Source organism: Solanum tuberosum, unplaced genomic scaffold, assembly GCF_000226075.1.
Source record: "Solanum tuberosum cultivar DM 1-3 516 R44 unplaced genomic scaffold, SolTub_3.0 scf00338, whole genome shotgun sequence".
In the NCBI taxonomy this organism is placed as follows: Eukaryota; Viridiplantae; Streptophyta; class Magnoliopsida; order Solanales; family Solanaceae; genus Solanum; species Solanum tuberosum.
In genome coordinates this window covers 476,065-548,153 of record NW_006239263.1, presented here as the reverse complement: position 1 = coordinate 548,153, position 72,089 = coordinate 476,065, and the positions used below count along the sequence as shown (strand labels likewise).

The window sequence follows — 72,089 nt, the reverse complement described above, 5'->3', positions numbered from 1 at the left end:
GTGCAATATCATCGTGACGCCATGCCTTAAGAATGTCGTCACCCAATCTATCATCGGGAAGAGACACAGAACCAACAATTAACAAAAATTGATTACAGAAAAAAAAATTAAAATTGTACAACTAAAGTAGACTGGATGAGAACTTGTACGGGCCGTGGTATGCACCACGGACCGTGAAAGCAATCGTGGGTTTGGGACAGAATCAGTGTGCAAGATGGACTGTGGGCCTTTTTACCAAGGAATGTTCACAGACTGGTTCACGGTTCATGGAGTGCACCAAAGTTCGTGATACTGCCTGTGCACTTTAACTGACGGCTGGCTTGAGTTCAAGCGTGGTCTACGACAACTTGCACGACCCGTGATGTCTTACACTTGGGGAAATATGTCAGTCACCTTCTTCCCAACCTCAAATTTTAGCACTTAACCACCATTTTTACACAAATTCAAACTCTTCCTGTAACTGAAACTTTACTCTACTTCTTACTCAACTAAATTACTTAACCTAGCGTCCACCACCTACTAACATACTCAAACCTCTTTCATAGACTAACACACAAGAACAACGAAAACTTCCCAAATTGACTGACCAACTTGTAATTCATCACAAATCACAAGTAACTTGTCACATACTTATACTAAACTCGACTAAATCAAAGTAACTCAACTCATTGTCATACAAGATCAACCTTAAAACAAGTGACGAAAGAACTTACTTGGAGTTCAGAAATAAATTTCGCGCAGAAGGATGAATCAGTGATTGCTATTCGAGGTACTTGACAACTTAGGATTAGGGCTTAGAATCGTTGATGATTTTAGGAATTATGGATGATGGGGACGGTTTTAAACCTCTTAAGAACCGTTATGGAAGAGAAGAAGCAAAAAAAAACCCGACCTTTTGTGCTTTAGGAATTTTATAAACCATTCTTTTAATTATGATGCCATCGCGGGTTGGGTCGAGTATTTGTAGGACTGGGTTGTGGACGACGGACCGTGAAAGTGCCCGTGAAGGTCACCACGGTCCGTGTAGTGGTCTGTTGAACTGACTTCGGGAGCAACATACTTACCTGTGATTCACGAGAGGCTAGACGGTCCGTACAAAACATGACAGACCGTGAAACCCTTCGTGAACCTTTTTCTTGCAACTTCCAGTAGCTCCTTTAGGTTGATGCTAAAATTGACGGATCATGAGCGTGCCCGTGAAGGGCACCAGGTTCCATGAGACTGCCTGTGAAGGACAGTCTGCACACAGTTCCTGCACTTGATAACCCATTCTCTCATGCACACATCAACACACAGTGACTCTAAAAAAAACACAAAGAGAAATAGGAAAACGGAAAGTACCTACTACAATTACATCTTGGGTTGCCTCCCAAGCAGTGCATAATTTAACGTCGCGGTGCGACGCAGGTTACTTGATTACTCAGACTTCATCAAGTTTGCATTTCTCGACAATCTTTACATCATCAGGGACACCCAAATCCCCAAATATGCCTTGATTCTCTGACCATTAGCTTTGAACCTCTAGCATTTTTCATTCTCTAGCTTAATAGCACCAGATTGAAATACCTGTGTGACCTTAAAAGGTCCAGACCATTTAGACCTCAGTTTTCCTGGAAACAGACGCAGTCTGGAGTTGAAGGGTAACACCAAATCACCAGGAGTGAAGCTTTTTTTCTGAATATGATTGTCATGATATAGCTTCATCCTCTCCTTATACAGTGCAGACCTCTCATAGGCCCTCAGACGGAATTCATCCATCTCATTGATCTGATCCAACCTCAAATTTGCAGTTTTGTTCCAATTTAGGTTCGACTTCTTCAACGCCCAGAGTGCTATATGCTCAAGCTCAACTGGAAAATGACATGCCTTTCCAAACACCAGTTGGTATGGAGACATACCAATATGTGTCTTGAAAGCTGTCTGATATTTCCATAGAGCATCATCCAGCTTCCTTGCCCAATCTGTCCTGTTGGCATTAACTGTTTTGGCTAAGAATGCTTTAATCTCCCTGTTAGAAACCTCCACATGTCCACTGGTTTGTGGGTGATTAAATGTTGCCATCTTGTGTTGTTTTACCCCATACTTGGTCAGAAGCGTGTTGAACACCTTGTTGCAGAAGTGAGAACCACCATCACTGATAATGGCTCTGGGTGTTCCACACCTCGAGAAGATATTCTTTTTCAAAAAACCAGCAATACTCCTTCCATCGTTTTCAGGTAACGCAACAGCTTCAACCCATTTAGACACATAGTCAACCGCAACCAGTATGTATTTTTGACCATATGAGCTCACAAAGGGGTCTATGAAATCAATACCTCACACATCAAATAATTCCACCTACATAATATGTGTCATGGGTAACTCATGGTGCCGAGAGATGGCTCCTTGCCGCTGGCACACATCACAGCTCCTGACTATGTCAATTGCATCTTGATAAATTGTGGGCCAGTAGTATCCGCATTGAAGTATCTTGTGGGCTGTTCGAGCACCACCATGATGACCACTAACTAGAGATGAGTAACAGGCTTCCAAAATGTGCAACATTTCGGCTTTCGGAACACATCGCCTAATTATATTGTCAGCACACACCCTGCACAGATATGGTTCATCCCAAAAGTACTTGCCTACATCATGCAAGAACCTTTTCCTTTGCTGATACGTTAGCCCCTCAAGCTTTAAATCACTAACCAGAAAATTAGCATAGTCAGTAAACCAAGGAATAAGGTCAAGAGTAGCAGCTAATACCTGCTCATCCGGGAATATGTCATCTATCTCGAGCTCAAGTTCTTCCTTTTTTTCAGGTTCCAACCTAGACAGGTGATCAGCTACCTAGTTCTCACAACCTCTCTTGTCTTTCACTTCAAAGTCAAACTCTTGGAAAATCAATACCCATCGGATCAGCCTAGGCTTGGCATCTTTCTTTTCCATGAGATATCTCAAGGCAACATGATTTGTGTGAACTATCACCTTAGTACCCAGCAGATAAGCTCTGAAATTTTCAAAAGCATACACTACAGCCAAATAGTTCCTGCTCAGTGACTGTGTATTTCGCTGTGCCCCATTTAGCGACTTACTAGCATAGTAAATTGGATGGAACATCTTGTTGAGCTTCTGTCCCAACACAACTCCTAAAGCAGTTCCACTAGCATCACACATCACCTCAAACGACTCTGCCCAGCCTGGACCAAGAATCACTGGTGCTGAAATTAGCTTCTCTTTCAGGCACTCAAAAGCTTTAAGGCATGCTCCATCAAAGACAAATTTCACATCCTTCTCTAAAAGCTTGCACATGGGGTGTGCAATTTTGGAGAAGTCTTTGATGAAACGCCTATAGAATCCGGCGTGTCCTAGAAAGCTTCGAACACCCTTCATACAGATTGACGGAGGTAATTTTTCAATCACCTCAATCTTAGCCTTGTCGACCTCAATTTCTTTATGTGACACCTTGTGTCCAAGGAGTATACCATTTTTTTACCATGAAGTGACACTTCTCCCAATTTAGCACTAAGTTGGCTTTCTCACATCTCGGTAAAACCCTGCTAAGATTTAACAAACAGTCATCAAACGTATCGCCTACTACAGAGAAGTCGTCCATAAATACCTCTAGAGTGTCCTTAACCATGTCTGAAAAGATGGACATCATACACCTTTGGAATGTGGCTGGTGCATTACATAGTCCAAATAGCAAGCGTTTAAACACAAAGGTGCCATAAGGACATGTGAATGTGGTCTTTTCCTGATCTTCAGGTGCAATTGATATCCGGTTGTAGCCAGAGTATCCATCTAAGAAACAGTACCATCATTTACCTGCCAACTTGTCAAGCATCTGGTCCATGAAAGGCATGGGGAAATGATCTCTCAAAGTCCACTTGTTTAGCTTCTTGTTGTCCATGCACACTCGCCATCCAGTGACTGGTCTCTGCGGGACTAATTCATTATTGGCATTTGCCACCATAGTCATACCTCTCTTTTTAGGCACACATTGCACTGGACTGACCCAGTGGCTATCAGAGATAGGGTAAACCACCCCAACATCTAACCATTTGATTATTTCTTTCTTAACCACATCTTGCATAGGTGGGTTCAACCTCCGTTGGTGTTCAATACTTGGGTTGCAGTCTTCCTCAAGCTGAATCTTATGCGTGCAAATACCTGGAGGTATCCCAATTATATCAGCAATGGTCCAGCCAATGGCTCTTTTGTATCCTTTTAGCACCTTGATCACCTCTTGTACCTGCTCTTCATTCAAATCTGCAGCCAATATCACCGGTAAAGTGTTATTAGTACCCAAGAATACATACCTGAGGTGAGTGGGTAACTGTTTCAGCTCCAACACCGGTGGCTCCTCAATGGATGGTTTCGCTGGAGGGATTGGCCTATTTTTCAAGTCCAACTCCAATTTCTTTGGAGAATACGAATGTGCTCCCATACCCTGCAAGGCATTCACGGTCTCTACATAGTCAGATCGGAAGTGAGCATCAATGTTCATCAGTACTGCTGCTAATGTTTCAACGACCATTCTCTCTTCTATGGGTACTCTCATGTCTTCATCAGTGACCATTTCTATTGTAGATATCACATTCATATCTCGTGGTTTTTTCATTGACCTGCAAATATTGAACCTTACCTCATCTGTGTTGAGTCTGAACTTTAACTTTCCTTTCTCAACATCCACTAAAGCTCTTCCCATGGCCAAAAAGGGTCTTCCCAAGATGATGGGAACCTCAGAATTCACTTCGCAATCCAGAATCACGAAATCAACTGGAAAGATTTGATACGTCCAAACTTACACTCCAAATAAGAAGTGTAAACGGTCGTTGTCAATTTACAGAACTCAACTAGAGTTGAGGTCGATCCCACAGAAAATTTCTTTACAGATAAAGTTTCACTGTTGCGTTTACTCAATTGTCGTTACTATTTCCTAAACAAATAACACGGAAAGTAAATTGGGTTGATTGAAATGTATTTTACCACCAACACTTGCAGTCAAAACTTAGATACACAATTCACATGCAATCTTGTTGTAAATTGATTTAGTTAATTTAAAGAAACTAGGTTTTGTGTTCACTATGACATCAATTATAATGCTCTCCCAAAATGTGAGTGTCAGATAAGTCAATGTTTACAGAATCTTTGCGAGTTGAATTAATCTAACGCTTCTCAGCCTAATCAGATAATATTCACTCTAATTCTCTCGAACTTAAAGTGTTATCAATATTGGACTTCGCTTAATTTAATATGGTGTTAAAGATCAACTAGAATATCGTCATAGATTCCACACGCCCAGCCGTAGTATTTAGCCACTCATGTTTTCAAGTAAAGAATCAGTACTGGATACCGAAACATGTTAAGAAATACTTACGAAAATAATTAGTAAATCAACAACAACTTGATAATCTGATAATCGAAATCCAAACTTCAAACTGATCAGAATAATTTGAATCCAAAATCTAAAGCTAAGAATAATACTGTGTTCTTAGTCGTAAAACGTAAGACAATGAATAATCCTCCAAAAATGACCTAAAGCAGTTCAAAAATAGAATGTTAAAAGTGAGTCCTAATTGAACTAGGACTGAATTATTGAGAACTTTCACGGTTACTACCACGACCCGTCAAAGGCTTCACGGTCCGTGAAGCCTTCCGTGGTCTTCCCTTGGACTTCCCAAAGTTTGGGTCTTCAATGATACTCACTGGAACAAGGACTACGAACTACACCACGGTCCGTAGCGAGGGCCACGGCCCATGATGGTGTTCGTGGTCTTCACTTGGATTCCAACATTCTGTCAACTTTCTTTCTTTCACACTGGTTCAACTCCACGGTAGGTACCACAGTCCGTGGTAAGAGCTATGGCCCGAGGGAACTTCCGTGGTTGTCACTTGTTATTACTCCTCTTCATCTTCTCAAGGCCAACACTGCTTCACTTTCACGAGCTCAACCACAGACCGTGATGAAAGTCACGGTCCATGAAGTTGACCGTGAACTTTACTTCAGTCATCATCATTTTGTAGCTTCTTTTCCATTTTCTATACCAACCAGACTTTTGCCTACACATTCAACAAACCTATCAAATAGTACAAAATTTCACTTAATTCCAGTGTTAGTTCATAGTTCTTAAGCGTCAAATGTGCCACGATTTCATGGCACATCAAGAGTACATTTGAATCTTATTTCTTTGGTCAAATAATTATTTGATTAATTATAAATTAGTTGAAATTGAAAATTACGATTACACTCTTCCATTTGCATGAACTGAAAATTTCTATTGGAAAATTCAAAAATTGACACTTTTTTAAATGCTATTTTTTTTTTTGTAAATATACTCATATTTTTTAAAGAAAAATAATAATCTTTTATTTAATAGGTGAATTTTCGCATATAGCCACTGAAAAATAGCCTAATTAAACTCCATAGCTATAATTTGCTAATTACAATTCATAGCTATAAGTTATAGGGAGGAGAGTGGTGAGCGAGAATGGGAGAGGGAGGAGAGAGGCAAGCGAGAGAGGTGAATTGTATATGTATATCGGTTAGATAATTGTATCTATGTAACTGGTATACATATGTATTTGTATTCTGGCGAGCGAGATTGGGGAGGGAGGAAAGAGGCGAGCGAGATTGGAAGAGGAAGGAGAGAGGCGAGCAAGAGAGGGAAATAATTTGTATAATTCACATCTAGTTTGTATAATTCGCGGGTACGTTTGTATAATTCGCGTGTTTTTGTATAATTGAGTAAATCAAAGTGTGGTTATACCATTTAATTTGAATTAATAGTTTGTCATTATGTACAATTTTCCTATTTAATATTGTGTTTAAATGGTCTGGTATTCTAGGCCCAGTGGGCTTCATGGGGTACTGGATACATTCTGATTTATACCAAAATAAAGTCCTTTAAGTCATTATTTAAATTTTATTTTTTTAAAAATTGTGTAAAAATAATCTAACTTTTACTTATAGAAGTTTTGTTGGTTCAATTAAATTCATTGCTTCAGGTTAAAATTATAACAAGTGTGAAAAAAAAAGTGATAAATATACAAATAAGAAAATCAAACTTATCATAAACATTTCTCAGTAATTCTGAATCCTGAATACATCAAGTCATAATGATGAGAGAAATATAAAATTCTAAATTCCCTTAACATAAGAGAAATACACAATCAATCACAAGTGTAACATTTTTGAATTTCTTAAATCCCCTTATCAGAATTTCTCACTATACTGTTGTTGTTAATGATGTTGAGGATCAGGTCCTCCAGGAGCCAGTCTATCTTCATCCACCAATGCCCTCTTATTATTAAATTGCATATTCTTCATCTTCCTTCCCAAATCAAAAATTATTTCATGTAAAATATGTTGGCTATCTACCTTTCTCCTTGTGCTTTCTACCCCTCCATAGCTAGTTGCTATTGAATTATTTGCCTTTGCAAATAATAATAATAGAAGGAATACTAAGCTCAATATGGAGTTTGAGTTGTCCATAAATGGATGAAAGGAAAATATAAAATTCAAGAATTATGAGAGGAAAAAGAGATTATTGTAAGCTAAATAATCATCATGCAAGTATATATATGTAAGGGGGGGAAGTGTCAATAGTGAAAACCTTTTTAATCATGTGCATATAGAAAGAGCTTTTTGATATCTAGTTTTTAATTCCTAGTACTCATATTGGAGCCCGACTAAATTTGGATTTGCACCAGAAAGTCTAACATCGGAGGTAAGTACTCCCTAACAAAGGTGATTAGGTACCAAATGAAATTTGAACCCAAGACTTCTTGATTAAAGATGAAAAAGTCTTGCTAATACTCTATCACAATCGTTGTTGGTTTTGTTTTTGATATTTAATTTAATTGATTACATGTTAAGTCCATTAACCATGAACTTACATCATCCACATGTTACTTGTCCCTCCTAATTTTAACCTTTTGCCTCCTTAATCCATTATGACTAGTCATCTTGTAAGATAAGTTACTATATATGTATCTTGGATAGTTTTGAACGTAAGTTTTATGGTAGTCACTAGTTTTTTTTTTTTTAAGGATAAGATTAATGATAATTTGGTGCATGGTACATATTTTATCTTTCATACTAATAGTAATAGTAATAATAAAATTTGAAGAATATAATAACGATAGAATACTTAACAATAATAATATTGGTAAAGAAGAAAAAAGGCATTCAAATACATGCTTAAAATAATTATTAAGTATTTTTTTTGTTTCAGCTGAGGTTAAAAAATCTGATTCAACTTATTTTATTTACCACTAATTAAGTTATAATTTTGGATGTATAACTACCATTTATCCTTAATCATTGATTTTATATTCGAGCACCAAAAATAAATTCGCCTTTGGTCGAAAGCACTGGCCTCCACATAAGTACTTCTTGAGATATGAAGCTAGATTAAGGAAAAAGACATTGATTCCCTTACACTTGTCTCAAAAAGTTAAATAGATGCTTAAACTATCATGACGGTCTATTACACACATTTACTAATTAAAAGTGAATTTAGTTATCCTTAAACTAACGTAATAATTATGTACATAAAATAAAATAAAAACAAGCACATCTAATAAGAATCCTACCTCTGTCTCTGCTGAGATAGTATTAATATGACGCCAGTATAATATACCTTTCATCCTGAAAGTAATGCTATTCGTTTCAATGTGATATTAAAATCACTTTCAAATAATAAATATATGTAATAGGTCGATATGATACTTTAAATTTTAAAACCTAACACAAAAGTATATGCATAGGCCTAAAGTTGCTTTTGTCATTGTTTTTTGTACATTAACTCCTCCTTTATTCATATCCGAATCGCCGCACAGATAATGTCATTCCCCACTAGCTAGATTAATAAAGTTTTGATCATGGACACTTTTTAAAAACACTAGTGTTCTTTCATGTTTCTAAATTGGCAAGTTTTTGGTAATTGTTTTTCTTGACTATGTGATAATCAAATTTTTTAAATTATGTGTATATAGAAATTTATATATCCAAAGTTTTTTTTAGTTTTTTTTTCTTCAAATTTAGTTGTTTTGGGAATAACTTTAGACGTGCCCAATTGAATATTGAAAATTTGTATCTGAATCGGACATTTACAAAGTATCACACAATAATGTATTTGAATTTGAAGGTGAATTTTGAATCACTTAACTATTGAGCCTAGACCTCTAGTGCTTGAGATCTAAACTTTGAATCCCTAGGCGAATTTTGAACAACTTAAATCACTGAATCAAACCTTAATTTTATGATCACAAGATTCAAAATCTATATATATAAATGTAAAACTAAAATAAAATACACATATATACAATGTAATTTCTTATCGAAGGAATTCCCTAAATCCACCCCGGGTGCAATATTGTTCAAGTTCAACCTGCTTTAACTTTTTGTAAAGTTTGGATGTTTTTTGCCATGTAAATCTATATTAAATTGGAGGAAAATAAGTTTATTCGAAAAATATCAATCAAACATGAGAAATATGAAGCGCTCCTGCACCAAAGATAAACGAAGTTAAGCTATCTGTTATAATTGTGGGATATCAAAATGCATCGACAAGATATATAAAAAAAGTCCTTCGTACCAAACACAACCTAAAATACTTTATCTGTTTTTTAATTTATATGTCTTTTTTTTAAATCTACTTTAATTGAATATCAATTCTATATTAAGTACTTCACTTCAATTCTTTAATTTCAACATCTGATTTAATATGTTTAAGATTATAAAACAAATTAAAAGACATTTAGATATATTATACATATATTTAATTTTAGATCATAAAATTTTAAAATCTATCTTATTTTAATTTATAATTGAATTTTGTTACTTATCAAATTAAGACTTAAAATAAAAAAAGAAAAAATAAATGTGAGACAGAGAAAAGAGATTATCTTTGGACAAAATTTAGCACTTCCACTTGCATCAAATGCAACACAACATATATATAAGATGAAAATGACATACGCAACTATATGAAATTGGCTCTTTTTAAAGACAAATATATTTTTATCCAACATGCATCCATGTTGCTGTTTAATGGATGGAACTAAATAAAAATATCCTCAATCATACAAATTGAATATTTCAAAAGCTTCTAAAGATCGGTACCTACTAAACTCTAGTACATAAGAAATGAAATAGTTGTGACGCAATCTTGAAAATTTGTTGCTAATGATGTTTTGGATCAGGTCCTCCAGGTGCCACTCTATCTATAATATCCACCAATACCCTCCTATTACTAATTTTCTTTTTTCCCAAATAAGAACATATTTCTTGTAAAATCTTCTTGCTATCTAGCTTTGATCTTATGATGCTTTCAACCCCACGATAGCTAGTTGCTATTGAAATATTTACATTTGCAAAGACTAATAATAATAATAGAATGAATGCTAAGCTCAATTTGGAATTTGAGTTAGCCATTGAGATGATATAGCTAGGAAAATTAAAACTCAAGAATATTGTGATAGGTGAAAGAGCTTATTGTAAGCTATATATATAAGAATAATCAAGTAAGGCATCAATAGACATCATGCAAATATATAAAGGGAATTCAAAGGGGGAGTATCAATAGTGGAAACCATTTTAATCATGTGCATATAGAAAGTGTTTTTGGATCTTGTTTACTTGAATTCTTCTTTGGATTATACGGGGTTTTGCTTAATGCTATTATTTAAAAGAAAAAATATTTTTTTTTGCTTTTCATCATGTTAAGCCCATTACCTAAAATCTCCACATAATGCATGTGATCACTTGTCCCCACTAATACACTCAAACTTTTGTTTTGTCTCCTTAATCCATTATGAGATTGGTTTGTATGAGTTGGATGACTAGTCATCTTGTACTACGAGACATAACAACAATGTCATATTCAATCTAATTTCATAAATAGGGTCTAAACAGGATGATTAGTCAATAAATATATAATAGGTGTAATCGTATATAAAAAATATATGCATCGTTTATAAAATTATGAATAAGATTGACTATTTGGATAAAAATCCCAAGTAAGTTTGAAGGACACTAAATTAGGTGATTTTTTAGGTTTGACCATTTGATATTTTAACCGCTTAATTCAGGTTCGCACTAGTTAACTTTGGTTCATAATTCACATAAATTTTGGGATTTAATATTTTGTTCAAATTTGATAGTCTTTAATTTTTGCCTTTAGTATTTTAAGTCAAAAAAATAAATGGTCAAAACTATTTTTGACATTGAAATAACCATTAATTTTCACTCGACATAAGCTTATATTTTTTGTATCATAATATAATACAAGTTATGTCTTAAATGCATAACAAATTATGCACAAGTTATGTCGTAAAATGAATAACTTAGTTCTTACAGAACTTATGTCGTAAGAGGAATAACTTAGTTCTTACAGAACTTATGTTGAGCAAGACAAAAGTTCTCTAAACTTATGTCTGGTGAAATTAGGTCATAGAAATACTACACTAGCTACTTATGTTGCATAATTTAATTCCTATAGAACTATTATGTTGAGCGGGAAAAAAATTCTCTAAACTTATGTTTAGCAAAATTAAGTTATAGATAAAGATTTTTTGGTCCACAAATTTTCATTAAACAAGCAACATTAACAAAAATTAAAGATCACCATATTTGAAGATAAAAATTAAAAATCACCCCCAAAATATTAACGGTCTGTGCACAAACTTCTTAAGTATATTAAAGAAAATAAAGTGCTCCCCGCCAAAATGGTATAATTATATAATTTGAGTTAGCTAGATATTAAGTAATGCATCTACTACTAATATATAAGTATCAATAAGCACACAACTGAGGGTCAACATGTCTGTTTCAGCTGTGTGCTTATTTTCATATTTAACTGTTTGGCTTACTGGTTTAGGCTTGACATTTAAAGTGCAAGGTCTGGGATTCAAATGTTGCAAACATCATTTTTTTATTTCTGTTTTAATTTTAGTGACAAGGGTATTTTTGGTATTTACTAGCTTTTGTTCCTTAAAACTTTTGTATGCCAGTGCTTTATAATTGTACATTTTCTTCTTTAGACAAAAAAACCAGCCAACATCTCCATAATGACACATATATCCATACAAAAGTTGTACTCTTTAATTAATTTAAGTGGGGCCCACCAACTTTATCATGTCGGCTGACCAATACTATTGTGTATTTCTTTATTTTAATTATCATGTCTCATTATTTTTCGTTGATGACATATTTAAAAATAAAAATAAAGTAGTACTATATATTAAAATAATTAACAATTTAGTATACTTAAAAATAGTAAAAATTACATAAAAAGTACTACATATTACAATAATTAACAATTATTTGACACTTTAAATTCTATCAATATCATATAAATTAGGATAAAAAGAGTGACATATAATATTTAAATATATTTAAAAATAATATAAGTAATAGTACTATACATTACAATAATTAACAGCTTAAATATTTAAAAGTTATATAAAAAGTTTAATTAACTCTCTAAATTCTATAGGTACCACATAAAATGGATTAGATGATAAACATATCTTGTTTGAAATTGATGAAAAAGAAACTATAAATTACAATAATTAACAAAAATAATCGCAATTACATTAAAAGTATTCTATCAATTAACAACATATATTGTTTGAAATTGACGAAAAAGAAACAATAAATTACAATAATTAATAAAAAAAAATAGTTGACGAAATTGACGAAAAACAAATTATAAATTACAATAATTAACAAAATAAATCTCTCGACTCCAACAAATCTATCAATTAATGCCACATAAATTGGGACATGGCAAATAACATATATTATTAAAAAATTAGGTTCAAAATGTACTATAAAATACAATAATTAACAACTTAATATATTAAAGAGACATATAAAAAATGGTTAATTTTTGAAATTCTGCATGTGCCACATAAATCGAAACAAAGAGAGTAATAAATATTATTTTCAAAATTATGTAAAAACAAAAGTACTATAAATCACAATAGCTAACAGTTTAAAATATTTTTAAAATCATATAAAAATTTCAATAACTTTTCAAATTCCATAATATGACATAAATTAAAATAAAAAAATAATATATTGGACACCGTGCTGACATGGGTCATGTATCTAGTATTCAATAAACATCATACAAATATATAAGGGAATCAAAACTCAAAAGAGAAAAATGTCAATAGTGAAAACCTTTTTAATCATGTGCATTAAAAATAGTTGTTGGATATTTTGTTTAAGGCAAAAGGCATAAATTGCCCCCTAAAATTGTATCCAAAAGTCATTTACACACTTTAACTAATGGGGAGACCTATTACACACCTTAAGTACATAAAAGTGTATTTATTTCCCCTTTCTGTCACCCAACTCAGGGCGCGTTTTGCTCCACATAGTTGAGCGCGTCAACACGCTAATAAAGTCATTTTTATTTTTATTTTTTAATTAAAAAAACCCAACTCAACGGTTATATTCCCATTCTCTTCTTATAACCCACCCACCCGACCCTAATGAACAAGAACCCTAAATTTTCACCCAAAAATCTGAATCAAGAACCCTAAATTCAAACATAGTTCAAAATTTCTTCTTTTGAATCAAAGGTAACTCTTTTTCAATATTATTCATTCATCTCTTTTCCATTTTGATTCATTCCTAAACTTTGGTGTCTTTCTCTCTCCACAGCCCCTCCTGTTCTGGTGTCCTTCTCCCGCAAAAAAAACTTCAGAAAATAATATCTGACATGGGAGAATCTACTAAGTCACCATCATCTGCTTCAAAAACACTGCAAAATCGAAGAAATCTTTAGCTAAAATTAGGATTTACGGACGAAATTTACGATTAGGTTTTGGTGTTCTTAGAGAAAGGAAACGGGTGGGTGAAATAAATGGACTAGGGTAAATAAAAATGGATTTGGGTGAAAAGAATCGGGTTTGGGTGAAAAGAAATGGGTCAAATGAATCAAATTGGGGTCTTTTACTACGTGGCTTCACTAGGAGGCGAGTGGCTCTCACTCTATGCATAATGTCCTAGGTTGGGTGACGGAAGGGGCAAATAAATACACTTTTATGTACTTAAGATGTGTAATAGGTCGCCCCATTAGTTAAAGTGTGTAAATGACTTTTGGGTATTAGGGGGCAATTTATGCCTTTTCCCTTTGTTTAATGATTATTCAATTGATTTCATGTTAAACCCATTAACCAAAACTAACATAATCCACCTACTTCACACTTGTCAATTCTTGCATTTCAAATGTGACACTCTTCATTTAAAAAATCTTCTGCTCAACCAATTCGATCATCCTAACAGATATTTCGCGTATGTCACACTTATTGTAATACCTTTGCACTCAAAACTTTTGTTGTATCTTTTGTCTCCTTAATCCATTTATGACAAGAATTGGTCTCTGTAAGTTATTGGATAAGTAGTCATCTTATCCTATAAACTAGTTACTATTTCTTCTATAGTTTCGAAAGTAAAGTTTGTCCCAACAAAATCAGCACTAAGGGAGTACCTTTGTATTTGTATAAGTGGATTTTTGAGTTTAACTATTTAATATTTAGAATTTACCGACTCAATTGTCCCAAAATTCAAGCTAGGTAAATTTTACGAAAGACTTAGAAGTGACATGAGATTAAGGTTTATTATCCCATTACAAGCTGTTGTACTGCCCATGTGGCATACGTAAGATTGAATAGTCTATCAAAAAGTGGTAAATATATATTTCTATATATCTAATATGAATAGGTCCAAGGACTTTCATGGATTCATTTTTGTCAATAAATAAATAAAAGAAAATAGAAATAACATATTAAAAAGGTATTAACAATAGATATATTTTACATGTGGTGATGAAGTGATAAGTATAACAATGGAGTATCTGTTATTATCTCACCAGCACAAATAATAACAAGTAATTATGTCAATCAAGATTGAATGAATAAAAAGGAATTATCTATGTTGTTTTTATTTTTTACTGTACCAAATTAAATGATTTTAAGTGACAATTAATTAGCAACAATAGTTTAATTGCTGCTAAATATGTTATGTAGAGGTAATTAACACTCTTTGTTAATTTTTCTAAATCTTATAATAACAATATTGGATCAAATTGTAATTAACTAATGTCGCTAAAGACTTTAACACTCTTTGTTAATTTTTCTAAATCTTATAATAACAATATTGGATCAAATTGTAATTAACTAATGTCGCTAAAGACTTTAACACTCTTTGTTAATGTGCATATTTATTTCTGCTAAAAATTATTTTTGTTGTAGTATCTACTTAAATTAGAATCTGAATCCTCATACTTCTCAATCCACTAATTTATCAACCATTCGTCACTACTATCAACAACAATATTAATAACACACTCAGTATAATTCCACAAATAAATTCTAAGAAAGTAAAATATATACTAACTTTACCCCTACTTTTATGAAAATAGAGAGTCTGTTTCCGATAAATCCTCGACTCGATGTCTTTTGACATTGTTATAATTGCACCTTTGTATTCTAATCGCCGCACCAAAAATGGCATTTGGCCACTAATTAATGAAGAATCTTTTGATCAATGGACACTTTTTCATTATGAATTTTTTTAATACATTAATTGTTCTTTCATGATCCTAAATAGGCAAGTTGTCGATAATTGTTTTTTCTTAACAATGTACTTGTCAAAATATAGAAAAGAGTTTTTTTTTTGGATCATATAACCTAAAATATTTTGGAATATGGAATTTTGTTTAATAATTAATTTTTTGCTTTCATGTTAAGCCCATTAAACCTAAAATTTTGCATAATCCATGTCACTTGACCCTACTAATAACTGTTTTTTCTTGAGAATCTACTTTATCTAACTGACAGTTTTAAGATATAGTAATCTTTTGGACATTTAACAATATAGTACTAAGAAATTACAAAGTTTTAAGATTATTTAATTAACTAATCTTCAAGCTTATGTGGAAAGAACAAAAACAAGCTACGAAATGACATAATCTTGTTGTGTTCTTCTAAAGTAATCAAGTATATATTACTGATATAACACCCCAGAAAAACATTTGAACTAAAACTCGAACCGTTCTTCGTAGTGAGTGAGATGTTACCAAGGAATTAAAAATTTCTTAAGTGTTAAGGTCACTAGATGTAACACCTTGAGTTCCAAAAAGAACTAAATTGGAAATAGCAAAATCTGAAATTTGGCAAGTTAAGCTAAGCATGAGTTTTGGGTCAATTTTCAAACGACCATAACTCCTAGCACAGGATGAGTTAGGTGTGCTACAAGATACTGTAGGAAAGATCTTTGAATTATATTTCCAACGCCACCGAGTTTTCTCAGTTTCGAGTACGTATGAGGGAGATATGTCCATTCGAAGTTGGGCTGTCTAGAAAGGAAAGTCAAAACCGGATTTTAGAGGGGTATTTTGGTCTTTTTCTTACCCAATAAGATTTAATTCATTTTTAGTAATATTTTAGGGGTCTAATCTGATTAGGTTCAGTTTTATAATCCTAATATACGCCTAGGGTTTTAGTTGAGAGTTCAAGAAGAGAAAAGAAGAGAGAAGAGGAGAAAAGAGGAAAGGATGAAGGCGTTCGTCGACGTTCTTGAGTTTAGTTATGGATTTTCGCCATGGGTTTGATCCCTAAGAGGTATGTAAGCTTCCATAGTGTTGGGTTCTTTCACTCAGGCGCCAATCATGTTTTATTTCAGCGTAAATTCGTTCTAGAAAGTTGAAGGTTTAAGTTCTTGATAGGTGTTCTTGAAGTTCATTCTAAATCTTGTTTTGTTGGGGTTTTGATGATTTCTTGAGATAAAAGTGATTGTTTTGAGAGTTGTTTTGAGTGGATTGGTGTGTACTTAGGTTGGGTAATTGAATCTAAGGAAAACTTGAGAAAAGAAATCGATTAAAAGCGATTTAAGGTCAAAAAAGAGAAGAAAATTCATCAGAAATTCACCTGGGAAAGCTGGCGAGATGCACCCCCGTAGCGCCAGGAAGGCTGGCGCGACGCGCCCCAGTAGCACCAGGAAGGCTGGGGCAGCGCGCCAGTAGTGCGCCAGAATTGGGTTCCAGTAACTTAGGGGCTGGCGTGGAGCGCCAGGAATGCGCCCAGGTCGTCTGGCCCCAACCTTTTTCTGGCGTTTAGCCTATCTAAGTTCTTCTAAAGTGTACTAACACTTCCTATTGATTTTAACTACTCTAAATGACTTCTAAACATCTAGAAATCATCCATGAACATGAATCATAACCTTGAATTCATAATTCAAATTCAAGGTAGAGTTAAGAGTTAAGCCTTGAAGAGTTCTTCCGAACATTTGAAATAGTCCCTTTGAATCTTTTGAGGAGTCTTCTACAAATTTAAATAACTTGTTTCAAGACTCGAGCAAGTGAGTATAAGAATGAGGAGAATGTATTCACGAGTCTACTTTGTCATCACGAGATCTTTTGTACCACAAACCATAACTCTTGAATTCATAATCCAAATTCAAGAACGAGTTAAGAGTAGAGTTTAAGAAAGTCTTTGAGTTCAATTGTGGATCTGAGATCAACTATCAATTCGAACTAAGTTTGAGTAAGTAAGTATGAGATTGAAAAGAGTCGTTTACATGAGTTCCATGTTGTGATGTAGACCTTCGAGTTGAGTTGTTCATGCCCATAAATTCCGCATGAACTCCATAAGTTGAGTATCTTCAACTTCTAAGTCTTGAGTATTGAGTTCCTACTCTTTTTTCGAGAATATATTCCTAATCATGGGACTATTACATGTTACCCATGAAGTCCTTGAGTTGGGTTATACATATCCATAATTCTGCATGAACCCTATAAGTTGTGCAGTCTTGAGATGAGAATTACCTTTGAGTCCTTGAGTCGAGTAGTTCATGCTCATACTTCCGCATGAACCCTATGAGTTGAGCATTCTTGAAATGAGTAGTATCATTGAAGTTCTTGAGTTCCAAATATTGAGTTCTATCTATGGTTATTGAAAACCTTGCATTGAGTCGTTCACATCCATAATTCGGCATGAACCATATTTTAAGAAGTCTTTTACAAACGTTTTAACTTTGTTTTAAAACTTAAGATTTGAGTTAAGTAAAGAGTAAAGAGTAAAGATTGAAGTTCATTTCTTCAAAGAAGTATATAGGGACTATGTATTCTCAAAGAGTTTAAAATGTTTTCACATTTGAGAAAGGAAGGGAACATCGATTCCAAGAGAGCTTTTAAACTAAGTTTTGAGTAATTATCTCAAACCAAAGAAAGAAGTTTGTTTTAAAAACATATGAGCTAAGTATATTTTGGGAGTAGTATTGAGCACCGATAGAGGGATGCGAGTAAACCATGTAGCCATCATGGGTAGTATAGGATCATACTTTTTAGATAACTCATTAAGATGCTTTTAGCATAGACTAGTGGATCCACGGCAAAGTATAGGACAGTTTTGGCAGTGTGGGCAAGACACTGTATCACCACTTAGGCTCATAGTGGTGGTTGTCGGTTAGAGAAACTCCCACATAAACTATATTACTTTATTATATGAGTAAAGTTGAGTTTGTTATTGCATTTTCTTTAACAAACTAAATTGTTTTCTACTATTTTAAAGGCTTTCTATATATTGCATGTGTAATTGTTGCTTTATATTGAGATGAGTATCTAGAGTTGAGTACCAAGATTCGAGTATCATATCTTTGAGTTGCGTATCTAATCTCTGAGTTGAGTATCTTATCCTTGAGTAATTCTGAGTTGAGTAAGAGTTGAACAAGTTTGAAAAGAGGTAAGTATCTTTCCTTTTTATCAAGTTTCAAGCTTATGTTATGCTTTAAAATTCCCCTTACATGCTCGTACATTCTACGTACTGAGCCATTTGGCCTGCATCATTTCATAATGCAGATTCAGGTATTTGGGATCATGAACAGGAGTTTCGTTGATACCACATGGAGTTCGAGTTAGCTATGGTGAGCCTCCTTGCTTCCGGAGGATTTCATTTACTTTTCAGTTTTGTCAGGATGTCATGGGTCTTGTCCCGACTTCCATCTTTGTCAGTTAGAGGCTTCATAGATAGACAGTAGAGTTTCAGAAGTCTGTTCATTTATTTTATTAAATGTTTTAAAGACTTAACTTGCATGTTTTATGGCGAGTTGAATAATTTATTTTTATTCAGAGTTTTCTTTTGAGTTAAAGCTTGTATTTAAGTTTCATGAATTTTATTCAATTTTTAAGCTTTTGCATGCTTGAGTTAGTCTTCCATTTGTAGTCATCCAGGATGAGGGTTCGCTTAGGGACCAGCAATGGTCTTCGAGTGTCGGCCACGTCCAGGGTGTAGACTCGGGTCGTGACAACTGACATATCTAAGACTATAAGATTTAAATGGTTACATGCATTTTAATTAATATAAGACTACGAAATTCAAAGTCTTCCTAATTTATTTCTTGAATTTTGTGTCTAATTAAACTCAAACACTTAAATTATCATAGTATACATATACGCTTTCATTGTATCATTGATTTATGCTTCAATACTTTAGTGAGACCTTCATGATACCAACACAATAAATCTATATACTAACATGATATCATCGAGATTTGCTTCAGTCCGTAATGATATCACCACATTATATCTATATAATGTTATGGTATCATTGATGTGTACTTCAATCATTCAACGATACCTCCATGATACTATCATAAACTGGCATGGTATCATTAAGTATTGTTTCATATAATCAGTAATACTCCTCAGGTCATGTATGATGCCATCAAAATATGTGAATATACTATTGCGATACAAATGTTTCCCTCCTTCATTCATTAACAATACTACTCATTTATTAATGATACCACAACAATATATACATATACTGTTATGGTATCATTAAGATTTTCTACATTCATTCATATACATCCAATTTTATATATATATATATATATATATATAATAGCATAGTATCATTGACTAATGAACATTCTTTCAAGGGAGGAACTCATAATTTATCGATGATACCATCACAACTATCATATACTGACATGGTATCATTATGGACTATTTCTTATAACCTGTAACTCTCTTCAAATCATGTATGATACCATAATTATATATGAATATACTGTTGTGGTAGCACTTAAGTTTCTTTCCTTAATTTATTTACAAAACTACTCATTCTATAATGATACCATACCAGTTTATCCATATATTGTTGTGGTATCATCAAGGCTTCCTACAACGAAGAAAAAAGAAATTACATATGTCATTTTTTTACTTCTCACTACATCAAAAATGAGTGTTAGCAATAATTAATTAACGACAATGGTTTAGTTGTGTAAATGTGATTTTTAAAGTCATTTAGCATTCTTTGTAAATGTCTCTAAAATGGATCCAATTGCAATTAACTAATGTCGGTAAAAGTTTTAAAACTCTTTGTTAATGTGCATATTTCTTTCCACTAAAACAGTTTTTGTTATACTGTTTGTTGATATTAGAATCTGAATCCTCATACTTCTCAATCCACTAATTTATTTGTTACCACCATCAACAATAATAATATACTCAATATAATTTCACAAATAAAATTTGAGAAAGTAAAATATATACTAACTTTACCCCTACTTTTATGAAAATAAAGAGTCTGTTTCCAATAAATCCTCGACTAAGCCTCTTTTAACATTGTTATAATTGCACCTTTGTATTCTAATCGCCTCTCCAAAAATGGCATTGGCCACTAATTAATGAAGAATCTTTTGATCAATGGACACTTTTTTCATTATGAATTTTTAAATACATTAATTGTTCTTTCATGATCCTAAATAGGCAAGTTGTCGATAATTGTTTTTTCTTAACAATGTACTTATTAGTGTTTTAAAAGGCGGGGTGGTGAGGCGAGACACTTTATATAGTAGGGTGCGAGGCGTAAGCCCCGAGACACGGGGCGTAAGTCTCATGGATCTACGGGGCGTAGTTTCATGTATATTCAATTTTATAGTTTTATTACTAATAAAATAAGCAAAAGTAAACCTTTCAATAATTTTACAAATAAATTTTTATAAATAACCTATAATATAGAAATTATATTATGATTTTTATTTGAGATAAGTATTAAAAATCATTACACCAATAATAAAAAAATATGATTTAAAGCAAAAAAGGTTCAAAAACATAAATTAAAAAATTCCAGGCGTACGTTTTTACGTCCAGAACTTATATTTTTACGCCCAAGATTTACGCTTTTATGCTCAGGGCTTACGCCTCAAATTTTAGAACTTACACCTTATGAATCTACGTCTTCAATTTACGCCCCGGAGCGTTTTTGAAACGCCCTGCCCCGAGACTCACCCTAGGACTCGCCCCAAAAACATTTTTGAAAACACTGGTACTTATCAAAATATAGGAAGAGTTTTTTTGGATCTTATAACCTAAAATATTTTGGAATATGGAATTTTGCTTTCATGTTAAGCCCATTACACCTAAAACTTGCATAATCCATGTCACTTGACCCTACTAATAACTGCTTTTTCTTGAGAATCTACTTTATCTAACAGACATTTTTAAGATATATTAATCTTTTGGACATTTAACAATATATTACTAAGCAATTACAAAGTTTTAAGATTATTTAATTAACTAATCTTCAAGCTTACGTGGAAAGAAAAAAAACAAGCTACGAAATGACATAATCTTGTTGTGTTCTTTTAAAGTGTCTTTTCTTTTCTTTTTTGGTTTTTCACCCGGTGTCTTTACCACGTTTTGTTTAATATATATACTACTCCATCCGTTTTAATTTAAGTGACTTATTTACCTTTTTCGTTTCTCTCAAAAAAAAGTATTGTTTTCTATATTAGTAAGTTTTTCAATTTCAACATTTTATGTGACATATCTAAGACCACAAGATTTATATGACTACACACACATTTAATTTAAGACTACAAAGTTTAAAAGTCTTTTTTATTTCTTAAACTCTGTGCCAAAACACTTAAATTATTAATCATTTTTGGCTCGTTATTTTGTAGGTGACCTTGTTCTTTTAGCATCAATATGTGAAGAATGAGATGCTATGCGTTTTGTGATGTATCTTATTTCTTTCATGTCTTTAAATTCTTAAAATGTTAATTAGAAACATGAGGCGGATCGAGCTAAAATTCTCGTTGGGCTTGGCAGAACTTAATAATTTTGGTCAAAACTGTCTTCTTAAAAGTTTAGAACTCATAAGCTAAAAATTCCGAATCCGACTCAAAATTGTAAAGCAATATTTTGAAATAAGAGGTTTTAGAAATAACTACAAGAGAGCATAGTTATATTAAACTATATTATCCAACAAGGCATGTTCTTATGTTTATAAAATCACACGCTTTAAAAGATTCCATAAGAATGTAAGCAATGCATATATCCAAAAAAAATAATCAAATACATCAATCCCTCAAAAGTATAATGGCCTTTGCCCTTTTGGCTATTTATAAAATACTTTAATTAAGTAATAATTCAATCTAATTTGAAAAAAGTGGTCCTTATTGCTAAATGTTCAAAACTAGTCTTAGTGTAGAAGACCAATGAGTGCCCCTTGGATGCTTCAAAAGACCATATTCTCACCCTCCCTCCTAAAGTTGCTTTCAAAAATTTCACTAGTTTATAAGTTAATTATTTAAATAACACTAGTTCGCAATATTACGAATCTTATCAGTTTTTGGTGCATCCAAATACGTCAAGATACATGTATCTCGGGATACATGGGATTAAAATTAGGTGTAATTTGTTCTAAATACACTGTGTCCAAGTGGATTCGCATGTTCTGGGATAAATGGAAAAATCTCGCTTGCCTCCCTCCCATCTTGCTCGCCACTCTCGTATCTCGCTCGCTTATCTAATATCCCAGATAGATAGACTATTCTCGCTCGCCTACCTTCTATTCTTGCTCACCTCTCTCCCTATTTCAGTGTATCTAGTAGCAAAAAAAAAACATGTATCTAATTGTATCTGAGTTGAAATCTGATATAAAAAATATCAAATAGTGGGATAAAATATAATTATTTCGAACTATAAGAAGAATTAGTAAATATGATAGAAATATTGGTATAATTAGGTAGTTTCTTCTAAAAATTTCATCTAGCATTATATTTTCCCTCTCTCAATCAAGTATTACTTGGTGTAACTTTGTTTTGGTTTTATCCTTTTCATTTTTTGGTATTTGTTTATTAAACTTTCAGACATTTGCATTTGCAGTTGATAGAAAATACCTTGGCACTTTTGTGATCCTGTTCCACATTTGTAGCCTGTAGGTGATCAAACCTTGTCAATGTGTTAATGGATAACTATACCTACCAGGGGTATAGCTACAGCCTACATTGGTGTTAGGGTGTCCAATTAGATACATTTTGTCGGAAAATTATATTGTATATTAAAGTAAAACGGTGTACAAAGTTGTTAAATAACGTATTCTGGACACCATTGACACAACAAGATGTTGTAGCCTAGTGGTTTTAGGTGCCTTAAAAGAGTCAAGTCTTTAAGCATTTGTGAGTTCAAATCTTGCTAATAGTAGTTTTAAGCCTCTTTATTTTCAATTTTTTTCATGTATATTACGTAGTTTAATTTTACAATTTTCATGTATGTTACGTAGTTTAATTTTAAAATTTCTAGTGCACTCATTAATCCAAAAAAATATGGACACCCTTCGTGAACTTTCTGGCTATGCCACTAATACCTACATTATTGCATTCCTAGAAATAGAGCAACCACTGCCAAGTGTACAATTAGTTGGTTGAAACATATGGGTAGCAAGAGGTAATTAAAAGTACTCACCTACGGGTTATGGTGCAATGGTAAGACTGATTCATCCTTGACTAGAGGTCTTGGATACGAGCACTGGATATGAAAAAGATCATGTTGGGAGTCCTATCCCTGAGTGGGTCCTGCAGTGCACAATCCAGATTTAGTCAAGACTCTAATATGAACTTCGGACACCAGATGAGAAACAAAAAATAATACTCAACCACTTTCATTGTGATCAAATAGATAAATTATAGTAAGGATCATTGAGGATTCATCAAAATTGTTTTACTCAACCCTTGATGAAAAAGTTCTTTTTGAGAATGGGGATATTGTTATGAACCTAATATACAAATATACCTTTGTAGAGGTGTGAACTGAATGATGGAGAGAATACATTTAAATAGCGAAATATTATAAACACACACGTTTGGCTATTGAAAAATTTTAAATTCAAAAAATTAAAATCACAAATTTGAAATTTAAATTCTACCTTTTGGGTGATTGATTTCAAGTTAAATTTTGTTAAAAGTATTATAAATACACACATTTGGCAACTAAAAAAGTTGAAGTCCAAAGTTTTCACGAATTTAAAGAATAATTAAAAAAAGTTTTTACTTTTTCACTCCAAATTACTCATAAAAAGAAAAACAACGTCCATTGATATTCATGAAAAACATAACTTCAATTTTCAAATATCATTTTTTTTAAAAATCTCAAAAAAAAGAAGGGAAAACTACACAAAATAAACCCAATTGTGAAACTATTTATCCAAATTAGATCCAACCCAAACTATTTAGCCTTAATAGACCCATGACCCAAACTATTTACTTGCTTACCCCAATTTCTCCTTTCTTATTGCGCATGATGTCAACGTGACATCATCATCACTACTATAATTAATCCTTTATGATACTCCGTCGATTATTGATATCATATCGGATCATACATGACTGAACTTAATCCTCTATGATACTCTGTCGATATATTGATATCCTATCAGTATCATATAGGATTGGGCTCTTTTTTAAGAAACAAATAAGAAACAATTAAGAGAAAAATTAAAGTCAGAATCTTATTTCTTAAACTCTAAATTAGTAGAAACTATATATTTTTTTTATTTTTTTAATAATTAAATATTGAAGGATTGAAACATATATCAATGACACCACGACAGTATGTAGATATACCGTAGTAGTATCATAGATGATTGAGTAATTTCATCGAAGGACTGAAGCAATCCTCAATGAAAATAATGTTCAGTTACTCATTGATATTACCAGAATATATTATACTTTGATGGTATCAAGGAGGAAGAAACAATCATTCAATGAAGACACTGCTCATTTACTCTTTGATACCATAAGAGTATATTCATATACTGTGATGATATTAGAGAGGGAAAAAAAGAAGCCAACATGCGATTTTTTTTTTGATATATGTCCTTTTAAAATAAAAGGGGCTATGAAAGTAATGGGACATTTAAGGATAAATATTTTACTTTTTTAACGTATAAGTATTTCCCCCCCCCCCCCCAAAAAAAGTATAATTTACCTAAATCTCGTTGTGTTAAGAGCTAACTACATTGTTTTCCTACTCTTTTTCAAATTACAAAAATTTCTTAAAATGGTAGGAAATTTTAGAAATTATAATTAAATAAGATGTGTATTTAGGTAATCTTTCCAACGATTTTTTTTTTTGTATAAAATAACAAACTATTAATTACAAATAAATGCAATTTTTGTTTTAACTCGATTCAATTTTAAACGAATTCAAATTTTATGCAGATACACAACACAACACAAATGCAATTTTCATAGACACACACCCGATTTATACAAATCGCTATGATTTATACAAATCAGATGCCTGCGATTTTATATAATCAGATGTTGCCTGCGATTTTATACAAATTTGATGCTCCATAGCAAACACGCAAATAGCAAAACTATAGTTATAGAACACTAATATGATTTTTATGTTTGCTAAACATAAAATTTACTCAAAAAAAGGAAAAATTGTATGAAATAGCAAACTATTAATTCAAATTAAATGTTATAGCCATATTTTATTTAATTGTAATTCGCAGCAAACATCCCCTTTTTTGTCATCTGATTCGATATACAATGTCATTTTCGGTATACAATTAGCCATTTTATATATTTCGATATAAAATGTATAAAATGCGTTTGTATTTGTATAAAGCGAGAGAAAAGTGTGTATACAAATACAAATACATATATTTTCGTCCTATACACTTATAATTATACAAATACATATCTTATTATACAAATTACAATGTATAAATTATTTTATACAAAATTGAACAATTTGTATAAAATTGAATGTATTTAGCGAATTATACAAATAAAAAACTCCATAGCAAACATAAAATTTGCTATAAAGCGCAATTATGCAAACTATAACTATAACATATAAATATGATTTTTATGTTTATTATATGTGAAAGTCATGATCAAAAGACCACTCAAATATAAAGTCCAAATTACATGAGCCCATGAATCCATGAAAGTCCAATAAAATATGACCCGGAAATCTATCGTCTTATCCGAAGACACAAACACAAGCCAGTAGTTAGGAGTAAGTAGTGTACACTAATGCCAAAAAATTTCTTCTTCTTCACTGAGAATCACAGAAATGGCTTCACTATTAGGAACTTCTTCTTCAGCAGCAGCAGCAGCAATTTTAGCATCTACACCCTTCTCTTCTCGTTCCTCTAAATCTGCTGTTTTATCCCTTTTCCCATCTTCAGGTATATAAATAAATGTGTTTTTTCTACTAATTGTGTTCGCATTGTTAGTGGGTGTTCAAAATTTTTGTATATTATGTCATTTCTTGCTTTCCTTTGAATTGGGTTTGGGTTTTTTTTTTGTGAATTTCTACTAATTGTGTTTTTTTATTGTAAAGATTTATGTTTTTGTACTGATTTTGTTCCTACTGTTTAGTGGGTGTTTACATTTTTTTGATATCTATGCTTTGAATTGGTTTTTGAGAGTGTGTGAATTTGGACTCTTGGTAGTATAGAGCACTGTGTATTCAGGTAGTTTTTGGATTTTGGTATTCGTTATTATATGAGGTTTACGTAAGGACCGTGTACGCTCGACCCTTCCCAGGTCCTACTTTGTGGGATTTCACTGTATGTTGTTCTTGGATTCTTGGTAGTGGTTATGAGTTAGAATTTTATGGGTAAGTATGAATTGATGGGCATTGTTATTGCAGGACATAGCCAAGGGAGGAAGTTTTATGGAGGAATTAGACTCCCAGTTAAGAAAGGGAGGTCCCAATTCCATGTGGCAATTTCCAATGTTGCAACTGAAATCAGCCCTGCTCAAGAACAGGTACCAATTTTTTATCGTTTCGGTATTACTTGATATGGTAATTTCATCAGGTGTTTTGCTAAACAGTTGGGTAAATTGTGTGGAAGATTTCTATTTTCTATATAATAATGTGGGATTTGGGTGTTTGGTTGTGGAGTTTTCCAGAATTTATGTTGAGGGTATGAAGCAATGTTGTGTGAGAGGTGGGAAGATTATTAAGATGCATATAAGATGTTTGCTGAAGAGCTTGGACACTGTCCCTTTGTCTACTCCCCCGATTCGATTTGTTTGTCTAGTTTCGACTCTACACGGAGTTTAAGAAAATAAAAGAAGACTTTTGAATCTTGTGATCCTAAACTGAAGATCCCTTTAATCTTGAGGTTTTAAACATGTCATGTGTAAAGATAGAATTAAAGAGTTGCCAAAAAAAGGAGACATTTTTTTCATTAAAAAAAGACTTTTTTCATTAGTTTGACAAAGAAAACACGATATTGGAGTAACTTTGGACACAACAACAACATACCCAGTGGAATTCATCAAGTGGGGCCTGAGGAGGGTAGAGTGTATGCAGACCTACCATTACCTTGTGGATGTAAAGAGACTATTTCTGATAGGAGTTACTTTGGATATATTAATGTATTCGAGTTCTTGAACATTGTAAAAGTTTTACAAGAATGATGTCAATCATGCTATGACGTCCCAAAGAGGAAAGATTGTCATACCAAATAGCTCATGGGGAGTATTAAGTTTGATGGCAAGGATCATCCAAAGTCGAATTCAAAATAGTTTTGTTAGGTTCAGCCTTTAGAAAGTTCCAACACTTGGGCAAAATGATTTATTTGGAAGGCAATGTATTTGCAACCCTTTTTATTTTGGGGGGTTTACCAAGTATATTGATTCCTTTTTGGGACTGATTTGGACTGTTTTTCCTTGAGCCGAGGGTCTATCGGAAACAACCTCTCTACCTTTAAGGTAGAGGTAAGGTCTGCGTACACTCTACCCTCCGCGGATCCCATTTTGTGGGACTACACTGGGTAGGTTGTTGCTGTTGTTGTTGTACCAAGTATATTGATAAGCTTTTACCTACGTTGTAATTTTTAGGCTCAGAAACTTGCTGAAGACAGCCAGAGACCGGTGTATCCATTTCCTGCCATAGTGGGGCAAGATGAGATGAAGTTGTGTCTTTTGCTGAATGTAATAGATCCAAAGATTGGAGGCGTGATGATTATGGGTGATAGAGGAACTGGGAAGTCCACCACGGTTAGGTCTTTGGTGGATTTACTTCCAGAAATAAAAGTTATTTCTGGTGATCCATTCAATTCAGATCCAGAGGACCAAGAAGTAATGAGCGCCGAAGTCCGTGACAAATTGAGGAAGGGTGAGCAGCTTCCTGTATCTCTCACCAAAATCAACATGGTTGATTTACCACTAGGTGCTACTGAGGACAGGGTGTGTGGGACAATCGACATTGAGAAAGCTCTTACCGAGGGTGTGAAGGCATTCGAACCTGGTCTTCTTGCTAAAGCTAACAGAGGAATACTTTATGTCGATGAGGTTAATCTTTTGGACGACCATTTGGTAGACGTTCTTTTGGATTCTGCAGCATCAGGATGGAACACTGTTGAAAGAGAGGGGATATCAATTTCACACCCTGCTCGATTTATCCTTATTGGTTCAGGTAATCCCGAAGAAGGAGAACTTAGGCCACAGCTTCTTGATCGATTTGGAATGCATGCCCAAGTCGGGACTGTGAGAGATGCAGAACTGAGAGTGAAGATCGTCGAGGAAAGAGGTCGTTTTGACAAGAACCCCAAGGAATTCCGGGAATCATACAAGGGGGAGCAAGAAAAGCTCCAGAGCCAAATCACCTCAGCCAGGAGCGGGCTTTCTTCTGTTACGATTGATCATGATCTTCGTGTTAAAATCTCTAAGGTCTGTGCAGAACTGAATGTCGATGGATTGAGAGGTGATATAGTCACTAACAGAGCAGCAAAAGCATTGGCTGCACTTAAAGGAAGAGATAAGGTAACCCCAGAGGATATCGCCACTGTCATTCCCAACTGCTTAAGACACAGACTTAGGAAGGATCCATTGGAATCTATCGACTCGGGTTTACTTGTTGTTGAGAAATTTTACGAGGTTTTCGGCTAAGGAGATAGAGGGCTTTCTTCTTTGGGTAACATTTGCCTGCACAAGCTGTTTTATAGAGCAACATACTTGTTTTTGTCTTGATTTTCAAATTCTCAAATCATCTAAAGATTTGACAATTGTAAAAACTGAAGATTGTCTTTGTACTGTAACTAAACTTACTGGTATTTGATTATTATCAATCTCTGGTTATTCATTCTCCTTGCTTTGGCGTAAGGTTCCTAATGTTCTAACTCTTGCCTCGTTTTGTCTGAGTTGAAAATGAACCCCATAGTCGATCTTTGGTGGGAGTATGACTTCCTTCGTACCAAAGAACAATCCTACGGTTCAAGTTCCAGCAGAGACAAAATACATTACGTAATATCTTTTCATCTACCTGTGCTTTGGAAGACAAAGTTACCCGACAATACCTGTGCTGATGGAAGGTAAAAAGTATCAACTGCATTAGTAGAGGTGCACGCAAGTTGACCCAAACAGCCACCATTATTTACTTATATTTAAAACGTCAATATACTTTTTGGAGTTGGAGCAATGTAAATAACACTATACTTTCACTATCAATGATGCTACTAAACTAAGATGTGTTACACAGAGAGCAACGGCTATAAATACATATGAAGGCACATATTTATGTAATTTTGAAGGAACTATCTCTTATGTTCAAAGTTCAAAGGACAAAAGTCCCGCGAAAGATTTGGCAATAACATCTTTCATTGACGACTTCTATTCCAAAATCTAGGCCTTCGATCTTGAAAATCAGGGGGGCGCTGGTACACAACCGATGCAGCTTTAATCAAAATAGCAGCAGTAAAAGCCCATATGATATACTTCTCATTCTCTGTTTGATGATCAAAGAAATGGATTACGTATTTATATCCCATGTGTTCAAACTCTTGTTCTCGTCGATTCTCATCCTAAATAAACCAACATGTCATTGTAAGAGCAAGTGAGGACAAAACTTGTAGACGAAAAGGGAGTTTGTAGACTTACTAACCTTAAGAAACATTTCTAGAGGTGCATCAAATATTGATGCCACTTCTGCAGTGTTTATCAACGGGTTGAATGCGTTCCGGTCCCAAAGTATGCCCACAACTGGAATCACTGTAATTCCCTTCTGAGAAAAAAAAAAAAGAACACCAATTTGAGCCCAGATCATATAGATCTTATAGGACCAGGACCAGGACCAAGTTTTAACACAATGGTCAAGAAACGAAAGATTTCATAGGCTAAGCCTCAATGCCCACGAATAGTTTGCATTTGAAACTTGCAACTGTAACTTCTTATACCAGCTAAGCATTGATCAAGATAAGTTCCGAAAAATGTAACAGATCACTTAAACTCTAAGTAGAAATGACAGAAAATCAGTAGATCATCGACTAAACATTCAGCTAGACGTTTGTTTGTATGACCATTGCTTCTCCTGTTTAATGCAAGTCCTCAAAAAGAATTTCAAGAACCGTCATTCGATTAGACTCTTTTTTACTTCTCTTGAGGTAAGCAAGGCTTCGGTTGCAATGTCGATTGTGTGATGGACATGAGTATGACATCCAGTATCAGCTAATCTACAATAGACTTGATAAAAAAAGTTTCATTAGTCTTTCTTTTTGGGGTTTTGAACAAGAAATCTGTTTTCCACAATGCTCTCGACAACTGATTACTTAGTATCATTGTATAATTATTGTTGTTGTTACTACTGTTCTTGGCATATATATCCACAAAGTTTGATCCTTTCAACTTTGATATAAGAAAACGGGTTTGTATTATCAACTGTCCCTACTGGCCATCAATATTCATGCAGCTGAGGAACCTTAAAAGCACAATATAGAGTGTATGCAGACCTTACCCCTACCTTAAAAGGGCATGAGCACAAAATAATATGGCTCAAATGAAGCTAATGGAGACAAATGCATTACCTTGGCAGTAAAGGATTCAAGAACAGTGACAACATCTACAAGTGAACGGTCTAATCCAATCTCCTCCTCAGCCTCCCTCAGTGCTGTCTCAATGTCATCGGCATCACCTTCTTCTACTTTTCCACCAGGCAAAGCAACTTCACCTAAAAACATTAAAAATGAGGGGTTAAGCTCAATCTGCAAAGGTTGAGGGACTTGTATCTTAGGTCACAAATTCGAGCCTTGAGCCAAGCGAACTAAATCCAGTCTTTAAGTGGAGAACGACAAAGGGGAAGCCCATCATCCTTGAGTTTCAAATGTTGCGATTGGCCCAATGGATTAGCTCCAGACGGGTTTCTCGATCATAAAAAAATGTCATGCATTTTATTCCCAAAGTTAGACTCAGACCTCCAGCCTTGGTGGACAGGTTTACATGAGACCTATGTTTGAGTGATGCAATCTCGATGCTTCATTTTATATGGTGTTATTTGATTGGGCAACTGACTCTCCCACGATGGTCGTGGATGGATCCTTGGTTTCCTTATACAGTCTTGGACATTCTTCCCCACGTAAGCTAGCTTTTAGGGTTGAGTTATGCCCCAAAATTCATTTTTTTATCACAATAACTATGTCTCAGTCTCAAACAAGTTGAACTTATCTATATGAACCCTACTATTTCATTTAAACTCATTTCATATCCTCATTATACAAAATAAAATAAAAGTAAATAATGAGTCAAAAATACATATACTCTCTCAGTCCCAATTTATGTGACTTACTTTCCTTTTTAGTTCGTCCCAAAAAGAATGACACATTTATATATTAAGTTACAATTTAACTATAAATGTCCGTCTATTTTATACTTAATGAAATGATTTACAGCCACACAAATTTCTATCATTCATTTTGGACCACAAGTTTTAAAAGTCTTCCCTTCTTTCTTAAACTCCATGCCGAGTCAAACAATCTCACATAAAATGGGACGGAGGGAGTAAATAATAACAATAATAATAATATCAAAAGTTCTCTAAAATAGGCTTTAACTTAGTTAACCCACCGCGGTTACAAGTTTTCTACCTGAACTATCACCAGTTATTGTCGAAACATCTTATAATAGTTCAGATATAAAACTCACAAAATAGTTACCAGAGTGTGAAGAAAGTGTGGAAGCTCTTTTGGTGAGGATTACACGAAGATGGCCTTGCGGGTCTTCAAATAGACACACCAAAACTGCAGCCCTGTTTGAATTGGTGTTATTAGGTATTTGGTTTACCCCCAATTCTTGATTTTTGGGAACAAATTGTTGAATTTGGGTATTTATAGGGCTATAAAGACGAAGCCTTTCACCTAATTTCATCAGTCTCTCTGATCTGTTACATGCCATTTGGGCACTGAAAAAGAGGAAAAATGATTTAGGTAGGGAAATGATTATAATCCAAAAGAAGACTCAAAATTAGGATTTTTATTTCATATGTGATAGCTTCTTATTGGTTGAAATTTTTTATTAATAAAAAAAATTATTAACCAACCAACAAACTTAACTCGGATCCTTAACCAAGCAATCCAAATCCTGACCCAAAGTCAAGTCAAGGTAGGGTCATAGGTTGGTGTCGAGGTTCGGGGTGCTAGGAGTCAGGGTCTCAGGTTGAAGTCGCGGTCAGAATTTGGGTATCATGATTAGAAGTTGGGTCTCAAGTATGGGGTTGGAGTTCGGATCAAAAGACTAGTTCCGCGTAGAGGTTGGGAGTTGGAAATTGGGTCTCGAGACAAGGTTAAGATCTAAGTCGGGTTCATGAATCGGGTATCAGATTAGGTTCGGGGTGAGAGCCAGGGTTGGGATTGTGCAAGTCTCGGGCCGAGTCCATTGTCAATTGTCTGCCAAGATTATATTAAATGCTTCGGAACAATGTTTTCTTTTAAACCACTTATTTTCAAAAAAAAAAAAAAAAAAACACTTAATTTTTCTTCCTACCAAACACACCCTTAAGTGTTCTACACAATCAATCTACTTATAAATTTACTCTATTTTTTAATCTACCAATTATATTTATTATAAATAATTATTTATCATTACGAGTAAGTTAACCTAATAATACAAAATTATTATGTATTTGCCGTGCACAAAAAGGTAAACTCCAATTTAAATACAAAACAATTACCCAAAGGGAAAAGGAAAATTCAATTAATTACCCTTTCCCTATCAATTACAAAATAGGTCAATGATTTTTATTTTTTAACTATATATAAGAATATATTGAAACCATCTTCTTTGTTTAATTCACATAAAAATACTTTCAACATGGAAAATACTTTAGAATACCCCAATATTATCTCCTCTAATATTAACACAAATATTGATATAAAATATATCATCACTTCTCATTTTTCTTCTTTACCACCTTTAACCATTCAATTTAATATTCATATTCATGAACAACATTGGTTTTATAATCGAAATAATATCAAATCACTTTGTTTCAAAGTCAACCCTACTGAATACATGTCACATGACATGTTTTACAATGTCATTCAAAGAAATCTCGATGATATCGGTCAGGAATACTTTGATAATAATCGTCGTGACAGAGTCATACTAGATATGATACATAAAATACGCATAGTTATTGCAAACACATCTAAGAAAAGTTTTAAAGATTGTCGTTGATGTAACATTAGACATTGACAAAGTTTCTAAATTTTGTTACGAGAAGAGTCGCGACGGTTCAACGGGATGGTACCTTGCAAGTCATTAGTCATCCATGAGTTTGATGAAGAATGTTACAAATGATGATTGTGTGTTTTTTCGAGACTCTGGATAGTTTTCAAATATATAAATTTTATCTTAAAATATCAATACTCAAATTCATATTTGTTCATATTACTCCTTCATATATATGTAACATTAAGAAACCAATAAAAACTTTTGAATAGCTAAAGAAGTGTATTTATTATTTATTATATATCAAGAACTTTTGTTTGTGGTTTTAAATTCATATGCTATGTGGATTATTGGAATGAAAGAAATGTACTAAATTTTCATGAGTACAAGCATTTGAGTGTCAAATTAAATTTCAAGATCAAACAGATATTTGAAGATAAATTTGAAGCTGGAAAGCCTGCTCAAACGAATGGGAGAGTTTGCATAAGATGAATGTAAGCAAAACACCATAGACAAGACGAAACTATGTTAAAGGTTCCAAGTTCGAAGGACAAAAGTCTCTCTCGAGAGAGAGAGAGAGAGAGAGATTTGGCAATAATGTCTTTCATTGGCGATTTCTACTCCAGAATCTAGGTGTTCGTTCTTGAAAATCAGGTGGACGTTGGTACACGATCGATGCAGCTTTAATCAAAATGCCAGCAGTTATAGCCCATATTATATACTTCTCATTCTCTGTTTCATGATCAAAGAAATGAAGTACATATTCATCTCCCATGTATTCACGTTCTTGTTCTCGTCGATTCTCATCCTAAATCAACCAATATGTTATCGTAAGAGCAACTGGAGACGAAACACGTAAACAAGAAAGGGAGTTTTTAGACTTACTAACCTTCAGAAACATCTCTAGAGGTGCATCAAATAGTGCTGCCACTTCTGCGGTATTTATTAACGGGTTGAATGTGTTCCGGTCCCAAAGTATGCCCACGACAGGAATCACCGTTATTCCCTTCTGAGGAAAAATGAAACTCCAATTCAAGCACAGATCATATAAATCTTATAGGACCAAATTTTAACAAGATGGTTAAGACAGAACAGATTTCAAAAGGTAAGCATCAATGCAGTAGAACTGTACTATTGAGAATAATGCTCCACGAAATGAAACTGAAGCATTTGAAACTTGCAACCCGATACTTCAGTTAGACTCTTTCTTAACTTCTCTTGAGGTAAACAAGACTTTGGCTGCAGTGTCGATTGTGTGATGGACATGAGTATGATAAAAAGCTACATTGCTCAGACCCTCCAAAAGTATTGCCCTACCCGTGTTGGATACTTCAAATATACAAAGCTTTTGGAGGATCCAATGCATACCAGTTGTATTTTCAAAGAGTCTGAGCAACATAGATAAAAAGTTCCATTACTCTTTCTTTGTCGGTTTACCAACATGAAACCTAAAATGTCATGTCTAATTTTGCACAGTGCTCTCTCAACAACTGATTACTTAGTACCATTGTGTTACTATTGTTGTTCTTACTGTTCTTGGCATATATATGTTCCGTGAAATTTGATCCCTTCACCTTCGATACAAAGAGACGTGCTTGTATTATCAACTCTGTTCCTACTTGTCATTAATATTTACGGAGCTAAGAAACCTTAAAAGGGCATGAACACAATATAATGTAAGACTCAAATGAAGACAAATGCATTACCTTGTTGGTAAAGGATTCAAGAACAGTGACAACATCTACAAGTGAACGGTCTAATCCGATCTCCTCCTCAGCCTCCCTCAATGCTGTCTCAACGTCATCGGCATCACCTTCTTCTACTTTCCCACCGGGCAAAGCAACTTCACCTAAAAACATTAAAGTGAGAGGTTGAAAGATTTGTGTCGTAAGTTACAAGTTCGAGCCTGAGAGAGGAGAAGGGTATCCTCAGGTATTGAATGTTGCACAAAGGGGTTAATTAGCTCAATTAGCAAAAAATTTATTTACTTTCTTAAACTTCGTGTCAAATCAAACAATTTGAGACGGCACTAAAAGCTAGTCTTATAATATGTCATCACATTTCTATAACATCATATCATTAAGGGGTTGTTTGGTAACTAGCTAGTTAGAGTTATACAAGTAATAGTAACGTAGAAATTAGTTATGAACAAATCTATATATATTATGCTACACATGAATAACTTACATCCTAACCAGCTACCAAAAGTATTATTACTTATACAGAATTCAATACTTACACGACTCACATCTAAACCAACTATCAAACGACCCCTAAGGGGGTAACGTTAAAAGAACTTCCAAATACAAAAATGGTCCCAATTAACATTATAGTATTATTTAGGGGTGTCAAAAATAAACCCAAACATAAGTAACCCGCCCAGAATTTTAAGGGTTGGGCTCAAGATAATTTGAATTGGGATCAATCTCAACTCATTCAAGCATAACCCATTTTAAGAGAATCATCAATTGAGCCCAATTCAATCTCCAATTTCAACCCTTTTTAAAACTATATACTAAGATATGTTCCTATATTAAATGTATGAATTATTATCTATTTAAATTTTTTTAGGATTTATCTATCCATTTGTTACTTTTTTAAAAAAAAAAAATCTTGAGCGGAAATTCAAATTGTGATTATAAAAATTAATTATCACTGTGTTAAAATTATTGAAATTAATCGGGCCAAATTGAATGGGAAGACCCAACCCATTTTTTAGCCCATTTGAACCCAAAGTAAACTTGGGCGGGTCAAGACCCAACCCGATTTCTATCTCAATCAATTTTAATATCTCCAATTTCAACCCTGCCCATTTGACACCCCTAGTATTATTCATAAACTTCAAATCATGAATCCGACTTTGATTACTACGATATCAAGTGAACAGCATTGTACAAATTTAACTTCAACAAATCAAATAGTTACCAGAGTGTGAAGAAAGTGTGGAAGCTCTTTTGGTGAGGATTACACGAAGATGGCCTTGTGGATCTTCAAATAGACACACCAAAACTGCAGCCCTGTTTGAATTAGTGTTATTAGGTATTGGGTCTGCCCCTAATTCTTGATTTTTGGGAACAAATTCTTGAATTTTTGAACTTTGGGTACTTATAGGGTTATAAAGACGAAGTCTTTCAGCTAATTTCACAAGGCTCTCTGATCTGTTAGATGCCATTTGGGCACTGAGAAGGAGAAAGGAGAAAGGAGAAAGGAGAAAGGAGAAATGGAAAGTGTGTTCTTCTAAAAGCTTATAAAAAGCAGGGGTTTCAAATTTGGAAAATTACACGATTTATATATGGTTAAAAATATTATTTTTAATGTATACCTCATTCAACTTTTTGTGTGTTTTCTTGGTTATATTTTGAATTTTTTAATGAAAATTCTGATTAGATTACCGTTAATCCATCTTTCTTTTTTTTTCCTACTTCAGTGGCCAGATGAAAGTGTAGTTTTTTTTTTTGACTGTGTTAGTTAGGAGTGTTTTTTTAAAAAAAATAAATAAATTTTGATTTGATCATTTGATATTTAAAAACTATTGATCCAACTAATTTAGATTTATGTCAAATAAATTCATATCGAGATAAAAGGCTTCAAGATTCTCCATTTCCAGACTCAAATTCAAACAAACTTTTGATTAAAAATAACAAATCTCAACTATTTCATCATAATTTCGTGACAACAATAATATAAAGGTATAGTTACCAAGTTAAAAAAAAAACAATATGAAGGTATATACTTCATTTGAATTATATTCTTTTGAGTACACGAACAGCTACGTGATTATATTCACATAAGAAATAGAGACGGTTTCAAAATTTAAAATTTATAATACACCATTAAAATACAAATATGAATCGGGACAAACGTGGCAAGTTTTTTCCATCATTTTAAAAGATTATCTCCAATTAATTAGATGGCAGATGCTGTCATTTATTGGTTGGTTGGCTGGCACCCTTTATGGCCAAGGTAGCCTCACCAGAAATGAAACCAATTCTTGTTGATAAAGTAGTAACTACTTTACTTTTCTATTTTTAATTAAAAGTCTCGAGTTCGAATCCTCTTAGTCCACGTATAGTAGAATGTCGCTCTGAGATGCGAAATAAATTAGGAAATTTGATGCCTAACAAGAGTGCCAAAGAAGTTGGAAAAGTATCCCACCTTTTACATGGCCAAAGCGACCGCACGAGTACTAATTTGATTAGCATAAATGAGCCTCTTTTGAGCCCTTGAGATTTTACATATCAGCTTTGAAGATTCAATTGGATCATTGTTGGCACAGAAGAATGAGGAAGCAAAGATAAAATGTGCTCTGGAACTCCAACACATGGGTTTAAAAAAAAAAAGGCTCAAAATACAGAAGTCGTCTTTAATGAAAGCGCTTTCCTCCAAAGTGGGGCTTTCCAAGGCAAATCCGAGCCCCTTAAATTTTACATATCAGCTTCAGAAGATTCAATGGGATCATTCTTGATACAGAAGACTGAGGAAGCAAAGTTGTGCTCAGGAACTCCAACACTTGGGTTGATCAAACCAGGCTCATGATACAGAAGTCGTCTTTGATGGGAGCACTTTCCTCCAAGTGGGGCTTTCCAAGGCAAATCCGAATTAATCGGGCTCTAAAGAGGATATTGAACACTCAATGAAAAAAACTAAAAGAAAAAGCTTTATAAAGGGCCTTAATATTCCACTGTGCACATAATTGAGAGGGGAAAATGCTGTAAAATTTATTATTCATGGTCTTAAATTCTGTTATTACATCATATGGTTAGAAGAATACACAATACTCGATTGTAATGCATTTAATTTATGACACAAGCTGGATTATACAAGGAAAAAAAATGATCAATTACAGTTTAACTCATTGTAGTATTCTTGTCCACTACCTTAGGGAGCATGAATTTAGGATTTTGTTCCAAGAATGCAGGTGGTCTCTGGTACACAACTGATGCTGCTCTAATCAAAATCCCAGCAGTTAGACCCCAGATCAAGTATTTCTTGTTGTCCATCTCGTAGTCGAACAAATGAATCAAATACTTTTCGCCCATCCATTCTCTTTCTTCTGATTTCCTATTCTCATCCTGCATAAAGACGTTGCGCTTAAGTATCCAAGAAACTTATTCGTGTGACCTACGGAAGGAAATGTTCACGAGTACAAACCTTGAGAAACATCTCCAATGGGACATCGAAAACTGCTTCTACTTCAGAAACATTGGGGGTGGGATTGAATTCCTTTTTATTGGAAAGAATCCCAATCACGGGAATTACTCTAAGAAGATGCTGCATAAATAACAAAATGTATTAGATATGCGCACAAGCTAAAGGTAGTACAAAGGGATCAAGCATCTTAGAGCCAGCATTGTTTCGTTGATAGTGAAATGGTGTAACAGTCATTTTCAGCACCAATAATAATCTCATCAAGGTCAGAATTTGGGATCACTGTCGCATATATTCAACACCAGCACTAAGTTTGAGACAAGAAAAACTTGGTAAAGCTTGAATACAACAGATGAGCAAACTATACATAAATCTTAAATGAGGTCCACCAAAGATTTCCTCAAGATATCCACATATAAACTTCTTGCTACTAAAAGACAGGCAAAAGAAGCTGCACCAAGCAAGGACCTTTTTTTGGAAGGAAAATGGTTCTGAAAGTTGTAAATGATAAAGTTGGATGCCAGAGAGGTAATAACACCTCAATAATCCGCACCCAAGGATGTGGATTTAATGATAATGAAGTTGGATGCAAGAGAGGTAAAAACACCTCTATAATCTGCACCCAAGGGTGTGGCCTAGTAGTCCATCAAGTGGGTTGAGAACCATGAAGTGTCAAAAGATTACAGATTCTAGAGGAGGCAAAAGCATTAGGTGATTTCTTCAGTGGACTCTTGATGGGCAAGAGTTACCCGGTACTTATGAATGAAGGAAATGGTTGATATTTCAAAAGTCTACTAGAAAAGAGTGGAATGCTTTAATTAAGACATCGACATTGATCACCTTCATCAACTAGCTCCGTCCTAAGACGATTAACATTTTTCAAATTCAATTCTCATCCAACAGCAATATTTGATCTTTTTAAATAAGTATTTTAGATTTGGTTATTGATACTCTTGAAAGTCTAATTCTGAGATCTGTAGCATCTTTTAAGTAGTTTTGGAAAGTGTACATTTATGCTATCCAGTTGTGTTTTTCTCTGGATATTGATTAGCTTTATTGCTGAATGGTAAAAGTGCTAACTCGCTTTGGGAGGAGAAAAATAACTGTTCACTGTTCTGTGCAGCTCAAATATATATGCAGTATACTAACTGAGCTTACAACATTAAAAACAGCACCTGAATACTCATACCACCACAAAAACTTTGAATGCAATAGGAATACCAAATATGCGTAAAAAATTACAGCAACCTAAATTGAGTATAGCATAATACAAGTAAAGTACATGCACTGTCTTTCTCTTTTAATGTACATTAACTGCAACACTGCTCTTTTAAGACGCCAAGAGATCTATAAATTTGGCAAACGTAAGACCTGATGATTTTTAAGTTGGACATAGAAGGAAGAAACAGTGAACAGGATTGTTTCATTCTTCTGATATAACATTTCAAAATCTCATTTAAAAGGCTTACTTGGTTCAATATTCAGCTAATGATTTGAAAGTATCAACTTGTGCTGTTAAATATAACACAAACTTATCAGATAACCAGCATTATTGAAGATTTGCTGGAGACCGTACAATATGATATAGAAGGAAAGAACGCACAGTTAAACGCTACACATGCTTGAGGATATCAGGGCTAAATTAACATAGTTCTAACGTCTGTACAGCACATCTCCCCCGTGGAAGAAAGTTCTAAATAGATTTATCTTGTTGAAGAAATTGGGCCCTTATGGAAGTGTGTCATCCATACTAAATTCATCAACCAGCAAGCATAGAGAACAGTGAAGATTTTCTAAGCAGATTCACCATTACATTCCAGATACATCTCTCTTATCATTTATCCAAACAAGCAAATTTTCTGATAAAATTCATGCGGTTTCCTACATAGTAAGGATGCAAGTTGTCTTCCAACCAAGCTATGATGACATCCACCCAAGGTTTCTTGACAGACTACAGTTTATCTTATTACGGATTATTTTTATGGTGTGAACTATTATAGATGATATCCACATACCTTAGACAAGAATGGCTCAAGGCAAGTCACAACATTAACCAATGAAGGATCTAGTCCTATCTCCTCCTTTGCTTCTCTGGTTGCAGTGTCAGCATCGCTTGCATCTCCTTCTTCTGCTTTTCCTCCAGGCAATGCGACTTCACCTGCATGAATAGCATTTTAGGTAAAATCAACTAACCTTTGCACCGTATTAGAGAACATAGCAGAGGACAGTAGGAAAAACAAAAAATATTAACTACAAATACATTAAGCAACTTGGTGAAAAGATTATAGACAGTTCATATCTTGAATAAATAAAAATGAGGCTCAATTAGACAAATTTGCAAGCCCCAAAATTTCAATCACAAGAAAGATAGTAATTTGACTAAACATCCAAGCAACAACATTTTTAACAGCAACACATACATGTATCAAACTGGTTTTCAGAAGCATCCAACCACAATCTCTAGAAAAAAAACAAGATAAGAATTAAACCATTATGCCAGCTTATCAATTTAACATCGTGAAATCAATGGACAGAACAGAGATATAGGATAGAGCAAACATCTCATTACCAATGATGAACTATAATCCCTCTTAATAATCTAAAAGAAAATGGTACATATTTCAAGACTTACATCTAAACAAACATCAAACCACACTACCACCATCGACAATATAAACTGCATACCTCTTTCATGTACCAAATCACAATCACATATCAAAGAAATCAATCAACTACATCTCAATCCGAGAAACTATTTGGAGTTTCCCATATGAAAATCCTTCACCTCTATATCCAAACCATTCTATTCGGACCCATTTCATCTCAATACTAAAAAAAACTATCCTTTAAGATAAATTACAAGTTCTGCATATAATCTACCAAAATCCCACTACACTATAACGATCAATCAACAACCATAACCCATCTTCTCACCTACGGCCCAAAAATTTCAACACAATATACAGTTACAAGGATGTCAGATAGACTAAACATCTTTATTACCAATTGCAAACAACAATCCTCTTCATAATCTAATAGAAACTACATACTATTTTAACAAGCAAAACACACACAAGAATTTGCTTTAAGATAAGACAAAATACATTGTAGCTCAGCAGAATCCATTGTGCTGACTGAAGTTCCAAACAAACATCAAAACCACACTATCACCATCGACAATATCAACTACATGCATCAAATCACATATCAAATCAATTCAGACCCATTTCATCCCAATATTAAAAAAACTATCATTTAAGATAAATTACTTGTTCTGCATACAATTTACCAAAACCACACTACACTATGATCAGGGGCGGAGCTACAGTATAAGCTTCAAATTGAATATGTATAAATAACTGTGATACGGGTTCTGTATCGAGTTCAGAACTCATAAACTTCAAATTTTGACTCCGCCTCCGACCCTTAAGTTTCTACAAAAAATGTCTAAAATTCACTAACCGGAGTGAGTAGAAAGCTTGGAAGACCTCTTAGTAAGAATAACCCGAAGTTCCCCATCAACCCCTTCAAATAAACAGATCAAAACAGCAGCTCTTTTGGGTTTAAATCTTTCTTTCTGCACAACAGCAACTGGGGTTACCGATTCTTGAAAACCCAATTGGGAAACAACCTTCCCTACCCTTTCTTCCAATTTCTGCTCCTCGAAATCAGCTTCAGCTTCATCATCGTCCCCAAATGGTGTCGGTGGTGGGGGTTTGTAAAGACGCAATTGTTGAGCTAAAGCAAACAATTTCTGAGAAGATTTATCAACTAATGATGAAGATGAAGATGAAGAATCCATTATGATCAATTTGCGAAGTGAAATTGGAGATTGAAATGATGAAATTGAAAAAATTGACAATCTTCGAATTGAAGATAGCATTTTTCATTTCATAGTTAATAAATTTCAATATAAATTCGTATTGGGTTTATCAAAAAAGTAAATCGTACTTTTTAAATCTCAAATCAAGCTCAACAATTATTATTTTTCTTCAATAATTTGTGAACTTTTTAAGGAAAATATTTGGTGTGTTAAATATGATATTATACTTACAAAAATTAATATATAAATAACTTAACTTCTAATCTGCTATCAAATGGTCCTTTAAGACTTCAAGGTGGCTCTATTAATTTGGAAGGTGTAATTTAGAATGTTTTTTTTCTCAATGTAATCTAAGTCGAGCATGTTGTATTGGACTTGTCTAGTGCAAATTATTTTGGAATTTCAAAAAAATAAAGATAGTTATATTTAATTTTGTGAGATCAATCATTAAATTATTTTTACTAATACACTTTATGAAACAATCCCTTAGTAATTAAAGTCAAAATAAATAAATCATCAAAGTATTAGTTTCGTCTGTTTATAGGTAATTTGTTCATGTAATTTATTTCTAAATTTGATCGAGGATTGATATTGACTTAAAGCTTTTTTTCTAAATTACAAAAATAGAACGTTTTAGCTTAATTTGACACATTATTAAATAATTGACATAGACAAAGATTAAGGTAACTTCCCTTTCAACATAGTTATAAAAAGGTGAAAACAAATTATCTAGCAAATATGGGAGTAAATACTATGCAAAGATCATTTTTCACACAATTTGTATCTATTCTATGAGAGTTAAAAATCTTGTGAAAAACGAAATTAAAAAGACACCAACCTCCTGAATAAGAGTTCAAACAAAAAAAAATTCTCTTTCGATCATGGTTGACTATAACAACAACTTAGTATACTTAATAGTTAAAAAAAATTCAGTGTAACAAAATTTACATCGTAAAGGAAGTGTCCTTGATAAATTTAACTAGAAAGTAATGGCCCGTGTCAGCATGGGTCCAATATTATTATGTAATATTTTTTTTTTGTTAAATTTATTTTTACGTGAAATTGGAGAAATTTTTTTTGATGAATCTATCGGTGTGTTCTGTAAAATGTTAATTTTCTATATTTGATGAGCTAAAATTTTTGCAACATATTTCCTCTAGAAAATAAGTTTTTTTTTTCTTTTGAAATAAGGAAATGATTTCTATAATAAATATCATAACTTGATATCAATTAAAAGTTGGATTACAAGTATGTAGCGTAAGATAACCTTGCATATTAATCGTTTGTTGATATTTTAAGGAACTAAGTTTTACAAGATAGTTATGTACACTTATTTTACATAATAACAAAATGTGATACATTGTATAGAAAGTTAGTTGAGATGCAGATTGAGTTGTTTTGATCTTTGATCAAAAGATTAAGACCTGATACATATGAGAGAAGAAGAAAAAATATTATTCATAAATTACAAGATTGGAAAGAATCAAATCACAGTTGCTTGAAATAGGAGGTATGTACATACATGGAAGCAAGTGTACAATTACTTCAATATAATTACTTAAGAACCAAGTGCAAGGCTGAAAAGGCTAGGTAGTTAGCTATTGTTTCTGAGGTCGGTCAAAGCAGAGACAAATTCATAAACACAAATACAAGTAAAGTTGTCGATCGAGTTTATTCTTTAAGTTCACAAAGAACACAAGCACAAATCTTCTTGTGGTTCATCTAGGAAAATGACCGCAGACTGGCACTACTTTGACTTGAAGTTCCTTCATCATTCAACTCTTTATTGGTAAACTAAGAAGTGATTGACTGTACAGAGAACTATTTCCAATGCATCGATTAATAAATGAAAAGGACAAACGTAGTTGTTTTACACAATTCAAGTAGCTCATATATCATAATACTCTGAAAAACTATATGAGCTCTAAGGCAATATATTGATCACAATAATCAAACTATTTTCACTGCTAGTAATATAAGTAAATGCAACAAACTATCAATCACAACTACACAAATGCCAAGATATATATATAAATATGGTCCCAGCGAAATCTATAAAATGGAAGATTTTTTGTACTATAATGGAATAGTCTAATTTGTGACTTCAATTGTGGCTTAAGATTTATAGTGTTTTATCATAGTTTTGTGCTCTTTTAACCGAAGACCTTTTGAGGAATAGATTATAATGCCCAAAGTAAAGACACCATGCACATACATAGAATCACTTCAAATGATACATTCAAGAGTTAAAAAAAAAACTTACATTGAACCGCTGTTGAACTATGTCTTGAAAGTGTCAAACACTTTAGCCTGTTTTACCTCTTCTCAAATCTAACTCGAACAACTTAAAAAAATTGTGTGGGACATCCCAAGAGCTTAGAATCAATAAGTTTAAAAGAATGATAATTGCTACTTATACGCAAGTACACCAATGATAGGCTTATTGTATTGATTAGACTAACTAATAGTGTATATGCAATCACTTACGGTGCGACTTGTTTTTATTAAAAATCAACGGCAACTTCAAAGACAAATTTGAGGCGAAACAAAGAAGCAAAGAACATCTCAAATTTCTAAATTCAACAAAGACGCAATTCTTATAGTCCAACCGGTAACCCTACAAATCTAAAATAGAAGAATCGAATTGGGTCTTGATTTTCATTAAAATTTATGAAAGATGGAGAGAAATTTCAAAACCACAACTCAAAAATATAACCAAAAAGCAGAAAAAGATAACAAAAAACTACACATTTCTTAATAACCCAATATAATCATTTACCTATACAACAACAACACATGCAGGAAAACCAGACAGAAAAACTTGATTTTTTTGCTTTGCAAAATAAAGAAGAAGAGAGACAGAGCATCAACTCTCATAGAATGTCCTAAATGCACATCAGTTTAGCAGCATTGCTACGTGTCTCTTCCAAAGCAGTATTAAGACACGTATACAGCCTTTATTGATGAGTTTGGTAGTGTAAATGACCAAAAGACCCTTATTCTTTTATAAAGATGGCAAAAAATCAGTCATCTTGCTGTCTCTTCTATATAAGTAAGTAAAAGTAAAGTAAAGTAAAGTATAATAAAAAGAAATAATTTAAATTAATTTGATGTTTTTCTTAATAAATTATTTATTAGGAGTTTATTTAAAAAAATATTTTTATTAATTATACTTTAAAAATAGAAATATGACTATTAATAATCTTAGAAAATAATTTGTCTTGAATATAAAAGCTAAATAATAAAATTTTATTAAATTATTTATCTATATTAAATTTAAACAATTTTAATATGTAGAGAATAAAAATGAAAATATATAGAAACTCAATAAAGTTATCATGGTATAGGTGTCAATTGTAAAATTAAATGGACCCCACTATACTCAATGATAAAAGGCATAATATGTAATTTAGTAGAAAAGTGTAGGGTTTTTTCTAAGATGTTAAGAAGGTCCAAATAATAATGCTCATAGTACAATTTTTTCTATGCAATACTTATCACTTTGAGAAGTTGGAATGACAAAAATATCCCCACTTGCCAATTGAATGACCAATAAGCAGTCTTTGAAACTCTCTCTTCTAATATATACTAGATGGGCGCGGCCCGTGCTTAGCACGGGCCCAACATTTTATATTTTTCGACAGTTCTATTAAAGGGTGTAAACGACAATATGTACAACAAAAATTAAAGTCATTTATATTCTCACTTTATTTACAATTACAGAAACATGAAGAAAAGAAACCAAATACTTTTTTAATGCTAATACAAGTCCATTTACATCGATCTAGAACTATCCTCGGCTTGAAATGACAAATACGTGATGGAAAAAGATAAAAAAAAAAAACTACTACTACTCCTGCAGGGAAGTAACCTGCAATAGCAAACTACAAGCTTTCAAGGCCGATAGTGAAAAACAACATTATGACACAAATTTATAACATAACTTCTACTGAGAAATAGCTGAAAGATGAAAAAAAATTTAAAAAATTATTTCAGAACATTCAAAATGATACAAACTTTGCAGCCTCGAATGTCCTGCAATGATCCCATATCAAAAGCCACGTTTACTATCAGAAAACGAAAGAACATTTACTGAAAATGACCTAGAGTCATATTCATTACTATTAAGTTTCTAAAAATCTACCAAGATAAATTGTATGATTGATATCGAACTCCCTAATAAGTCAAACGTTGAGGCTTCCGTTTCTTCATATGTTGTGCATTGGGAGGGAAACATTTACGTAGACTCTCACTTTTTAAAACTTTATATAGGAGAAATGCCTAATCATAAATTACTATATTCATTTTTTTGGTAAGATCATAAACTACTATATTCATGTGCCCTTAACCTTTTTCTTTTGAGAAGTTTTCAGTCAAACTCATTGTCAACCAAAGTAGCATTCTATTCTTAAATAAACTATAAAATTTGAAATACCAGCTAATGAATTATCATGACAATTTGATAACACAATTTAAGTAACTGGAAAAAGTTTTTTTTGATAGAGAAACTGAAATAAGTTCCCTATGATTTATGAAGGAACGGAAAAGTTCATTCTTACCTCGCATAATATGAGCACCCCACATATGATTATAAAGCTCATTCTTATCTCGCTTAGTATGAGCGGTCCACAAAACACTATCAAGTAAATCATTTAAATACACTATGAAGCAGACCATGCACTTGAGTGACAACAAAAAGGTATTGTCTTAGGGTTAAGGGAGAAGGACTGCGAGAAATTGAATTTAGTTTTATTTATCATGTCTTATGTCAATTCAAATACCAAAAAATGTGAAAACAGAGTTAAAACACTATAAATGAAGAGATTATTTACCTGATCTGTTGTTTGCCTTCTCTCGATCTCATCACAGCCTAGTAAGTTAAGACAGTCAGCTAACATCATCTGCTTACATGATCCTTACAGGATGCCTCCTTGAAAACATTAAAAATGAAAAAAAAAATATTAAATGACAAATGATGACTCCTTCATATCACCAGAATTATCCTACAATTTAGATGCATAAATTAACATACTTTCTTTATCTACCAAAAAGTACAAAAAGAGGAACTTGAGACTCCCTCCGCAGTTGAGAAGCTCTCAGCTCCCCTGCCTTTTAAACTATTCAAATACACTATCAAGCAGACCATGCACTTTAAACTATTATATCAGAACAACATTCTTCTGCTCAATGAACAATTCGTCTAAATATGACGGTTATTAAAATGTCATTGTTAGATTTCGTATTACTAAAAAGAATATAACATATTATTATCCCAAAGAGCCGTTAAAGTCGATTTATAATATAAATCATCCTTCAATTTGTTAAGAAAATTCAAAATGAAAAGAACCCAACTAAGCTTCAATCAGGAACAAAATTAGAGGCAACTATATAAATCATCCATAACTATTATCCTTTTGGCCCAATATTGCTTTGCTTTAAAATATTTTTTATTTTATTGCAAGCCGAGAATCTTTGTCAAAGAGCCAAAATGGATGCATGTCATTTAAATCTTCAGAGGATCTCAGAATAATAAAAAAAATCAGCTGGCAGACTTGAATGCTTAAATGGCACAACCCGCTAGCAAAAATTATTGAAACACATCCAAATAACACTCCAAAATGTAAAGATACGTGTCAATTTTATAAATTTACTAAGGTTTACAATTTTTCATTTGATGCATAGGCAATAATTATCAGCCTAAAAGTTATTATCAACATAGACGGACCAAACAAAGACAATTTAACTGATCTAATGTTTGAACACAAAGAAACAACCTTCAAGGTACAACATTTTGCCAAGTATAAACATGAAGAAAGAGGATAATCACAATTAGTTTTAAAATGCATATTGCTGCATTTTTCTACATAAAATGACGCAGTCTACTCATGAAGAAACATGATAAATACAACAACATATCCATTGTTATTCCGCAAGTGAGCTATGGGAGGTTAGGATGCAAACCTTATCCGTACCTTTGTGGGGGTTTAGAGATGGTTTCCTATAGACCCTCGGCTCAAAAAAAGAGTTTCTGAAGCAGATCTGCTAGAAAAATATGTCAGCAAAAGAGCAAGAGATGAAGCAGGGAAGCAACAAAGAGTAATATACATTAAAAATAAGAGAACACACGACTACTTAATAATACTACTGAACTGAGGAATACAGAGGAAACATATGTATTTGTTGTCATTCTCCTAAATTAGCAAAAGAGAATCTCAAGAACTATTATGAGAATCCTCAATTACAATCTAAAAATATAAGTATTAGATAACTTTAAGCTCAAGATTACACACTAAGAAGAGAAAGAGGCAATTGAGAAAACTTGCCTAACGAAAAGATTCGCAATACTCATATCTCATAAGTAGGTTGTCAGGTCATTTGAGAATCCTTGTTCTAGTATCACACGATCCAGTATAAACCAAGCGCTAACTATGATAGCAAAAGAGAATCTCAAGAACTTTAAGGGACCACATTCCCATCAACTTTTTGAACAAAAGTAAGCAATTTCTTGTTTTTTTGGATTAAAAAAAAGGGTAGATAAATCACTGACTTTTATATAAAGAACATAGAAATACACATAACTGAAAAAGTCACATTAGTTGAAAATCGAGAAATAGGATCAACCTTTGTTACAAGGATACTGCAGTTCTCCAGACTATTGCACTAAGAAAAGTGAATTTTGCACCTCCCAGACCAGCCATGTGCAATCTGTTAGTGGATGGTCATGAGGACTATGCTAGAAACATATTTCACTTATTCAACAATGTTAAAAGCACTTGATAATGAAGATTAGATATAAGTTTGTCAAGAAACAATAGAGATGGCTTATGAATTATGTTAATCTCGATTGAGACTCTTCATGTTCTCCCCAGTGCACTCCTTTTCTTCCTTCATCTCCAATGTATTGTGTTAGCATGCACATAGAAAAATACATTTTGCATTATCAAATTACGAAAAAAATAACTTTGAAACTAATGCTATAACCTATACAACATGCTATATAACTTAACTCCTTTGGTTGATAGTAGGACTTTTTGGGGTGTGGGGATTTAAAATGAAGAAAATAGTGAAAAACTGTAGAAATAGTATTTTTATTCAAAGTATTCTGCTATCACCTGTTTCTCCATCCATTAAGATCGGAGTATATTTTTCTCAAGTGATAGTTATTAAAAAAAAAGCGTCAAAAACATGATATTACTTCAATCGGTTATTCGTACTTTGAGTGTTGTTGTGTGATTCTTCTATGGTCTTATCATAAAAGACAATAATATAGATTTAAGCTTTATTTTCAAGCATCATTGTAGATTCCAAATATATTGGGATTCATATTAGGTGTACTGCAACATTTGAAAGATAATACATCTTTACATGAGTATAATGGCTTTCCTTGAGTATTTAAAAAGTTCATGAACAGATCTTGGCTAATTAAGAACCTGAAAAATGCACACTATAATTGCTTTACATGTTTCATTTCAAAAGCAACAGAATATAAAAGTTTAGATTCCATCTCTTACAAACATATCATCAATACATTAGGTGCATTATCCGCCTCAAATTAGTTGTTAATCAACACAAAATACATCAAAAAGACACAATGCATGTGAAAATCAGGAACAACTGCTAACATGCATATAAAACTTCTAGTAGACATTGTAATCAAAGGAATTATATCTCTCTAATTTATCATGATGATGCATCTTCAAGTGATTGCATAATATATATAGACTAGACTAATTAGTTAAATCCAACTACTAATTTAATATATTTTTTAACATAAGCTTATATTATATTTAAGGAAAATAAAAAAGAAGGGAACATTTTATTTTCCAAGTTGAGTACTTGGTTTGTGTAAATTGTAGAAACTAGTTACAGTAGTCCGTGCTAGCACGGTTCCAACATATATTTTTATTTTTTATTTTAATTTATGTGACATTAATAAAATTTTAACGGTCAAACAATTTTTTTGTATGTTCTTTAAATTTTAAGTTGTTGATTATTGTGGTTAATAATACTTTATATGTAATTTTCAATATTCTCTTTGTCCCAATTTATGTGTCATTGATAGAATTTCGAAAGTCAAGCAAATTTTGTATATGTCTTTTAGATTTTGAAGTTATTTAATTATTATGAGTTATAGTACATTTTACGTATATGTTACTTTTTCTATCCCAAACTATGTGACATTAGTAGAATTTTGAGAGTTGATCAAAATTTTTGTATGTCCTTTAAATTTTGAAGTTGCTAATTATTGTGTGATTTGTAGTACGTTTCATGTTATTTCAAATAATATATGTTATTTCCTCTATCCTAATTTATATGGCACTAATAGATTTGAGCTTCAACCAAATTTTATAGATGTCTTTATAATATTTTAGGGTTTAATTACCTCTTTCTGATTTTTAATCCATTAATATACTTTCTTCACAATTATCAGTAGAGCTACCTTTCAGTGTTGATGGTTTAGCAACATACCCTTAAAAGAACAGAGCAACGAAAGCTTCCTCTTATTGTTTATTGTGCGTCTTATTAAGTAAAAAGTATTCTAATTAATTCTACTAAAGATTCACTAATTGAATGCTGAGAGAAATTAATTAATGTGAGAAAAGTACTGAAAGAAAGACTTAATCCTACTCCATCCGTCCAATAATTATTGTCTATTATACTATTTTGGAATGTCCTACAATACTTGTCCACTTTATGAAATCAATGGATAGTTTACCCCTTATCATTAATTATAGTCATTTTTCAATTATATTTTTTAATACATTATATTTATTATATTTAAAGAATGATATAGTAATATTACTCTTTTATTTATAATTTCTTAAAAAATGTATAAAGTCAATACTGGAGAAATATTATTGGTGAGAGAATAGTTGATATCAGTCACCAAAGCAATACAACTAAGTAGTAATAAGTGGGGGGCATGTTTTCAAAAAGTTGTGCGAATTATTTGTAGTTTTAAGGGGACAAATTAGTCCAATCGATACAAAAAAGGAAATGCAGCTGCACTACTCCTTTAACTAACCAATTGAATTACATTTTTCATGTGAAATTACAAAAATAACATCTGAGGATTTTTTTGTCAAGTCCCATAAACGGGAAGCTCCTCACATTCACTCTTATTAATAGTAGTAATAATATAATAATTTTCAAAGTTGAATTAGATTGTATTAATTTGATATTTTAAACAAAAAATTTAAATATGCAAAATCTATACAAAAAGTACTATAAATTGTAATTTTTTGCATATGAATATGATGAAAAAACATATTGTAAAATATTAGTTAAAATTCTTATAGTTTGACTCTAAAAGGAAATACATAACAATTAAAAGTAGTATAGAGAGAGTAATAAATAGGTAATTAAATTTCAAGAAGTTTAAAAATAAAAGGTTGAAAAAAAGAATAAGATAGACAACATATATTGAAATTAGAAACATATAAATAATAAATGGGCCCAAATGAGGTCTAACTTTTCGGTCTAATAAAGTAGTAGGTAATTAATGGTGTTAATTGTCCAATAATATAAATTTTAAAGGTACAATCATAAAAAGAAGAATGTACAACACTATCTAAGCACATATCATCCAACAGTACATATTCCCACTTATTATATATAGTAAAAAATATAGTGAAATCTACGAAGAAAGAAACATAACAAAATATTGTTAGTGCTATCAGGCATATTATCGAATACCTTGAGTGCGCAAAGTGCCATAGCATAGAGAAGTAGTGAAATATGAAATTCATTTGCCAAAACTTCTCCAAATATTAACCCTTGCAAAAGAAGTAGATTAGGAACAATACAAAGGCATGGAAAAAGTCTTCTAAAAACAGAGAAGAAGAAAGCACATGAAAAATTTAACATTCAATCAGGAAAAAATGTATTGAGATGGAGGAACAATGCAAACCCAAGAAAATCACCTTCGAAAGAGGAAGAGATGGAGTGATTGCTTGTAGAAATAAAGAGAAATTTATCAGTTTCTGAAATGATTGAGAGATGGTAATTGAAGGCCAAACACGTGTTATACATAGTACAGATGGAGTAAACTTAAAATTACAATTTTGTCCTTGTCCGTCCTCCCAAACTCCCATTTCTAAATAAGGGTAATATAATATATGTTGTTATTTCATTCCTAATAGTAGAGGATATTTTTTGTACAAAGAGAAAATATACATCCTTCATGTAACTCAAGAGGGCCTAGACAAATATTCACTCTCTTCTTGTATAAGCGTGATCTTTTAATGCACAGGTCGGAATCATGCCTAAACTCCTCTATCGCTGATGGATTTGAAAAGAAAAATATGAAGCAAATGAATAAATGACTTAGGTAAGAATGTGTCTTATTAACACTCTATTGCAACACATGTAGCATCTAATGAAATTTTCCTTTTGGATAATATTAGATTTCGAATTTGAGATTTTTCTAATTTTGTTGATAATTGAAACTATTGTATAATGTTTATAATAGCTTACAAAATTTTAAACTGTGTTTAATATTTTTTTTTATACAATTTTTTCAAAAAGGATATTTAGAAATTTACATCATTATGAATGAATCACACCCAGTAATATTTTTCTAAAATTTAAAAAATATTATGCTATGAATTTCTTCTCAATTTTAAAATGTGGTGCAATAAATAAAATTATTCTTTTTTTAATTAACGGTCTTGAATTTGAATTATGAATATGAAAAATTCTTAGCATGAAACGCTTTCTCCTAATTAAGGCCCTATGAGATACAAATTTAAATAATCAAACTTCATTACGAATATCAAACATCGAACATCGAACATCGAAACATTGGATAGAAATTTTATTTTTAAAAAAAAAAAAGTTTGAGATTCAGACTAAACAATAAAAGGTGGGATCTCTCCACATGTCAATTCATTGTGATGTATCATTGAACTCTGTACTTCAACCTTATTGGGGTTTGCTTGTACACATCAATTCTTCATGTGTGTCATCATAGCTTAACAAGAAAAGCATATGCAAGTAGTGGTAGCATAAAAAGTAATATTTGATCAATAATATAAGTGATATAATTTTTCGAGAAAGAATATTAGAAGTAAAGCTATGTGGAGGTAAGAGATTCATTTGAGTTTTCTTCGGTGTTAATTTACATTGTGTATTAAAATTATTGTTTGTGGTCAGGGGCGGATCTATGAAGAGGTGTTGAGGTGCCGCGCCACCTCCGAACTTCGACGGAAACACTATATATGCATAGGTATATATATATATATATATATATAATATTTATATAAATATAAAGCGTGTCACCCAGAGAATAAAATTGGCTTGAGATGCCACGGTAGGAGGGCAACTTTAGAAGGCTGATGTTGCGGGTTCGAATCTTATTTGTACTTATTTTTTTGAGAAATTTGCTGCAGGCGTTTTTTAAGAAAAAAAAAAAGGCTCAAAGCACGTTTTTTTAAGGAAAAAACAGCTGGCTACTATTTTTATTTTTTTATAATTGTTATTGACTTAAATTAAATTAATTACATTATTACTCCTTTGACTTTTCTTTTATTTGATTAAATACTCAATAAAAGTGTAATATCTTATTATTTATATTTTATTGATTGATTTATGATATATATTGAAAAAGACAAATAATTTAATCAAATATAAAATTAATTTAATCGATAAGTCTATTTGGCACCCACGGACTCTAAATCCTGAATCCGCCACTGTTTGTGGTATATATAATACTCATGTTAAATTCTTTTGATTTCTTCGTGCCTTTGTTTTTTCATATGTTGAATTTTCATGGTAAAAATTCCGACTCAATGATATATACATTCAATTGACTAGACCTTTCGTCAGTTATAGCTCCGCCTTTGTATACCGTCTATTTCGAGACTTTTAGATTACTTTTGAGTTCACTTTTACGTGTTTACTATACTAAAAATAAATGTCTATTTTTACTTATTCTGTTTGAAAAATTAAGAGATAATTTATCACTTAGGATCTAATTTACTACTCCATGTGTCCCTAATTACTTGTTCACTTTTGAATTGACACACCTATTAAAAAAATAAATATTGACATAGTGAGTTTACCATTTTACCCATATTAATTATGAAGTAGATGAATTAAAAACTTAAGGTTTTCAAAAAGTTCTACCTTTTTCAAAATAATTAATTGAGGGTCTAATAGGTAAGAAAAAATTGTCCTTTCTTGATTTGTCAAAATAGACAAGTAATTAGTGACAACTAAAAAAGGAAAAGTGGACAAGTAATTAGGAACAGAGGGAGTATTATTATTAACTATTGTCATTTTCCGAAATATTAAATTTCGTATATTCAAAAGACGATACAATAAAATTGTTATTCGATCTATTACTCCTTAAGGGGTATGAAGGAAAGTCAATACCCGATAAGTGAAAATGGACGGAGTCAATATGTCAAATTAATTTTTATCTACGATCAAATAGAAAGGTTCATCTTTAATCGAAGATTTCAGTTTGAGTCTCTTTAGGTACAACATAGGTAATTGATCATATTTAATGTAGGTATAACTCATAAGTAAAACCTAAAAGGCTATCCTTACGACTACAATAATTATAATGCTACTCCCTCCGTCCACAATTGTTTGTCAGGGTAAGGTCATGCACATCCCTCAAGGAAAATTTAATACAAGGTGTAATTTGACTAATATAACCCTACTATACCAAGAATACCAAAAGTCCACATAACTTTTCAATTGAACTACACTATCATTAAGGGTAGAATTGGAAAAAATTGACTAATTATTTCTTGATTGTTTAAATTGACAATTAATCTTGGACATCTATTTTTAGTATACCTGTCAAACAATTGTGGACGGAGGGAGTAATAAGTTCAGAGTACTTCAAGGAAAATAATTAATAATAGTAGTTCAGAGTATTAATTAATGACTATAAAGTTTTTGATAGTTACTGATAACCTCCTGCTAATTATTACATAAGGACTTGCATATTTATGATGACAACTAAGAAAAAATCCTATTGGCTAGAAAATTTGGCCAAAATGATATTTTACCTATATTATTTTACTTTTTAAAGTATTTTTATCATTTTAACTTTAATATTTTTTAACTAAAAAATGGAAAAAAAAGATCAGTTTATTTTAAAATAAAAAAATATTATATATTTTTAAATTTCTAGTCAAATTCTGGCCAAATTTTCTGGCCATTTAGCATTACCCGACAAGTAAAAGCAAGTTAGTAGTATTACATTCCCCGTTTATTTTTACTTGTTCATTATTTTAAAAATAGATTTTTATTTTTACTTATTCTTTTACATATTAAAAAAATAATTATTTTATTTCATGTTTTACCTTTAGAATTAATTGCTTATTCTTCAAAATATTTTTCAAAATTTAATAATAAACATTAATTAATATAAATATTATAATAAAATATTCATATTAATTATTACTATATTTTTCAAGGGGGTGAAAAATCTAAATTAACAAGTAAAAATGAATGAAGGGATATTTAAGAAAAAATAGTGTTTGAGTTGGAGGCAAACTCCTTGCTTCACATAGTTGGGACTTATATATTTAAGAGTTTTATTTCGTGCAAAGATTATTCAATATCTTTAATATGTTTTTCCATTATCATATTATTTATTGTTATTGTTTTTTTTAGGCTTAATTTGCATTATTATTTTTTGTTAGTTGTTATGTTTTGTTTTCTTTGTCTTTATACTTGAATTTGCTGGTCTTGAATTGAGGGTCTTTCAGAAATAGTTTCTCAACTCCGTGAGTCATGAGGTCCCAAGGTACTACACCAAAAATGCTCTTTAACGGTAATTAATAAATGACAATATTTTAATTGCCACTAAATATATTCTTTTAGTGACAATTAACCCTATTTGTAAACTCCATAAAACCTATATCGATATTGGATCCAACGACTATATACCAATGTTGGTAAAAGCTTCATCACTCTTTATTAATGTGTATATTTATTGCTATTAAAAATTATTTTTGTCATAGTAAAGTATGTGTATACTATACCCTCTCCAGACTCCACTTCAGAAATTTTATTGGGTATATATGTTATTATTATTTTCGGGTTTTCCACTCGATGTTCAATACTCCATCCTCTACAGACTTCACTTATGAAATTTTACTAGGTTTATTTTTATTTTTTTTGAGTTTCCCATTCGATGTTCAGTACCCTAATTGAAGCCCGAGTAAATATAAATTCACATCTAAAAGTTCCACATTGAAAATAAAGCATTGCTCTCTGACAAAAACAACTTTGTACCAAAAAAACTCGAGGTATGTTATTGTTATTATCCAAGATCTTCCCAAAGAATTCTCATTATTGTTATTGAAATAACTCTTTCATTCAAAGAGTTTTACTACGAGTCCATATTTTGAATGGAATATGAAATTATTGTACCTTATTATTCATTTAGTTCAACACATGTTTTATTTTAATAATTTATTTGAACTGGTCCAATTCCTTTAGCTCAAATTATTTATCAATCATCAAAATTTACTAAATCTATTTATTACCAATTATATTTTCTTTGAATTCAATTTTCATATTATGGTACTATATTATAAGTTCTTAATTTATAATAATATTTCGTATAACAATAAGAAGATTGAATAAATGACACCTTCATTAAAAAGATAGATTGTACTATTTCAATAAATATAAAAAGGGTTAGTATGTACACATAAAACGAGCTAGCTCTTAGGTACCCAAGTAATTAATTAATAATTAATTGAAGTCAATTATGTACTTTAATTAGGTCCTTTTTTCAGCTTTTAGGCTGAATTATTTATTGCTGCAATAGATTTAGCAAAGGATTAGGGGAACAATAATGATTTGGATTAGAAAAAAAGACACTAAGGATCTGACTAATTAGACTAATATCTTCTATGTTTTGGTTTAATTATATATAATACTCCTTCTATCCTGAATTTTAATGGTCAAACGGGTTTATATTAATTTTACGATGAAAAGTGTTCGAATACCCTTTTTCTATACTCTAACTCTGTCCTATTGGACTGAACGAATTTTTTTACAAGCTATTAGTAATAAATATTGAGAGTAAAACACGAAGATAATAATAATAATTAAAAAAAAGTACTAGCAAGTTAAAGTTGGGGGATAAAGACCAAGCACATGCACGCATGCAATTTGCTTTGTTTCTTTAGTTTAGAGGGCCCTACTTAAAGGTTTTTTTTTTAAAAAAAAAAGGGGTGTTCACGATCTGGATAAAAAATTTATTTTAAACTGAAAAATATTGGTCGATATTAGTCGAAACATAGAATCCTTGATCATTCGAGATATTTCTTTAGAAACTGCTCTAATTTAGTTGGGGATTGAAACAACATGATGTTGTGTAGAAGCCAATGAAGAAATTAACATAATATATAAACATGTCATTTAACTTTGCTTCAACAGACATCTTTGTCCATTAATTTTGAGTGTGCATAATTTGACATTTAAATTTATATAAAATTAAACAAATAGACACATTCGACGTGACGTTGAATTTTTATTATAAGAGTCCTTAATTTTTTTCATGTACACCTTCCATTTATATATAGGTTCCCTACTAACATTAATTTTTCTTGTATTAAATTTTTTTCTACCTCATATTAAAAACAAAACCACGTACAACTCCTAATTTGACACACACCTATTACCATATTTTAGGAGTCCTTAATTTTAGGGGGAAATTTACGTACAATTCATAATTTTACATATCATATTTTTAAGAGTTTTTCAACGTACAAAAATTATACTTACAACTACTAATTTACACTACACCTCCTACCATATTTTTACGTCCTCAATTTTCATAAATATTTTGATTAAATCGATAAGGTAATATTTTCATACAGAAAATTGAATTATTTTTTTACGTATTTCAGTGAAAATCTATTTTTTACCGTGTGTTTTTCAGTAAGTTACTTCGATGAGAAATGGATAGAAAAATTATCATTTATAACATAAATTTTTCATTAATTCACCGTAAAAATAACTGTCATAGTTACTGGAGTATGATTTTTGGTAGGGGCTATTACTGGTTATGGCAAACAGGTTATGAAGTGACAGGAAAACAGAAATAACTATTTATGCAGAGGGAGTAATATTGAACACTACTGATCATAATGTATGTCACAAAAAGATAAAATGTAAATCCAAAAGAGTACTAGAAGTACTTGCTAGTGTCACAGAAAAATTGTTTCCCATCCCACCCGTCGAGGATTAATAGTGTTCTCATTTACTCTCGAGCATAGCTCAAACCTTCAATATGTCGTTGATGATAGATGTACTCAACCACTTGAACAAATTTCTCCTGTTCAATTGATAGTTATTATGTCATAAGATTAAATTTTTTTTCTTGATTCTCATTTTCTTCAACAAAGGAAAGTCACCATATATGTAGAAAGTTCGTTACGGGATTTTAACGCTTCTTCAAAAGAGGCCTATGTTTTCTACGTTCAAATTTGAAAACTCTGATTAAAAGTAAAGAATCTTTACCACCAACCGCATTCTTTTGGTGGTTCAATCTTTGCAAGAGCCACATGGAGCTAGGAGGTGCAACATATTCATTTGAATTCTCTTCATCGGAAAATTATAGTATATAGTTTTTATTAAAATTAATTTTATGTAGATATATTAGATATTGAAACTTCTAATTTATTCGTATATTTGCGTTTTTCCTTGACCACTTTAAGGCACATCGATTTTAAGAAGCTTATCGCAGCTTTGTCTAGAACATGGCGTTCAGCCGTGTAGGAAAACTCACCCTAACCACCACACCCAACTCTAGGTGAGAAGCACCCTCAACCCACTTTTGTTTTTTCGTGTGCCCAAAAGTTTTTACATTTTAAATCACTTTGGTGAAAATCCTGACTATGTGGCGTATTGCAGCAATAAAACACTAAACATATCTCCACTTTTTCATAGTTTATTCATTTTCTCTTATTTATGCATTTGTTATTCTCAAGTACAATCTTTAACTTAAGGGTCCAAAGTCACAAGAAGTTCTATAAAAAGCAATTGCTAAGTACCAACTACACTTGAAAAAGTTAGAAGTCAAAAAGCAATAATAAGATTACTTCAAATCTTGATCCTCCAATGAATCATCAACTTCAAGTATCAAATGAAAATGAAGATAAATCATCATCACAACAAGAAGATGATGATGATGAAAATAAAGATGAATTTTTTCATGAAATCCTCCAAAGTGATTACCAACATTTGCAACAATGGCCTAATTATTTCACTGCCCCTAGTGCAACTTTAGTCCCAAAACACCAAAACAACACACAATGTCCAAGTCACAAAGATGAAACCAAGAAAGTATCACTAAAAAGGAAGCCAAAGAGGGCCAAAAAAGATGTTATGGAAGTCCATGGAAGCCGCATTGTCCGAGCCACGGGGAGGAAAGACAGGCACAGCAAGGTTTCAACAGCCACAGGTCCGAAGGACAGGCGTGTTAGGCTCTCTCCTAATACGGCAATTCAGTTCTATGACGTGCAAGATCGTCTTGGCTATGACCGTCCTAGTAAGGCTATCGATTGGTTGATTAAAGAAGCTCAAAGGGCTATCAATGCGCTTGAAAAAACTCCCTTTCAAGTATTTTCCAATAAGATTGACTCGACAAATAAAGCACTGAATGTCCGAAATGAAGAAGGCCAATTTGCTCTTGAACAAAGTTGGTCTGTTGATAAGAAAACGGAGTTAGAAGAGTTGGCTCGCCATTCTACGAAACTTAATGCCACAATGCAGCATTCAGCTGATCAATTTCCAGAGGGATGCTATAAAGAACAGAGTTCAAAAGTTTGTCAAGCAAATGCCACCCAAATTGTGAATTCATCAGCAAATGGTTCCAAGATTCAATCTTTTTGTGAATTTCAGACTCACCCACAAGCCCATTTTCACTCACAAACCAAAAGACAATCACCAAATGATGCCAAGATTCAATCTTTTTGTGAATACCAGACTCACCCACAAAGCCATTTTCAGTCAGAAACCAAAAAACAGTCACCAAATGTTGCCAAGACTCAATCTTTTTGTGAATTGCAGACTCACCCACAAGCCCATTTTCACTCACAAACCAAAAAACAACCAACTAATGATGCCAAGATTCAATCTTTTTGGGAATTGCAGACTCACCCACAAGGTCATTTTCAGTCAGAAACCAAAAACCAATCACCAAATGTTGCCAAGACTCAATCTTTTTGTGAATTGCAGACTTACCCACAAGGCCAATTCCACTCAGAAACTAAAAGACAATCAGCAAAAGATGCCAAGATTCAATCTTTTTGTGAATTGCAGACATACCCACAAGGCCAATTCCACTCAGAAACCAAAAGACAATCAGCAAAAGATGCAAAGATTCAATCTTTTTGTGAATTGCAGACATACCCACAAGGCCAATTCCACTCAGAAACCAAAAGACAATCAGCAAAAGGATGCCAAGATTCAATCTTTTTGTGAATACCAGACTCACCCACAAAGCCATTTTCAGTCAGAAACCAAAAAACAGTCACCAAATGTTGCCAAGACTCAATCTTTTTGTGAATTGCAGACTTACCCACAAGGCCATTTTCACTCAGAAACCAAAAACCAATCAGCTCAACTAGGCAACTTTTTCAGTTTTCAATCATGTCATCAAAATGAATCCATCAGTTTTTCTGGTGATCATCATCATCATGGCTTCAACTTTTCACCACAAAATTTCCCCACAGTTTTAGGCCAAAACCAAATGTTCAATTATCTGAGGGAACCCCTTCAGTCCACTTCTACTTTTCCTCAAACTATATCTTATTCCAATAATATTGGATTTGCAAATGATGGCTTATTGGGACTTTGTACTACTCCAATAACACAACAAGAAGAAGAAGATGAACAGGGTTCAATTTCCACAACTCTTCTACATTATCAAGATTAGTTTTTTCATCAAGTCCTTTTTGGAGCTGAAATATTTGTAAGTTAGATTTATTAATGTATAATTCTTATTATAGAAATGAAAAAAAAATCTTGAGCCAAGTCTTGGAGTAACAGTAAATTTAATTTTGTGTAACTTATAACCTATAGGTTACTGGTTTGACACGTGAAATCAGTCACTAATATTTGTATCATGATAGACTGTCTATGTTACACTTTTGAAGTGCGATTTTTCACTAAATTCTGTATGAATACGGGATACTTTACGCACATGGAGTGGTCACTCCTTTAGTAGTAGTAGTAGTAGGTGTTACTCAATTCATGACTCATGAGTAAGCATAGTTCAATTTTTTGAATTTGTATCCTTTTTTTTTGGCCCTTTCTTTTCACTTTGTCTAGAAAGAATTGTGTTATTGTCTCATTATATGATTTTAGATAATTGTTTTCTGAGCTAGAATTTGAAGTTGAACTATGATTGACGTACATTTATTAACAATAATGTAAGGAGTTTCAAGATTTATTTTAGATAGTTCATAGTTAGACATGAAATTTCATACGGAATTTGTAGGAAATGTATTCGTCTGAAATAATTTTCATCGAAAATCTTACATTATTGACTTCGTTCTAATGGGAATGTCCGTAAAAAGAAGACTAGTGTGTTTATATTTAGAAGGCTAGAAGCACTTATTCTAGTTCACAAAGAGTTGAGAAGAAAGTCTCTTCTCATGCCGTTGTCGTTGCTCGACTTGGCTTCGGATTTTGATTTGATTGCGAACTACTTCTGTATATTTTCTTATAAACAGAAAGTTGAGTCTTCATGTGATTTGAGACTATCTTTGAGTTCAACGAAGCCGTAAGCGTTTGAGGCATCGCTATTTCGGCTATATCTATATCTGTTTTTATTTTGGGAGGAAGTAATTCAACATTTCGGATACAGCGGGGGATTAAATTACTTAAGGATACAAACTGAATTTTGTGATCTCGGATATTTTTCTTTAAAGTTTCTATTTTTCGGTCCAGATTATTTCAATTTTCTGGTTTACTAATTTGAACACAAACTAATATTCTCTTCATTTCAATATGTTTGTATTACTTTTTTTTTGTCTATTTTAAGCAGAATGTCTCTTTTCTTTTTGACAACTTTTTGATTCTAACCATCTACATGACATGTTAAAGAACATTCTGATACATTCTACATATCTTTCTTCAAAGTTTCTATTTTTTGATTTCCAGATTATTTCAATTTTCTGATTTACTAATTTGAATACAGACTAATGTTCTCTTCGTTTTAATATGTTTGTATTACTTTTCTTTTTTTGTCTATTTCAAGCCGAATGTCTCTCTTTTTTTTTACAACTCTTTGATTCTAACTATCTACATGACATGTTAAAGATCATATGATTAAAGAACATTCTGATACATTCTACATATTTTTAGTTTAAGATCACGAAATTCAAAAGTCTTATTTATTATTTTTTAAATATTGTACCAAAGTAAAAACCAGATAAATAAATTAAAACGGAGGAAATAACAAGAATTGCCTCTGCAAAACCTGAGGCTGACACCATGTGAGTCCATGGAATTGTGATTTTCATATGAAGAGTTCCATCTAGCAATGATGACTACAAGAAAGTAGCTTTTCATTCATGTGGGCAGGTCTATCTGGTGGACATTAAATAAGGGATTTCCCCAAAAATAGAAAAAAAAAAAAAAACTATTGACTAGGTTCATTAGGCCATTTTATTTTACAAGTTTAATACACCCTCCCTCCTCTCTTCTTTTTATGTGAGACAATTCGGAGTATAAAGATCAAAATTATTATTTTTTTTTAAAAATAATTAGTAAATTTTGATATAAAATGTTTAATTTCTTTCAGAATAACGACTCATTTAGGTTCGCTCTAAAAATTCAAATTGGATAAAAGTGTTGAGATCTTCTTAACATGTTTTTTAAGAATTTAGCTTTTATCGACAGAGCGACATGATTATTAAGTTTAGTTGAAAGTTTACTAAGACAAGAAGGTATGAAAAAAGTAGCTAATAATGTCTTAATGAATTGTTTTTTACTCTTAAAAATACTACGAGTTATAATAATTTACTATTCAAATATTTACAAGGATAAAAAATTTGTTACTCTAAATAATAATTATTGAATCACATAAAGTGAATAGTAGGAGTAGTTAATAAACAAACCTAGCTAGGGCTTCCTCTTTTGGTTTGGTTACAATGATTGATTGTCATATGGAGGTTACATATTTATTATAGGCATGCTCACATTAGACTTTTTGCACTATTCATCAACAGTCAAAATATTTAATTCACTTTTATTTTATGAAGATTTCTGTCCTTTGTTTTTGTTTTCATATTTTCCTTTTATCTTTTATTAAATAAGACATTAATGTCTAGTTTAAATTATTTTATATCGAAAAAAATTTGAGTAACTCAGTTGATTGACTATCTGGACTTTCATTTTGTTGGTGAGAATTCAATTTCTCACCTCTAGTGAGCATTGGACAAAGGCGGAAAAGATATTACTCCATCTGTTCCAATTCATGTGACATACTTTTCCTTATAATGAAAGTCGAAGTGTTCAACAACAATGAAGACCAAAAATCAAGTGTCTATTAATATATTTGTATATGAAACCAACATGGGATACACATAACCAAAAACAAAGTATCACCAAGCAATAAGATGTTACTATAACCAAAAACACTCTGCAATATCTTTTACATTTTGTACAAAACAGATGTTCTGAGCAAAAAAATTGGCAACAAACACAATAAGGAACATTCAAACTTGAATATTCTGAGCTCTGAACCTATGAACATAAATACTTTATCTATACACATTATAACCAATGAAAAACTTTTTTTTTCTTTCATATACATAAGCTCGGAAGAGCTCGGAAATTTAAACGAAAAACTGGCAAACTTCACTTCACTGTTCAGACACATATCCAACTTCAAGTTTTTCAGCATCATTTGATCCTCACCGGAACTGTAGAAACGCGTCTTAGGTTGAACATATCATCTTTCTTTCAATTGCTTCTAAGATACCACCTCCTGTTTGTCAATGCTTGTTTCAACTTTGTTGATTCCTTTCTGTGCAGTTAGTTTATCAGCTGCTTCGTATGATAGCTTTCGAGGCTTCATAGCACGTTTCCGATTGGCAGAAGTTGATTTAACAGAAACTGGTGTTTTTGTTGTTTGAGTTTTGTAACTTTTAGGAGTCTTGCTTGCTGTTCTATTGACAATTTTTGGACTTGATTGAACAGGGATTCGGCTTTCCCATGGTCGAGCAGCGATCCAGCGATCTGTCCAGCTCCAGCCCCAATTAGCTTTGCCTAAATCATGGATACTTGATCCAAACATTGGGTTGGAATTGGCTCTCCACTGTGACATAATATTCCGAACAATGATGATTCTTGTTCTGAAATGGACAATGAAAATACTATAACCTAGAGAATCGTATAAAATGAACATGCCTGATGAGAAAATGCATATGCCATAGTTCGTTCCCGCTTCACTGCTGCTTCTTCTCTCTGATGTATCCTTGATAGAACCACTTCCATTGTTTCAGGGCCACCACTCCACTCTACCTGTTAGCCATTGGCTCATGTTAGAGAAGTAATACTGCATAATGCAAGGCCAAAAAACTTGTGAAGTTAAGCCTATGTTGCTCGAACTCTTCAAAAAGTATCAACTGGTACATGTGGGATCCTCCAATAGTGAAATATTTTAAGGATCTGACACAGGTGCAGCAGCATTTTTGGAGAGTCCAAGCGACATGGAGGTAAACTATCTCAAATATTAGAACATTTGAGTGGAACGTCTAATTAGCATTAGTTGAAACCCACCTCTTTCACTATGGGCCTTTTTGTTTCCCAACCCACCCCCTAGGAGGATCAATAGTGCTCCCACTGGCCACTTATACTCCAGTGACTACGGACCTTTTAATGGTCTTGGAACACTTGCTAAATTTACATGTGAAATTGTGCAAGTTTTTGGCTTTCCTTCGCCACTTTATATCTTTTAATTGCAGTACCATTCCTAATATACTTTGTAATAATTTGTTTTTCAAGTGACTTTGGGAGAATCACTTTAAGCTAAGCCAGAAACAACAGAACTCCGTTGCAACAATAAATTTGCAACCTTGACCAAGGATGACGTTGAGGCACAACTTTGCATTAATGAAGTGTGGTTGTTCATGTGTTTTAGAATGTTCATTTGGTGTGAATCTAATCCAGAATGGAAATGGGAAGATGCATAAGAATCATATATCTAAGCTTCTAGAAGTTATTGCGCACGAAGAACCTTCTTTGCGAAAGAACAGCTCCTATGAGGGAATGAATAATCATTCGATAAGGATTTCTCATAGTTGGCGCTGCCGCACATGCAGCTATTTTATGGTAAGGGATTATGATCCAATCAGATCTCTGATACACTGCTTCAAATGTATCGTCATTGTCATACAAATAATACTTAGTCTGTTTTCCACGTATCGTCTTAGAGACAGATTAATCACAGGTAACTGTGTAGTTAACTCCAAAAAAGGTTTAGATTTCAGAACATGGAAGTAGTTCAAAATGATCCTACTCATAACTAATATATATTCCTTTTTTGGGAGTACCTAGACAGTGGAAATTTTTTCTTCTTTTTTTTTCATCGTTTATGACAGACGCATTGGTAATTTTTGGACCAAACTATTAACAGGGGGCATTTCTATATAATTTCGCAATAGTAAAAGGACATTTTTGACCCTTTTCCGGTAAAAATAAATAAAAAGAAAAACTAATATATGAGAGCAAATAAAGATATGAAGGCTTCATATCCTACGGAAAATCTAGTATAAAACCAGTCAAGAGCAGAAGAAAATGGCTAAGTGTAACCTCTAAGTTATGAAGCTTTGCCTCTAGCTTCAATTGATTCTCCAGTTTCTTCTGCTTAAGACGTCCTTCTATGACCATACGAACACGACAAGCTCTAATCTCGGCTTGTATCCTGTTCCATGAATGGAGAGCGCTCAAGGTTGTCGAAGCTTGTTTTTTCACAGAAGGGCCTTGTGTCATAGAATGTAACCTTGATATCCCTTTCAAGCGACGCAAAGTTTTCCTTGCCTGGAAAAGGAGAAAACACATATTCAACCTATAGAAAGAGTTGTAGCAATTTCTTTGGATAACTGTAGGGAAACAAGTTGAGGCACTCATGATCATCCCTATTGCAAATTATAACTTATGGACTTAACCAAACTTATGTTACCATATATGCACGGAAAGCTGTCTGAATCCTTATGGCTGCGTTATCTTCAGAAGGAATTCCCATTTCTCTGTGCTTTTTGACAGAGGCACCATTTGTTCTTCTTGAAGGCTCTTTCTGAGAGTTTTCATCCTCCTTGCGTCCTATAGAAGTTCTCTGTCTCAAGAAAAACTATGAATCTGATTGATCTTGTCTAGTACTGGAGAAGAAAGCAGTGCATGAAAATAACTGAAGGAATGGACTATAATAGAATCATGGTGTATGAGAGGGTATCCATTAATAATTTCACTTCCCGTCTTAAGAATACTTATTTATTTAAGCGACATACATAACTCTTTCAACCTTTTAGTCAAGCCACATGACACACACAGGAATTAATAACAAGCACCATTGTAGGAATCAATCTGAGTCCTGAGAGAGCAAACGAAACCTTTAAACAAAATACTCCCTCCGTTTCAATTTGATTGCCTGGTTTTGACTTGGCACGGAATTTAAGAAAGTAAAGAAAACCTCTGAATCTTGTGGTCCTAAACTAAAGATACGTTTGAAATTACCGAAATGCCCTTTAATCTTGTGGTCTTAAACATGTCACGCGGAAAGTTAGAATTAAAGAGTTGCCAAAAAAGGAAAGAGGCATACTTTTTGCAACAGACTAAAAAAGAAAGTAAAACAAACAAATTGAAATAGCGGGAGTATTATTTGTCAACTGCCTATACTTCCTTGTCCACAGTTGACAGTACTTATCATATTATGTAAATCAGTAAATCTCAACGTTGAGTCTGGAAATTAAGATATATTAATGATCCACAGCTTCTAAAATCCAAAAGTCAAAGAAAAATTGTTCATACAATAAGTAGTAGGGAGGCTTACCTTTAATCTTTTCGATCTGCCATCTTTTGCTTTTCTCAAACTGATTACATTTTTAAGCCAGTATCCAGAACCCATTGCAGATGCTTGTTATATATATGTGTCTTACCCTGCAGGACATAACAAATTGAAAAAGAGAAGAGTATCAGTTATGAAGTTTTCTACTTTTCATATGCCACGTCTAATACATACGTGAATCCGAGGATGGAAGAAATGAAGATATTTTAAATGGTTGTGCATCAAGAAGGAAGATTTGGACTTATAAATACAATTATTATAGAAGGGAATGTGACTTCAACCGAAAAACTGAAAATAAGAAGGCGTTGGCTTACTCTCAGTTTGCATGTATTTCTTTTCTTCTAACTTTGGGAAGTGGGAGATTTAGGAGGACTACACTCTCTCAAGGAAAGTACAAACGGAGTGATATAATGAGGATTCGCACAGACAACCACGACTAACTTAGAATTCAAGTGTAGTTTTTCAATCACTATGCAGAACAACCAAAGTCAAAGTTCAGCAATAAAATCTGCCAGCCTATCACATGTTATATTATAGGGAACTTTTCTAATAACAGCAAGATATATGTGCTTTATTAATACTTAAAGTGCAATTAAACTACAGCTCATGGGGAATAAGCAATCAGTGAGTGCAATTGATGCAATGATTTAGTGGGCCAAAGAAGTAAGAAGAATTATTCCAAAACCTTAAAATAGACACATGCATTCAGACAACCTAGAAAGTTTCAATTATAGACTACATAACCATGAAAATAATACTTAAAAATCCGATACCTCATACCTTGCATCATCTATCATCACAAAAGTATGTACTTAAAACGTTACCTACTGCTTAATGAAACTTTGTGCTAGCATATCAAGCAAATGCAACGATAATTGTCCAATACAGTAGTAGAAATCGCCTCATATACAAATAACTCCACATCCTATGCACGAAACTCCTTGTAGGTCAAATTTATATAACCATGTAGCAATGTCTAACTAACTCAGACCTATTCGTAATTTTGTTCAGAATTAATTATTCCCTCGCCAATCATAGATGCCATAAGGTGTTCTAAACAAATTGATCGAGCATTACTTAATACATGTTTATGGTCTAACATGCATTCCTCCATATATCAATAGGGGTACACAACAAAAGCTCCAACTAGATAGTGAAAGATTCTGTCTAAACAGAGGCCGATCCAGGACACGAGTATCATTGACCCATTACACTCGCTACTCTTTTAGGATAATGAGCCAGAATTAGCATAAATATATAATTAACAAATTACTTAACACACACAGAAACATCTAATAAAATTCAAACTAATCATGGTGCACAAATCCCACCACCACCAATTACCAACCATGTGAACCCAACCCTATGTCTAAAATAAAACAGACAGGTCGCAGGAAGATCATTGCAGATGATCTGCAGTACTTAAAGCATAACCAGGGGCAGGGCTAGAAGCTAACATACACATTCGGCCAAACCTAATAGCTTTAGCTCAAATCTTGTATTTATATTAAGAAAATTAATCAAATATGTACTAAATTGAAATTCAGAACCCAGTTACTAACATTTAATATCGTTATACTAGAATTTAGAACCCATAAAGTTCAAATCCTGACTCCACCTCTAGCCCTCTTAACTCTTCTAGTAGGTAAAAAAAACACCCAGAGCAGCCAAATCAAAGCCCTTATTCGCTTCTAGTTTCAGTAAGGAAGCAATAGCACAGAGCTAATAATCCAATGAGCTAAACACTACTGTTGACTTCTTTCCCACATCAACACACACACATCCACATTTCTCACAAATTTTGGTCAAATAAAAAGTACCCAGATACATATTTACACCAGAAAGTAACAAGAACACAAACTTTGAACATAAGAAACAAATTGTGGACAAAAGGTCAAACAAAGAGTACCCACTACCCATAGACATATTTACACCAGAAAGTAACAAGAACACATAAAAATGCAATCTTGAAACTTTGAACATAGGAAATAAACTGTGGACAAAAAAATTTGGTAAAACAAAGAGTAACCCAGATACATATTTACCCCAGAGAGTAACAAGAACACATAAAAATGCAATCTTGAAACTTTGAACATAGGAAATAAACTGTGGACAAAATATTTTGGTCAAACAAAGAGTACCCCAGATACATATTTACACCATAGAGTAACAAGAGCACATAAAAATGTAATCTTGAAAACTTTGAACATAAAAAAAATTAAATTGTGGGTACAAAAACATACCACAGTAGTAGCAAAAGCCCTTGCAAGCAAAAGGGTATACCTGAAAACACACAGAAAAAAGAGAGTAATGATTACAGTAATGGAATTGCAAAATAGTACGAGTGATAGAGAAGAAATAATGTGAGGAATGTAAAAGCAAAAGGGTAGGTACTATACCTTTGTCATTTGTGTGAAAAAATATGTGGATTGGCCATGGCCCTTCAGGCTTCAGCTTGACAACAACAGCTCAGAATTTTTTTTCCCCCAAAAGGAGTTGAACTAACAAAGAACTATAGAATATAACAGCTTGTTTGGATGGTTGATAAATACAATGTATATTTTATTAAACGATGAATTTGGTGTAATTGCATATGTTATTGTTTGTTGGAAAAAAAATTGTTTTAGTATAAACTTAGTTAAATTTTGTAAAATATGATTAAAGGCAAGTGAATTAGGTTTGGTCACGTTTTCTTTCCTATGAGTTAATAATTAAAGCAAATAAAAACTATATTCAAGAGTGAAAGTAAAAACAATTAGTTATATCTTTTTTATATTAATTCCATTTATATATTCATATCTCTCCATAATAATATTTTTATATTTTTAATTTGTGGAATCGATCATTCATGTTAAGTTATATTGTATGTTCTCTGTAACAATATTTCATTATAACAACACAACAATATCGAAACAAATATCATCATATTATATTTAAGCAACTCTCATCAATTCTCAAATCTCAATCAAATCTTTAATTTATGTATTCAAGTCAATAATACACAGCTACAACGACTGCTGAACCAACCCCCATGATACGGCTTTATGGCATTGTTTTCCTCCTAAAATTTGTGCTCCGTTTATTAATTTATGTGATACAATTTAATTACATATAAAGTTTCATACACAAATAATAATTTTAAATTTTTATAGTCTTATACATGTTATAATATATTTTCTGGTTGTTAGGATTTCTTTTAAATGTGTGAGTTATGATCTTAAACGTGTTATAATATTCGTGTCACTTATAAGAGATTCTTATTAAAGATAAAACAAAATTTTCAAGCTAATTACTTCAAATATAAAAAAATATAGTATTCTTTTTAGAACTAATTAATAAAATATAGTAACAAATAAATTAAAATGAGGAAAATAACAAATCTGCTGATAATGATTTTTCTCATGCCACTTATTATATAGTATAATATAATTAATACAATGGTTGCTTAAGAACTCAAAAGAGGTGCTATTTATTTGGAATTTTTTTGCGGCAAACAGGGGTGGCGTAGCCACATACATTGAAGGATGGTTAGTTGATTGATAGTATTGATTAACACATGCATTATGTTAGGCGAAAAATTATTTATTGGTTTATATTGAATAAAATGTGGAATAATAAGAATATGTACAATAGCGAGGTAGGGATTAATTGATTATTCAAAGACATATTATATATCTTTCTAAAATAATGTTATCTTAATGTGACTTATAGATCACTAATTCAAACAGTGAAAACAATTATTAATGCTTATATTTAGGTAAACTATCTAAACCATATCCCTTAGGATGCAACCCTTCTTTGAACCTCGCTAATGCAGAATATTTTGTGTATAATTAGACTGCCCTTTTATATATAACAATATTTTTCATTATTAATCATCACATAGCCCTTTCATTATTATTAAACACTACATAAATGATCTTTACATTATAATGTAAAACAATTAGTGTGTAAACTAACTAAACCATAAGGTATAAGATCGCAATCCCACCAAAAGATCTCTTATTTATGAGCCCACTTTACTCTTTTAAAAGTCATACTATGAAAAAGAATATTTTAGAAAATTCCCAAGTATTAAAAAGTCAAAAGTCAAAAAAGTATAATTACATCAAATTGAAACTTTTAAGCCAACCCTCATTTTTCAAACAATTGAGATCAATCACAAAGCCAAGTAGGATTAAAAAATGAAGAGAAATTATAAGAGGACAAAAGCTTATTCACATTGATATTTATATCAAATTATATAATATAAATATATGATATTATCTGAACGTATACTTTTATCACTTAATTATGAACAATTA

General features: G+C 32.5%; 6 protein-coding genes and 1 long non-coding RNA gene across 10 annotated transcripts; 1 reads left to right on the top strand and 6 right to left on the bottom strand.

Moving 5' to 3' along the window:
- Positions 1–7,213: 7,213 nt before the first annotated feature.
- On the bottom strand, positions 7,214–7,477 carry LOC102596380 (CLAVATA3/ESR (CLE)-related protein 5-like). The gene has a single exon (XM_006361010.2). It carries the CDS (start codon positions 7,475–7,477, stop codon positions 7,226–7,228), a length of 252 nt encoding a protein of 83 aa, XP_006361072.1. The 3' UTR covers positions 7,214–7,225.
- Positions 7,478–26,305: 18,828 nt separating this feature from the next.
- LOC102591731 (magnesium-chelatase subunit ChlI, chloroplastic) lies at positions 26,306–29,410 on the top strand. The gene is made up of 3 exons (XM_006360998.2): positions 26,306–26,496; positions 26,964–27,082; positions 28,163–29,410. The coding sequence occupies exons 1-3, from the start codon at positions 26,382–26,384 to the stop codon at positions 29,210–29,212; spliced, it is 1,284 nt and encodes a 427-aa protein (XP_006361060.1). The 5' UTR covers positions 26,306–26,381; the 3' UTR covers positions 29,213–29,410.
- Positions 29,411–29,673: 263 nt separating this feature from the next.
- Positions 29,674–32,552, bottom strand: LOC102591071 (nudix hydrolase 22, chloroplastic-like). The gene is made up of 4 exons (XM_006360996.2): positions 32,248–32,552; positions 31,123–31,265; positions 30,204–30,323; positions 29,674–30,123 (listed from the first exon to the last, which is right to left on the bottom strand). Exons 1-4 carry the CDS (start codon positions 32,483–32,485, stop codon positions 29,920–29,922), a joined length of 705 nt encoding a protein of 234 aa, XP_006361058.1. The 5' UTR covers positions 32,486–32,552; the 3' UTR covers positions 29,674–29,919.
- Positions 32,553–34,218: 1,666 nt separating this feature from the next.
- On the bottom strand, positions 34,219–36,994 carry LOC102591406 (nudix hydrolase 15, mitochondrial-like). Its single transcript, XM_006360997.2, has 4 exons — positions 36,686–36,994; positions 35,467–35,609; positions 34,650–34,769; positions 34,219–34,568 (listed from the first exon to the last, which is right to left on the bottom strand). Exons 1-4 carry the CDS (start codon positions 36,930–36,932, stop codon positions 34,365–34,367), a joined length of 714 nt encoding a protein of 237 aa, XP_006361059.1. The 5' UTR covers positions 36,933–36,994; the 3' UTR covers positions 34,219–34,364.
- Positions 36,995–38,453: 1,459 nt separating this feature from the next.
- On the bottom strand, positions 38,454–42,878 carry LOC102590715 (nudix hydrolase 15, mitochondrial-like). Its single transcript, XM_006360995.2, has 4 exons — positions 42,371–42,878; positions 40,924–41,066; positions 38,912–39,031; positions 38,454–38,832 (listed from the first exon to the last, which is right to left on the bottom strand). Exons 1-4 carry the CDS (start codon positions 42,789–42,791, stop codon positions 38,608–38,610), a joined length of 909 nt encoding a protein of 302 aa, XP_006361057.1. The 5' UTR covers positions 42,792–42,878; the 3' UTR covers positions 38,454–38,607.
- Positions 42,879–46,461: 3,583 nt separating this feature from the next.
- Positions 46,462–49,253, bottom strand: LOC102590472 (uncharacterized). Its single transcript, XR_001475233.1, has 2 exons — positions 48,704–49,253; positions 46,462–47,661 (listed from the first exon to the last, which is right to left on the bottom strand). It is a non-coding gene; the product is annotated as an uncharacterized lncRNA (long non-coding RNA).
- Positions 49,254–64,319: 15,066 nt separating this feature from the next.
- LOC102589725 (protein IQ-DOMAIN 1) lies at positions 64,320–70,291 on the bottom strand. Of its 4 annotated transcripts, none has more exons than XM_015315098.1 (7): positions 70,185–70,291; positions 70,029–70,068; positions 67,771–67,880; positions 66,904–67,056; positions 66,534–66,761; positions 65,130–65,243; positions 64,320–65,037 (listed from the first exon to the last, which is right to left on the bottom strand). In XM_015315098.1, the coding sequence occupies exons 3-7, from the start codon at positions 67,843–67,845 to the stop codon at positions 64,693–64,695; spliced, it is 915 nt and encodes a 304-aa protein (XP_015170584.1). In that variant the 5' UTR covers positions 67,846–67,880; positions 70,029–70,068; positions 70,185–70,291; the 3' UTR covers positions 64,320–64,692. The 4 variants fall into 4 exon arrangements, with proteins under 4 accessions (XP_015170584.1, XP_006361055.1, XP_006361056.1 ...); XM_006360993.2 differs by having other exon boundaries at positions 67,771–67,877; XM_006360994.1 differs by lacking the exon at positions 70,185–70,291 and having other exon boundaries at positions 70,029–70,163.
- Between the last annotated feature and the right edge of the window lie 1,798 nt (positions 70,292–72,089).

Excerpts from the sequence above, each read along its gene's own strand:
- LOC102596380 (XM_006361010.2), bottom strand. The coding sequence starts at position 7,477 with ATGGACAACTCAAACTCCATATTGAGCTTAGTATTCCTTCTATTATTA.
- LOC102589725 (XM_015315098.1), bottom strand. The coding sequence starts at position 67,845 with ATGGGTTCTGGATACTGGCTTAAAAATGTAATCAGTTTGAGAAAAGCA. Across the intron at positions 67,057-67,770 it reads GCAGATCGAAAAGATTAAAG|AGAACTTCTATAGGACGCAA; the intron begins GTAAGCCTCCCT and ends TTCTTGAGACAG. Across the intron at positions 65,244-66,533 it reads CAAAGCTTCATAACTTAGAG|GTAGAGTGGAGTGGTGGCCC; the intron begins GTTACACTTAGC and ends AATGGCTAACAG.
- LOC102590715 (XM_006360995.2), bottom strand. The coding sequence starts at position 42,791 with ATGCTATCTTCAATTCGAAGATTGTCAATTTTTTCAATTTCATCATTT. Across the intron at positions 39,032-40,923 it reads TTGAGCCATTCTTGTCTAAG|CATCTTCTTAGAGTAATTCC; the intron begins GTATGTGGATAT and ends TTATTTATGCAG. Across the intron at positions 38,833-38,911 it reads CATTGGAGATGTTTCTCAAG|GATGAGAATAGGAAATCAGA; the intron begins GTTTGTACTCGT and ends GTCTTTATGCAG.
- LOC102591731 (XM_006360998.2), top strand. The coding sequence starts at position 26,382 with ATGGCTTCACTATTAGGAACTTCTTCTTCAGCAGCAGCAGCAGCAATT. Across the intron at positions 26,497-26,963 it reads ATCCCTTTTCCCATCTTCAG|GACATAGCCAAGGGAGGAAG; the intron begins GTATATAAATAA and ends TTGTTATTGCAG. Across the intron at positions 27,083-28,162 it reads TCAGCCCTGCTCAAGAACAG|GCTCAGAAACTTGCTGAAGA; the intron begins GTACCAATTTTT and ends TGTAATTTTTAG.
- LOC102591406 (XM_006360997.2), bottom strand. The coding sequence starts at position 36,932 with ATGGCATCTAACAGATCAGAGAGCCTTGTGAAATTAGCTGAAAGACTT. Across the intron at positions 34,770-35,466 it reads TTGAATCCTTTACCAACAAG|AAGGGAATAACGGTGATTCC; the intron begins GTAATGCATTTG and ends ATTTTTCCTCAG. Across the intron at positions 34,569-34,649 it reads CTCTAGAGATGTTTCTGAAG|GATGAGAATCGACGAGAACA; the intron begins GTTAGTAAGTCT and ends TGGTTGATTTAG.
- LOC102591071 (XM_006360996.2), bottom strand. The coding sequence starts at position 32,485 with ATGGCATGTAACAGATCAGAGAGACTGATGAAATTAGGTGAAAGGCTT. Across the intron at positions 31,266-32,247 it reads CACACTTTCTTCACACTCTG|GTGAAGTTGCTTTGCCTGGT; the intron begins GTAACTATTTTG and ends TAATGTTTTTAG. Across the intron at positions 30,124-30,203 it reads CTCTAGAAATGTTTCTTAAG|GATGAGAATCGACGAGAACA; the intron begins GTTAGTAAGTCT and ends TGGTTTATTTAG.